The 72,089-nt window shown below is 35.7% G+C and overlaps 5 pseudogenes across 5 annotated transcripts; 3 read left to right on the plus strand and 2 right to left on the minus strand.

The window, feature by feature from the left end:
- Window positions 1-2,962: 2,962 nt before the first annotated feature.
- LOC306642874 (negative elongation factor A-like) lies at window positions 2,963-4,431 on the plus strand (annotated as a pseudogene). The gene has a single exon. The product of its transcript is annotated as a negative elongation factor A-like (transcript).
- Window positions 4,432-18,976: 14,545 nt separating this feature from the next.
- LOC306642591 (putative olfactory receptor 2I1) lies at window positions 18,977-27,403 on the plus strand (annotated as a pseudogene). Its single transcript has 2 exons — window positions 18,977-18,982; window positions 26,690-27,403. The product of its transcript is annotated as a putative olfactory receptor 2I1 (transcript).
- Window positions 27,404-32,230: 4,827 nt separating this feature from the next.
- LOC306642592 (cell division cycle-associated protein 7-like) lies at window positions 32,231-32,833 on the minus strand (annotated as a pseudogene). Its single transcript has one exon. The product of its transcript is annotated as a cell division cycle-associated protein 7-like (transcript).
- Window positions 32,834-38,655: 5,822 nt separating this feature from the next.
- LOC306642875 (cell division control protein 42 homolog) lies at window positions 38,656-39,267 on the minus strand (annotated as a pseudogene). Its single transcript has one exon. The product of its transcript is annotated as a cell division control protein 42 homolog (transcript).
- A 10,784-nt stretch (window positions 39,268-50,051) lies between these two features.
- On the plus strand, window positions 50,052-52,009 carry LOC306642822 (STE20/SPS1-related proline-alanine-rich protein kinase-like; annotated as a pseudogene). The gene has a single exon. The product of its transcript is annotated as an STE20/SPS1-related proline-alanine-rich protein kinase-like (transcript).
- The last annotated feature ends 20,080 nt before the right edge of the window (window positions 52,010-72,089 follow it).

Below are 72,089 nucleotides of genomic sequence, written 5' to 3' on the forward strand. Positions count from 1 at the left end.
AATGTGTTTTTCTGCCTATAACAAAATATTATGTTTCTAGGTCATAAAATCTTAGTCTCATTTTTTATTTTAATTTTTTTCTTGTAAGTTTAAATACAGAGAAACTATGTTTTATCACATTACCTACTATAATTGCAGGTTATTTATAGGTAAAATGATTTTATTTTTTAAATATCAAAATAAAAAAAAAACAGTTCCACGTATGAAAACATGAATATTTAAATGTTTATCTGCATGACAGCCTAAAATGAATTTACTTGTAATATTTTTATTAATTGAGAAAAAATTCAGTGGTCTCTTGAAGAATAAGTTCTTTATTTACCACTCAGTCATTGTATTTAAAATAATCATAAAACAGAAAACAAAATACTACACATTTGCATTATTGTTTAAAATAATTTACACTTGCCATTCTAAGTAGGAAAAATATTAAATAATCAGAACCATATTTCCATTTTCCAAATACATTCACCTTCCCTACATAAAACTTGTTAGATTCACTTCAACAAATATACAAAATCAGTCATAAACTGTTACTTTTGTCATGGCAAATCTAAAAGCCTGGTCTTATAATTTCCACTTCTGCACTCATAATTAACTTTTTCATATAATGTATACATATATCCTGGCTCAGGAATGTGGGTAGTTATCAGTTGGTAGTTTTTGGTAATTAAGCCCACAGTGTTTATTGTTTCACTTAAGCTCAATTCCTTCTTTAGTGCTTGTTATTTACATGATTTTGTCAAGTTGCATCACTGATAACCTGCCTTCACGTTCTCTTTTCTGAAGATAGGACTTATAACTCCACGTTGTGTGGAGAATTGGACTACATACTGCATTTAAAGTTCTCAGCTGGCCCTTCATAAGCCTTAAGTAAACAGTAGTGTTAAGTACAATTAGAATACTGGAATAACAAACTCTGGGTTATAAAATCTTTCATAGCCTCCAATTTTGAAATCCCATTTAAATTTTGAAGCTTGACAAAGTTAATTGGAAGAGTTCCATTCATAAATATGAAATATGTTCTTCAGATAAAAACGTAAAAAAAAAAGGAAAAGGAAAAAGGAAGTTGTGAAGAATGTTTCACAGATGAATTCCAATTTTGCTACATAGGCGAAAACTCCTAAATTTTCTGAACTTATTATAATACCCCTCAAAGGTCACAAGAATACGTAGCTGAGAAAAAACTCAACTCATGCAGGGAAAAATGAAGAAAATACAATGCAGTAGTCCAAATGATCACCTTTCCAACTGCCACGTTTTCAGTTCAAGTATGTTTCACGTGGCCTACACTAATGCTGGTATCTTCTGATTGTTGTCATTTGTAACTTTGCACTTCTCTAGTTTATTTTTGTCATTATTTTCTAATCAAACTTCCTAATATGTAGTTATATTTAAAAATCCTTCAGTTATATTAAATCACTTGTATTGACAACTAAAATTCTCTGTCCTTGAGGTGTAATGTTTTTATTATGTGATCTCAACCTGCCTCTGCAAAATTTGTGATTGTTCCCATTAAACACACTGTGACCTACTGTCACATATGAAATATATATTAAGTACAAACTGCATGTGTGTAAATATATATGCGTGCGTGTGTGTGTGTGTGTGTGTGTGTGTGTGTGTATGTGTGTGTATATATATGCAAGTTCTTGAAGTACAACGAGAAGGTCTTTTCATTAGCAAGCAGGGATAATTTTGTTTTTTCTTGCACTTTGGATGCCTTTTACTTTCCTTGTCCACTTTTCCGGTTAGAATGTCCTGTTCTATGTAAAGTGGAAGATGTAAGAGTGGGCATTCTTACTTTTTCCTGATCATCTAGGGGATGTGTTCATTTTTTCAACTTTGACTGTGAGGTTAGTTATGAGTTTTCATATGTGGCCTTTATTGTGTTTAGGTGAATTCCTTTTATACCTCATTCACTGAATGTTTTAGTCCATCAATAGTATTGAAGTTTCTCAAATGTTATTTCTACATCTTTTAGGATGATTATGAGATTTTATCCTTCTTTCTGTGAATGTTGTGTCACATTGATGGAGACCTGTTCAGTGTAATAGATACTTATGAAAGATGAATATGTTCTGGAGATCTCCTGAACTACAGTATTCCAATAGTGAGCAGAGCAAAAATATATAGTGACTTTAACAATTTTTTAAGAAAGTATACCACTAGATAGTGTTTCTATCACCAAAGGAAAAAAAAAAATCCCAAAACAGTACAAATAATAACAAAGGAGTACGGAAGTATGGGTATTTATTTTCTTGATTGTTGTGACCATTTCACAGATGTATAAATCAATCAATGAATAAAAATAAATATTTTTAATATATGAAGATTTTTAAAATCTCAGTACAGTTAAGAAAGTTTGAATTTACTTCTGATCCTTAAAGGCAATCTTGGAATAAATTTAAGTAAACATTTTATTAATTAGATAAAGAGTTTAAAAAGTTATTTCTGGGGGAAATGCAGAGAACAATTTGGAAAGGTAGAAACATATGATGGAGAGAGTTCATGTCATGTGTATTTTAAGAGTAAACTTATAGAAGTGCAAATCACAGTTTTAGAAATGGAGAGGCTAAGTCTGCAATCTACAAAAAGTACTAAACAAGGTTTGTTTAGCTATTAGGTCTGATAGGGTAATAAGTGCTGTTCAGAATACCAAGTCTAATGTAAATCATAGGTAAAATTTGCTCAGGCAATGAGGTTCTGATCCAGTGAATTGATGGCACTGTAAACATATAATCTATTGTTTTAACAGTTAGTAAGTTCAGGACATCTCTTTTCTAGCAAGAGTCATATATTTAAAATGACAATAGTAAAGGGTTAACATTTTTATTAGTAGAGAAAGAACTCATTTAAAATTTACTATATTGGGCAGTGGCTGTGGCTCAGTGGCAGAGTGTTTGCCTAGCATACGTGAGGCACTGGGAGCAACCTGAGCACCACATAAAAATAAAGCCCCAGGATGGCGTCCATGTGGGAGAGCGACCCGGGCCTGTGGTTTCACAACAAGCTGGGCGCCCAGGAAGAGCTGTGGGCGCCGCCCAGCATCGCGACCCTGCTCATGGCCGCCGTCAGACAACATCCGCCTCTGCTTCCACCGCCTCTCCTCGGCTGTGAAGCTCAAGCTGCTGCTCTGGACGCTGCGCCGCCCGAGCCGCACAGCGGATGAGATGAAGGATGGCCTGATGGAGATCGTCCAGCTCGCCACCTTGTACTCTAACCCCTGGGTCCTCATGGTTGCTGACATTCTGAAGTCCTTTCCTGACAAGAGGTCCCTTAATCTTGACCTTGAGGAACAGAACCCCAACGTTCAAGATACTTTAGGAGAACTTAGAGGAAAGGTGGGCGAGTGTGAGGCGTTGCCATGCTGCCCCTGGAATGCCTGCATAAAAATCCCCTGACCCCACTCGCTGGACCCCTCACCCCGCCCGTGAAGCATTTTCAGTTAAAGCGGAAGCCCAAGAGTGCCACACTGCGGGAGGAGCGGCTACAGAAGTCCACGGAGACCGCACAGCTGCTGAAGAGGAGCGCAGGGGTGCCTTCATGCCAAGGGCCGGTGGCAGCTCTGCAACATGGACACCACAACCCCACTCAAAGGCATCCCATACCAGGCACCCTTCAGAAACCCTACCACGCCCAGTGTCTTCAGCCCTACAGGAAACTGGACCCCATCCCACCTTTGAGGACCCCACTGCGGAAAGAAAGGGGCATGAAGCTGCTCGACATCTCTGACCTGGATATGGTCGGTGCTGGCTGAGAGGTGAAGAGGAGCAGAAGTGGTGGAAAAGCCAGCCAAGGAGGAGACCGTGGTGGAGAATGCCACCCGGACTACACAGCTGGCCTGGTGTCCACACAGATTCTTGGGTTTCTGAACAGTGAGCCTGAACGGTCCTCCACGAGTTACCTGCCCTTCACACCCAGCATGGTCCCAGCCTCCTCCTATGTCCCCAGCTCCGAGGCTCCCCCAGCACCAACTTCCTGGGAAACCAGCCTGCAAGCCACCTGGGCACCTGAGGAGCCAAGCACCCTGAGCCCCACACTGCCGGCACAGTTTAAGCAGAGGGCACCCATGTACAATAGCAGCCTGAGCCCTGCTGTGCCCACACCTGCAGCACCCATGTTGTCCCTGATGCCCACCACACCCCCAGCTGTCACCCCAGCCCCTCAGATGCCCCTGGTGGCCATGGTGGTCCCACAGACCCAGCCCCCTGCCCAGCAGAAGCCTAAGAAGTTGCCCTTCATGAGAACCCATGCCAGGAGCAAGGGGACGTGATCCAGATGAAGCTGAATTAGCACACAGAGAACCTGCCCAAGGCTGGTGGCCAGGACAGCACCACAAAGCTGGTGGACACCATGTTTGAGATGAACTATGCCACAGGCCAGTGGATGCACTTCAAGAAGTACAAGCCCATGACCAACATGTCCTGAGGGCCACCTGCCTATGCTACCGGCCCTGACTGCGTAAGGCTCCCAGGGACAAGGGCTTTCTGGCTTGGTTAAGCATCCAGCGGGTAAATGCTGGCAGGGTGAGGTCCTTGCCTGTGCTCAGTCACCCACGGTGCTGTGGAGCCCTAGGTTGTTTAAGTTTTAGATCTTTTCTCTGGAGTGTTTTGGGCTTATTTTTTATATTTTAATATGGGTTATATTTTTGTGATTTAAGATACTTTTTTGGATTCAATATTAGAGTTTCGAATGTAAAGTTAACCAGAAGAGTTATAACTTCCCAGTTTTAGTGCCTGTTAAACTTTTAACTTTTTAAATTTTTCTTAAAGAAATTCTACTGACCGAGTGTGAGGGCTTGTCCCCCTGCTAGTGCACACTCCACCCCAGAAGATTGAGGTATCAGAGGTGGTATTTGGCAATGCTGGGAGGCGGGGGGACTGCCAAGGCAATGCCAGAGAGGGAGACAGCGGGCCTCACCACCATCAGCTCCTGCCTGGGAGTTTTGTATGTCTTTTGTACAGCTGAGAATATTCAACATGGTCTTCTGGTACCTATTTTCATTGTAACACTAAGTGATTAAAGTCTAACTTTTCTAAAGAAGAAAAACCAGATAAATAAACAAAAAAATGAAGGCATCCTGTCCACCTACAACTACAAAAAATTTTTTAAAAATATTTTCTGCTATGTAGAATTTTATTTCCTTTGCTAATCAAACAAATGGATGGGATTTGCAATTCCACATTATTTATTATTCTTTCTCTTAATACAAAATATCTTACCAAATGTTAATTTTTGCCCATATATGCCTAAAACTAAGTATTTGTACAAAATATCAGTGACTGAGTAACAACTTATTTGTTGATGTTTGGCTAACTACAATATTACTGTTATTATAAAAATTTTATTGAATATACAATAAGTTCCATTTAAAAAAACCTCATTGGAGCTATCATCACAACTCCATACTATTAAGTATATAATTAAATTCATCTAAAAAAACTTTATACTTGGACATCAAAGTACAAAACACTATATTAGGCACTTTATGTATTATATTATTAATTTGAGCCATTTGTGAGTTATTATTAGTGACTTTTTAAAAAATACTATTTGTTAAAATCGAGTCTGCTGAAAGAACCCAATTTCAAAAAATACTCCCCACCAGTGTCAACTTCAAGGGCACACAACTATGCAGTCACCCTCTGTCTCTCAGAAGGGCTGTGTCTGTCACCCCACACCCACATTTTTTTCTCTAGGCTCCACTGATTCTCTATATGAGTTTGACTTTTTAAGACACATTATGATTTCTAGCTCTTAAAAGAGCATTAATAATACAGATGGAGTTTTAAAAAATTCTGGACGGTGTTTTCAGAGAACAGATTTTTTGTTATATTATTTTTAACTTATTCCATAAAAGGAAATATTTTTCCACAATAACAAAGGTGTTTAAAATCTCAGGCTTTCAGCCAAATATAATGATACCCACCATTTACCTATAGTTTTGAATTCTTTTGTGTTACATCAGAGGTGAGTAGTTGTGGACTTCCTCCTGTATGGGAATCTTAAAGTATGTATCACTGGTCACAGAAACAGTATTCTTATTCCTCCATTAGTATAGTAGAAATGTTCTATCTTAGATGTAGGTGAATATTTCAGTGGGGAATTTTGCTTATTGAAAGACATTCACAAAACTAGGGAACAGAACAGAATATTTAACCTTTCCTCTTTGTACAGGATTGGATGGTGTTCCCAAAGATTCATGCCTACCTGGAACTTGTGAATTTGGCTTTATTTAGAAATAGAGTGTTTGCTCATAATCAAGTAAAGATATAGTCATCCTAAAACAGGGAAGCCACAAACCATTACCAGTGTCCAAAATTTGGACATAAACACATACACAAAGGAAAGACCATGTAAAGACATAAAGAGAATACCAAGTCTGAGAGCAAACACCAGAAAGTAGAAAAGGCAAGGATTGATTTATTCCTAGAGCATTTGGAAAGATCTACAGCCATGTCATAAATGAGCTATCCTACTAACATTCACCAAACCTGATTGTTTCTTTCCACGTTGTTGGGATCTATTGAATAATCATAAACTCAAAGCTATATCATTTTCATCTATTGCAATTCACCAAAAATGCTAGTGATTCTTTTGGTGTCATGACTAAGGCAATCACAGTTATTTTATTCCATTCCTTTTTAAATTTCTAATATCTGTAACACTCACATCACACATAAAGATATGTGTGTGTGTGTGTGTGTGTGTGTGTATACACAGAATGTTGTGATAACAGCAAAGGCATAAAGCATATATAAATTCAGAGTCATTGTAGCTGATTATTAGATAAGGGTTTTAAGGAATAAGTTCCTCAGGACTGTCAAGGCAAGAGTTCTGATGGTGAGCAGTTTCACAGTATCAACTTAAAGAGTCAATTGGAGGAGTCATATTTTGTTGTCCTGTGCAGGAGAAACTAACTATTCTGAGTTGACTTCCAGGGACAGAGAATCAGAGATTTGTTGCTATGGCAATTTTCCTGAGCATGACTGTTGATGAGTGACCAGAAAATGGGGTCAGTGTGCAGCCATGTCTAGTTCTGAGGTGCTCCCACTTTTATGGGTCTCAGCTGAGGGGGCTGATTCCCTTGGTGCTCTGGTATATTTGATAAGCTAGCAGGCCTGTTTTTTTTTTTTTTTCTGTTATAGTATTGATAAGTCCATGCATCTATATTTCTGGTTTAATTCAATAACTTTAAGGTGGTTAATTTTAGTAACAATTGATCTTTCAGTTTACTACTTATAGTTCTGCTGTACAGAATATGGTTGTTTAATTGTACAAGCAAGGTGTAGAGTCATTCTACCTTGTTATTCATATTCAAAACAGTAACTCATGGCAAAGTGCTGCTTTAGAAAATGGAGGAACTAGAGCTAGACACATGCTGAAAATTGCTATAGTTCTTCTATTCATCAGAGTCAGGTATAACTGCTAGCCAAAGGCAGAAAGTTTGATTTTCTATTTTTAATGTGCTGAACGGCGAGCAAATGAGTTTGCTAGTAGGTAGTAAACCTGTCTGTCATACTTGGCCTTTGGTAACTAGTACTATGTTTTACCTCATTTTGATAAAATATTAAAAGATCCTCAAATTATTGAATGTTTCTTTTCTAACATCTTACTGGTTTGAAGTAGAAGACTAACATTTATTACTATTGTAACAAAAGCCTGATATTCCAAATAGGTTCTTACCATCTGGCATTTTTGCAGAACAAACACATTTTTATGACTGATTTTTAATTTTTTTATTTGTTCTAATTAATTGTACTTGACAGTAGAATGCACTTATACAATTTGATAGATCATACATAAGTACAGTGTAATCTCATTTTTATGATTATACATATTGCAGGATCATATCAGTCATGCAGTCATACATGTACATGAGGTAATAATGTCTGTTTCACTCTACTATCATTCCTTCCCCATACCCCTTCCCCTCCATTCACTTCCTTCTACCTAATGTAAAGTAACTCTATTCTTCCCTATCTCCCCCTTATTGTGAATTTGCTTCCTCATATCAGAGAAAGCATTCAGGCTTTGGTTTATTTTAGTTTGACTTAAACACTTTTGATAAAAGTAAGTAGTATTGCATTTTAATTATCCATCATGACTAAATGGGTTAGCATAGTTGTTCAAAGATGAGATGAGATGAGTGAATATTTATCTTCATATTCGCTTTCTAAAATGCTTATCATTTTATGATGCTTAAGAGTATACAAATTAAAGTTATGATGAAAAGTACAACTTAATGTCTTCCTCTTACTACTTTTCTCTGGTAATTCTATGTGTATTAAATCCTAAAAATTAATTACTACCAATCACCATAGTCCAAGTGCAGTAAGTGCTTTATTTTCTAATTATAGGCTTATTTAGGGCACTTCACTTCAAGTTTTAAAAAATACTAATTTCTTACAAGGAATAAAAGACATTTGCAATTCAGGCTAACAGCTTGAGCTTCTAAGCTTTTGGAGATTTAGAAAAAAATACATTTAATAAAATTGCATTATCAAAGCAATGCATGAGAGGATAAGTAAGGACAAATGGATATGTACTCAGTTTTTGCAGCAATTTGTCATTTTTCCTTACCCATATTCTTTTCTGCTGCATTTCAGGATGCGCTTTATGTTCTAGAAAAGTTTCTACCTTTGTGGTACCACTCAGTATGTGCTGCCATATTCATCATTATGTAATGTGTAGACCCAAGTGCTGTTTTAGAACCCCAGACAATGTTTATTAAATAGGTCAAGTAATTATATTTACTCATGATCATTTCAGTTCCACAGTGAGAATCATCACTGGTGTGGCTAGCAGTTATATTTCTTCATCCACAGAGCCACTGCTGTACATAAAGTATCCACTAGTCATTTTACTTAATTCATTTACTTACCTGGGGCCCTGAGCCACTCTTTCCCCTAATTTGATGTTTTTTGTTGTGTTTCACAGAAAACAGAATAGTCTGAAGAGAGCCCATGTATAAGATTTGAAACAGGAGCATACTCTTGTATAAGGTAGACTTGGAGACAACCTTGCAACATTTACATATATATCTGTGAGATAAAGAGAACTCAAGAAACTATAATACATGAAATCAGGGAAAGAGAAACAATGAAAGGAAAGGAACATGAAGTAGAACAAATTATTGCTTTTTGTAAAAATATAATGTAGCTCATTTTTAGCATCATGTTACTAAAATATGAAGCACACTTGTGACTAATTTTGTTTTAGAACTTATCATTTTATTCATTTGTATTTCAGAGTTTAAATTATGAATGCACATTCTACCATTGTTGACCTTCTTGGATTCCATTAAAGAAGAGATTTTTCTATTGGCCTTATATTTGCAGATTCTTCTTCACTAACTAAAGTTTATGGGACCTTAATTATATAATGCTATTAATTACCCTCACTGTTTGATACACATGTCCTAAATAAAGATTTGATTAAGGTATAGTTTTTAGCACCTTTAAAATGATGAAGATATAGTGACTAATATTTCTTACAATAAAATTTTAGCTTTAATCATCAATATTAATGATTTCATGAACAGTTTATTGCAGTACTAATTCAAGAAATGAATTTACAGTGTAGAAAAGAAGAGAATTCAATATTTTCTACAAAAAATTCAATTTAAGGAAACAAAGTAGAATACACAGTTTGCTTTTGGAAAGCTGAATTACCATGAAAAGTAAAATGCTATTACAGATGAAACATCTTCCAACAGAACACAGCAAATAAGTACATGCTTTGAAATCTGATTTACACCAGATGAATGAGAGATAAACTTTGATTCCATTAATATCTGTAATTCTTAGAAATAGTGTGCATATTGTGTAAATTTAAGTGAGACAAGCATCATTGGCTGGTGTAATGTTGAACACCTCTTCTATAAATGATTTTTCTCATTTTCATTTACATTTTTAACTGATGATATTTAGGCAATAGGCCTGCATTTAGCAGGAAATTTTAAGTACAACAATAAATGGTTAAAAGAAACTCGTAGGCCACTGCTGCGGATGTCTCCATGTGTTTCTTGTGCATCAGTTTGTTGAAGATGGTGATATATGCCTGGTGTTTTGTAGTTCTGCCCTATATTCTTATTTTCTTCTCTTGGTATGTATTCTTCCTCTCATTTGTCTGTCTTCCTAGATTCCCTTTCTATCTTTTCTTCACCTAAGAACCAATCTGTGTTGGTTTCTCTTCCATTTTTCCTGTGGATTTTTGCTTCTGTCTTCTCTCTTTCTCTCTCATGAAACCCATGTCCTGCACTGTTTCTGTTCTTTTGTTGTTCACTATTTGAGATTGTAAATCTGTTTGGCAAATTTTCTGTTTTTATTGTGACAGTGATTGAACTCATCATTGCTCTTGATAACAAGAAGGCAGTGGCGAACTTGTTGTGAGCTACTAGATATGAGGCTGTACATTATTTGAATGGGTGTTGTTGATATTGGTCTCACTCTTAAAGGTGGGATACTGAAAATCTTCAGTGACAATATACATCTACTGGGTAGAATCTATATTTCCTCAGATCCATACAACTTGATGGGAAAACACAGTAGAAACATGAAAAAACAAGAGAAAAAAATACCACAAACAAACCAGATGCCATAAGAGAAGCCTCTGATGACACAATAGAGGAAATGTTCAAGAAATAGTTTAGAATGTACATAGTTAATCTGATGTAAAGGATGCTATAAAGAGGGAAATCAAAGAGAAAATGAAGTGAATGATAAAGAGTTAGAGACTGTGGAAAAAGCCAAGCAGGAATCCTAGAAATAAAGGAATTAAAAAATCAAATTACAAATTCAGTGGAAAGTATCACCAACACATTAGACTATTTGGAAGACAGAACATCAGACGATGAAGTAAAAATATATAATACTGAAATTATAGTTGACCATGGAGAGAAGTTGGTAAGAATCCACGAACAAAACTTCCAAAAATTATGGGATAACATGAAAGAACAAATTTAAGAGTTTTGGGGATAGAAGAAGGAGCAGAGATACAAACCAAAGGAATGCACAATCTTTTCAAAGCAAATTATCAGAAAATTTCCCAGACTTAAACAATGAAATGGAAAATCGAATACAGGAGGCTTCTAGGACACCAAATGTACAGAACTACATCAGACCCACACCAAGACACATTATAATTAAAGTGACTAAAATACAGCATAAGTGTAAAATCTTAAATGCTGTGAGAGAAAAACAGCAAATAATGTATAGGAGAAAACCAATTCAGACATCATCTTATCACTCATCCTAGATCCTCAGAGTAAGGAGGTCATGGAACAACATATTTCAAGCTTTGAAGGAAAATGGATGCCAACAAGGGATTTTATATCCAGAAAAATTAAGTTTCAGATTTGAAAACAAAATAAAACCTTCCATAATAAGTACAAGTTAAAAAAAATTCACAATCAGAAAGCCTGTACTACAGAACAATCTCAATAAAATATTCCATGAGGAGGAAGTGAAAAAAAAAAGTGGAAACCAGCAAATGGAGGAACTACCCTAAAGGAATAGTGAAAAAAGAATCTAAATCAAGTTAAAAGCCAGAAATAAACCAAAATGACTTGGAATATAAGCCATATCTCAGTAATAAACTTGAATATTAATGGCCTAAGCTGATCAATCAAAATATATAGAATTGGAGATCAGATTAAAAACAAGACCAACAGGATTCAAGATGGCAGACTAGAGGGTGGCTGCGTTTCGTGTTGCTCCAGAACTCAGTACTCAAGAAGAGGAGATATAGAGAGACTTGGGACCAACTCAAAGCAGCTGGGTGAGTCTCCCATTGGGGAAGGTTCCTGGATGGGGCAGTAGTCCCCGAACATAGGGAATTTTGTGAAGTAGCGCTGCCCGATGAAGACACCCCTCCCCCCACTGGAGCAGTGAATGCAGACAACTGGGAGCATCGGAGAGGAGGCTGCTCAGCACAGCGCTTGGACGCGGCGCAACCCACCCGGGCTCTGGGAGGCTGCCCAAAGGAGAGGATGCACGGTGAGCTGTTTGGACTGAAAGCAACCACCCCTGAACACAGGGGGCTGCCCAGAGGAGAAGGAGAAGCACGGGCTCGGCACGTCGCTTGGATTTGGAGCAGCTGCGCCAGGGCTCCGGGCGGCTATCCGGAGGAGCAGCGTGGTGAGTGGTTTGGACTCAGAGCAAGCGCACCTGAACACAGGGGGGTTGTCTGGAGGAGGAGGAGGAGCGCGGGGGGTGCTTGGGCTCAAAGTGACTGCACCAGGGCTATGGGTGGCAGTCGGGATGAGGAGGTGCACAGAGAGTTCCTGGGACTCGTGATGAACGCACCGGATCTCTGGGTGACTGCCTGGTGGAGAAGGAGGTGTGCGGTGGGTCACTTGGACTTAGAGCGACCACATGGAACACCACGCGGCTGCTGGAGGAAAAGGCATGTGGCGGGTCACTGGGACTCCGGGCGACTGTAAGGGGCTCCAGGTGGCTGCTCAGAGGAGGGGCCGCATAGCCAGGTGATTAGGTGCAGAGCAGGGTCCCAGGGCCTAGGCGGCTTCCTGGTGGAAGAGCCGGACAGACAAACTGAGGAGCGGAGCAAAGGCTCAGGATTGCAGTCAGCTTCTATGAGGAGAGGCAGCCTAAGGAGATTCGTCTGCGAAGGGCGAGGCTTCCAGGCCCAGGAGGTAGGTCCGGGTCCCTGGGAACATTGCAGAAGAAGGCTGCCAAGCCCAGGCGGTAGATGTGAATTGAACGGAAACTCTAGGAGGGGAACTGACCAGTGAGACCTCCCCACCGGGTGAGTCCTCCCTGCCGGGAGAGGTTCTCCTACAAGGACGGTAAAACCAGAGTCACAGGCCCAAACTGGCCTTGCATCAGCCCACATCCTACTTCCCCTTTGGATGGCCATTCGTCAGCAAGTGAAGGTACCTCTGCCCACTAGCAGGGAATATACCCCAGCAGAAGGCCACCACCCCTAGGGAGTCAGCTTCCTTGTGGAGCACCGCATTATCAACTTCCTCCAAGACTTAAGGCTACTGAAGGCTAAGAGGGGATATACTAGAAATCTTCAGGGACATTATAAGTCAATAGAGGAAATATGCAATATCACAGCAGTCAACTGATACCTGAACAATATGAGAAAACAAGGAAAGAAAATGCTGCAAACAAATCTAGATGTTACATCAATGAAACCCAACGACAGAATGACAGAAAGGGAGTTCAGAATGTACATAATTAAAATGATCAGAGAAGCAAATGACGAGATGCAAGAGCAAATGCAGGCACTGAATGATTGCACCAATCGACAGTTAAAAGAGCAAATACAGGAAGCAAAAGATCATTTCAATAAAGAGTTAGAGATATTGAAAAAAAAACAAACAGAAATCATTGACATGAAGGAAACAATAAACCAAATTCAAAACTCCACAGAAAGCATAACCAATAGGATAGAACACCTGAAGACAGAACCTCAGACATTAAAGACAAAATATTTAACCTTGAAAACAAAGTTGACCAAACAGAGAATATGGTAAGAAATCATGAACAGAATCTACAAGAAATATGGGATATCATGAAAAGGCCAAATTTAAGAATTACTGGGATTGAGGAAGGCTTAGAGAAACAGACCAAAGGAATGAACAATCTATTCAATGAAATACTATCAGAAAATTTCCCAAATCTGAAAAATGAAATGGAAGATCAAGTACAAGAAGCTTATAGGACTCCAAATATAAAAAATTTCAACAGACCCACACCAAGGCACATTATAATGAAAATACCTAACATACAAAATAAAGACAGAATTTTAAAGGCCACAAGAGAGAGGAATCAAATTACATTAAGGGGGAAACCAATACGGATATCAGCAGATTTTTCAATCCAGACCCTAAAAGCTAGAAGAGCCTGGAACAACATTTTTCAAGCCCTGAAAGAAAATGGATGCCAACCAAGAATCTTATACCCAGCAAAACTTACCTTCAAATTTGATGATGAAATAAAATCCTTCCATGATAAACAAAAGCTAAAAGAATTTACAAAAAGAAAGTAAGAATTACAGAACATTCTAAGCAAAATATTCCACGAGGAAGAGATGAAAAACAAAGAAGCAAATCAGCAATGGGAGGAACAATCCTAAAGGAATTGCCAAATAAAGGAAGAATCCAGTCGTGTCAAAATAAATAAATAAATAAATTGAACCAAATGACCAGGTATACTACTCATATCTCAATAATAACCCTGAAAATTAATGGCCTGAACTCATCAATCAAAAGACATAGACTGGCAGATTGGATCAAAAAGAAAGATCCAACAATATGTTGCCTGCAAGAGACTCACATCATAGAAAGAGATACCCATAGACTAAAGGTGAAAGGATGGGGAAAAACATACCATGCACATGGACTCAGCAAAAAAGCTGGGGTATCCATCTTCATTTCAGATAATGTGGACTTAAAGTCAAAGTTAGTCAGAAGGGACAAAGAAGGACATTACATATTGCTTAAGGGAACCATAAATCAGCAAGACATAACAATCATAAACATCTAAGGCCAAAACAGTGGCTCGTCCATGTATGTCAAACAAATCCTTCTCAATTTCAGAAACCAAATAGACCATAACACAATAATACTAGGTGATTTTAACACACCTCTCTCACCACTGGACAGATCTTCCAAACAAAAATTGAACAAAGAAACCATAGACCTCAGTAACACAATCAATGATATAGACTTAACGGACATTTATAGAACATACCATCCAACCAAGAGCGAATACACTTTCTTCTCAGCAGCACATGGATCCTTCTCTAAAATAGACCATATATTATGACACAAAGCTAATGTAAGCAAATACAAGAAGATAAAGACACTACCTTGTATTCTATCAGATCATAATGGATTGAAATTAGAAATAGAGTTAAAAACAGAAGCTACTCCAACACCTGGAGATTAAACAATATGCTATTACATGATGAATGGATAACAGAAGATATTAAGAAGGAAATTTAAAAAATTCTTAGAGGTAAATGAGAACAAAGAAACATCATATCAAAATCTTTGGGACACTATGAAAGCAGTACTTAGAGGAAAATTTATTTCATGGAGCGTATTCAATAAAAGAAGTAAAAATCAACAAATAAACCACCTAACACTTCAGCTCAAAGCCCTAGAAAAAGAAGAACAGACCAGCACCAAAAGTAGTAGCAGACAGGACATAGTTAAAATCAGAGCTGAAATCAACGAAATTGAAACAAAAGAAACAATACAAAAAATTGACAAAATAAATAGTTGGTTCTTTGAAAAAATAAACAAAATTGATAAACACTTAGCCACTCTAACAAAGAGAAGATGAGAGAAAACCCAAATCACTAAAATTCGGAATGAACAAGGAAATATCACAACAGACACGATTGAAATACAAAACATAATTAGAAGCTATTTTGAAAATCTATATTCCAACAAAATAGAAAATTTCGAAGACATCAACAGGTTTCTAGAGACATATGAATTGCCTAAATTGAACGAGGAGGACATACACAATTTAAATGGAACAATTTCAAGTAATGAAGTAGAAGAGGTCATCAAAAGCCTACCAAAAAAGAAAACTCCAGGACCAGATGGGTTCTCAGCCGAGTTCTACAAAACCTTTAAAGAAGAGCTCATTCCAATACTTCTCAAAGTATTCCCTGAAATAGAAGAGGAGGGAATGCTCCCAAACTCATTCTATGAAGCCAATATTACCCTGATACCCAAACCAGACAGAGACACATCGAGGAAAGAAAATTTCAGACCAATATCATTAATGAACATTGACGCAAAAATTCTCAACAAAATTTTAGCAAATCACATAAAAAATATATATTAAAAAGATAGTGCATCACGATCAAGTGGGTTTTATCCCAGGGATGCAAGGTTGGTTCAACATCCAGAAATCAATAAATGTAATTCACCATATCAATAGACTTAAAGTCAAGAATCACATGATTATTTCAACAGATGCAGAAAAAGCATTTGATAAAATACAGCACCCCTTCATGCTCAAAACACTAGAAAAAATAGGGATAGTGGGAACATTCCTTAACATTATAAAGGCCATCTATGCTAAGCCCATGGCTAATATCATTCTAAATGGTGTAAAACTGAAAGCATTCCCCCTAAAAACTGGAACAAGGCAGGGATGCCCTCTTTCACCACTTCTATTTAACATCGTACTTGAAATGCTAGCTAGAGCAATTAGGCAGTCCAAGGAAATTAAAGGAATACGAATAGGAAAAGAAGAACTCAAAGTATCCCTATTTGCTGATGATATGATTATATACTTAGAGGAACCAGGATTTTCCACCAGAAAACTTTAAGAACTCATAAGTGAATTCAGTAAAGTAGCAGGTTACAAGATCAATGCTCATAAATCCAATGCATTTTTATACATAAGTGATGAATCCTCAGAAAGAGAAATTATGAATACTACCCCATTCATGATAGCATCGAAAAAAATAAAATACTTGGGAATCAAGCTCACAAAAGAGGTGAAAGACCTCTACAATGAAAACTACAGAACACTAAAGAAAGAAATTAAAGAAAACCTTAGAAGATGGAAAGATCTCCCATGTTCTTGGATAGGCCGAATTAATATTGTCAAAATGGCCATACTACCAAAAGTGCTATACAGATTCAATGCAATTCCAATTAAAATCCCAATGACGTACCTTACAGAAATAGAGCAAGTAATCATGAAATTCATCTGGAAGAATAAGAAACCCAGAATAGCTAAAGCAATCCTTCGCAGGAAAAATGAAGCAGGGGGTATCGCAATACCCGAATTTCAACTTTATTACAAAGCAATAGTAACAAAGATGGCATGGTATTGTTACCAAAATGGACAGGTAGATCAATGGCACAGAATAGAGGACACGGACACAAATCCAAATAAATACAACTTTCTAATACTAGACAAAGGTGCCAAAAATATGCAATGGAGAACAGATAGCCTCTTCAACAAATGGTGCTGGGAGAATTGGAAATCCATATGCAACAGAATGAAACTAAATCCATATCTCTCATCCTGCACAAAACTCAACTCAAAATGGATTAAGACCTTGGAATCAGACCTGAGACTCTGCAGATTATAGAAGAAAAAGTAGGTCCAGATCTTCAACATGTCTGCCTAGGACCAGACTTCCTCTACAGGACTCCCTTAGCACAAGAAATAAAAGCAAGAATCAATAAGTGGGATAGATTCAAACTAAAAAGCTTTCTCTTAGCAATGGAAACTATCAGTAATGTGAAGAAAGAGCCTACAGTGTGGGAGAATATCTTTGCCAATCATACTTCAGATAGAGCACTAATCTCCAGAATCTATAAAGAACTCAAAAAACTCTACACCAAGAATACAAATAATCCAGTCGACAAATGGGCTAAGGAAATGAACAGACACTTCACAGAAGAAGATGTACAAGCAATCAATAAACATATGAAAAAATGTTCAACATCTCTAGTAATAAGAGAAATGCAAATCAAAACCACCCTAAGATTCCATCTCACCCCAATTAGAATGGCGATTATCAAAAATACAAACAACAGGTGTTGACGAGGATGTGGGGAGAAAGGTACACTCATACATTGCTGGTGGGGCTGCAAATTACTGCAGTCACTCTGGAAAGCAGTGTGGAGATTCCTTAGAAAACTTGGAATGGAACCACCATTTTTCCATCTCACCCCAATTAGAATGGCGATTATCAAAAATACAAACAACAGGTGTTGACGAGGATGTGGGGAGAAAGGTACACTCATACATTGCTGGTGGGGCTGCAAATTAGTGCAGTCACTCTGGAAAGCAGTGTGGAGATTCCTTAGAAAACTTGGAATGGAACCACCATTTGACCCAGCTATCCCACTCCTTGGTCTATACCCAAAGGACTTAAAATCAGCATACTACAGAGATACAGCCACATCAATGTTCATAGCTGCTCAATTCACAATAGCCAGATTGTGGAACCAACCTAGATGTCCTTCAATTGATGAGTGGATAAAGAAACTGTGGTATATATATACAATGGAATATTACTCTGCCATAAAGAATGATAAAATTATGGCATTTGCAGGCAAATGGATGAAATTGGAGACCTTCATGCTAAGTGAGATAAGCCAATCTCAAAAAACTAAAGGACGAATGATCTCGCTGATAAGTGGATGATGACACATAAGGAGGAGGGTGGGGGGAGTTAGTGTTAAGGTTAGGGTTAGGGTTAGGGAGGGGGACTAGAATGGAGGAAGAAAGGACTGTTTAGAGGGAAAAGAAGGGTGGGAGGGGTTGGGGGGAGGAAAAAATAATAGAATGAATCGAACAACGTTACCATATGTAAATTTGTGATTATACAAATGGTATGCCTTTAACCCATGTACAAACAGACAAACAACATGTATCCCATTTGTTTACAATTAAAAAAAAAACAAGACCAACAAATATGCTGTCTTTAAGAGACTCACCTCATAGGCAAAGATACCCACAGATTGAAGGTGAAAAATGTGAAAAATCATCACTCCATTATGGATTGCACAAACAGGGATTTCTTTCCTCACATCAAATAAAGTGAACTTCAAACTAAAGTTAATCAGAAGGGACAAAGAAGGTCACTTCATTCTACTGAAGGGAATTAATTACACAGCAGCAATGCTTAATGATTGTAAATACTTATGTCCCAAACTATGGAGCTTCTATGTACATCAAACAAACCCTTCTCAATTACAAGAATCACATAGACCACAGCAGAGTAATACTGGTGATTTTAACACACTTCTCTTACTACTAGACAGATCTTAACAAGAAAATCTAAATTAAAAAAATTATAGAACTAAATAATACAAACGTAATTTAGACTTAACAGACATATATTAGGTATTTCATCAGTTGACTAGGGAATACACTTTTTTCTTGGCAGCACATAGATCTTTCTCTAAAATAGACCATATCTTATGTCACAAAACAGCTTCTAGTAAATACAAAAAATGGAGGTAACACCCTGAATTCCATCAGGTCACAATGGACTGTAATTAGAAATCAATGATAAATTTAAAAATAGAAGCTACTCTAAAACATGGTGACTAAATAATATAACACTGAATGACAAAGGGATACCAGAAGAAATCAAAGATGAGATGAAAAAATACTTAGAGGTAAATCAGAATACTGATACAACATACCAAAATCTCTGGGACACTATGAAGGCAGTAATAATAGGAAAGTTCATTGTATTGAGCTCATTCATTAAAAGAAAAAAAGTCAACAAATAAATGACCTAACATTACATCTCAATGCCCTAGAAAAAGAAGACAAAATCAACACCAAAATCAATAGGAGACTGGTAATAATTAAAATCAGAGCTGAAATCAATGAAATTGAAACAAAAGAAACAACTGAAAAAACTAACATAACAAAATATTGTTTCTTTGAAAAAAATTAATCAAATTCATAAATGATAGCCACACTAACAAAAAGAAAAAGAGAGAAAACCCAAATAAGTAACATACTTGATGAAAAAGGAATTATCACTTCAGACACAACTGAAATACAGAAAATAATTAAAAACTATTTTTGAAATGTATACTCCGATACATAGAAAATATTGAAGACTTTGAAAAATTTCTAGAGACATATGACCTACCTAAGCTGAATCAGGAGGTCATCTGGTACAGAAACAGAACAATTTCAAGCAATTAAATAGAAAACACCATTAAAAGCCCACCAATTAAGAAAAGGGAAGGACTGAATGAGTCTCACCTGAATTACACAAGACCTTCAAAAAAAGAATTAACACCAATACTCTTCAAATTAATCCATAAAATATAAAAGGAGGGAACCTTTCCAAACCCATTCTATGAGGCTAGTATCACCCTGATCCAAAAAACAGACAAAGACATGCCAAGAAAAGGAAATGTCAAGCCAATATCCCTGATGAACATGGATGCAAACATTCTCAAAAGGTTCTGGCAATTCACACACAAAAACATATTAAGTAGTTAGTGCACCATGATCAAATGGAGTTCATTCCAGGGATGCAGGGTTGTTTCAACATATGAAAATCCACAAATGCAATTCATCTTATCAATAGATTTAAAAGAAAAATCATATGATCATCTCAGTAGATGCAGAGGAAGCACTTGACAAAATACAGCACCCCTTCATGTACTAAACACTAGAAAAACTGTGGATACTTGAAACATATCTCAACATCATAAAAGCCATACTATTAAATCTAAGGCCAGCATAATTCTAAATAGAGAAAATTTAAAGCGTTCCCTCTAAAAACTGGATCAAGAGAAAGATGCCATGTTTCACCACTTTTATTCAACATTGTTCTTGAAACTCTAGTGAGGGCAATCAGAAGAAATTAAAGTTATACAATTAGGTAAAGAATAACAAACTATAATTATTTGTAAATTGTATGATTCCATGTTTGGAAGATTCATAATATTCCACCAAAATATCTTCTAGAACTAATGAATGAATTCAGCAAAGTAGCAGAATATAAAATCAATACCCAAAAATCAAACACATTTTTATACATCAGATATTAAGCCACAAAAAGAGAAATGAAGAACACTACCCCATTCACAATCACCTCATAAAAGTAAAATATTTGGGAATCAATCTAACAAAAGAGGTTAAAAAACCTCTACAATGAAAACTACAGAACACCAAAGAAAGAAATTGAAGACCTTAGAAGATGGAAAGACCTCCCATGCTCCTGGATAGGCAGAATTAATGTTGTCAAAATAGCCATAGTACCAAAAGTGTTATACAAATTTAATGTAATTCTTACTAAAATTCCAATGACATTCTTCATAGAACTAGAAAAAGCAAACATGAAATTCATTTGGAAAAATAAGAGATCCATAATAGTCAAAGAAATCCTTAGCAAGAAGAGTGAAGCAGGAAGCATAGCAATACCACACCTCAAACTATACTGCAGAGCAATAGTAATAAAAAGAGCATGGTATTGGCAGCAAAACAGACACATAGACCAATGGTACAGAATAGAAGACACAGAGACAAACCAACATAAGTACAGTTACTTCATACTACAGAAAGTTGCCAAAAACATTCACTGGATTAAAGATAGCCTACTCAACAAATGGTCCTGGGAAAAACGGAAAACCACATGCAATAAAATGAAATTAAACCCTTATCTCTCACCCTGCATGAACCTCAACTCACTGTGGATCAAAGACTTAGGCACTAGAACAGAGACCCTGTGACTACTGGAAGATAAAATATGCCCAAATCTTCACTATGTTGGCCTAGGACCTGATCTCCTTAACAAGACCCCTAGAGCCCAAGCAGTTAAATCAAGAATCAATAAATGGGATGGAATCAAACTAAAAAACTTCTTAGCAACAGAAACAATCAGTAATGTAAAGAGAGATCCTACAGTTTGGGAGAAAACCTTTACCACACGTACCTCAGATAACACTTTAAACTCTAGGATATATGAAGAATTTAAAAAGCTTAACACCAAAAAAAAAAAAAAAAAAACCCATCAATAAATGGCCTAAGGAATTGAACAGACACTTCACAGAAGAAGATATATAATTGATCAACAAATATTTGAAAATAATGTTCAACTTCTGTAGCAATGAGATAAATGAAAATCAAAACTACTCTCAGATTTCATCTCACTCCTTTCAGAATGTATTATCAAGAATAAAAGCAATAATAAATGTTGGTGAGGATGTGAGGTAAAAGGTACACTTATACATTGCTAGTGGGAATGCACTTTGATGCAACCATTATGGGAAGCAGTATGGAGATTCCTCAGAAAATTTGGAATGGATCCACCATTTGACCTAGTAATCTCACCCCTTTGTTTATACCCAAAGGACTTTAAATCAACATACTACAGTGACACAGCCAAATCATTGTTTATAGCATCTCAATTCACAATAGCTAAACTATGTAACCATCCTAGATACCCTTCAACAGATGAATCAATAAAGTAAATGTGATATATATATATATATATATATATATATATATATATATAATGGAATATTACTCAGCTTTAAAGAAGAATAAAATTCTGGCATTTGCTGTTAAATGGATGGATTTAGAGAATATAATGCTAAGTGAAATAGGCCAAACCCAAAAAAACAAAAGTCCAAATGTTTTCTCTAATATGACAATGCTAATTCACAATAAAGGGTGTTGGGGATAGGAAAGAATAGAGTTATTTTATATTAGGTAGAGGGGAGTGAAGGGAGGAGAAGTGGTACAGGGTAAGGAATGACAGTAGATTAAAACAGACATTATTTCTTAATGTACATGTATGACAACATGACCAATGTGATCCTGCAATATGTAATAATCAGAAAAATTACACTCTATTTATGTATGATCTATCAAAATGTAAATTCATTTTATTGTCATGTACAACTAATTAGAATAAATAATATAAAAATTTTAAAAGAGTAGTACTTATACATCCTGGCTAGAATAGAAAAAAATCACCTGATCCAATACAAGAGGAGCTTTTCCATTAACTCAATTATAATTGTTTTCAGATTTTTGAGATTGATCTTTCCAAAGGGAACTTGATTGAATCTACCAACTTCTAAACAAGGAAAGTACATCAGTATCTCCATATTAGTTTGACAGGAGGAATACATTTCCAAAAATTCTTCCTGAGACTTGATGGGTCATTGGGACATCTTATGAAAATAGCTACCTAATGCACAAAGCTATTTATTCCTCTGTGTCTGTGTCACTGACCTCTCAAATATAGGCTTCATTCTTCTTAAGGATTTGCCATCATTTTTCCCTTAGATAATTTCTTTGACATTGTCAACATATGGCTGCACCAATACTATGCACTATTACTTTTCTCTAATGCTATTTGATGTTTTATATTTGTCTTCGAAGTACAACATAATTTAAACTGTTATTTAATTGTTTTGTATCTAGGACCACTTTAATAAATAATTGTATAAATATTTGATTATTCTTTTGGTGTAAACTAAATTATTTGGTCAAAAGGTATGCATATGTCAAAATCCTTAATACCTATTAGTAAGTTGCTTTCTACAAAATATTAGCAATTTATACTTGTAGCCATTGTTTGAAATGAAGTCTACTTAGCTATAGCAATAACAATAAGAAGTTTTGCCTCTGAAAAATACAAAATAAATTTTATCATCTTATAAAAAGATTATTATATGTAGAGACTAATATTGGGGATTCTAAATTAAATATAATTAAATAAAAACCCAAAGATAATATATTTTCTAGTAATTTCACAGCAAATTAAAAGCAAAATTTGCCCTACACAAAGTTGAGCAGGCAAGGAAGACTTTACTCAATACTATTGCAATGGGTGATAGAGGCCACAACTGAATCTGATCTCAACTCTATGAAACAAAAGCTGAGAGGGTTTGGATGCACTGAGGTAACGTTGTTGAAAGATTCTCCAGGATGAGCCCTGGAAAACAACGTCGGGTACAATCAAATTTTGTTAATGATTTTCTCAGAGATTAGACAATGTGTGTTTGCCAATGGTAAAAATTGAAGTTAGACTCGTGCCCACCCATGGAGCTTAGAGCACTGCGGTGACACACCCTACATGTTTATGTCTCAGAGACCCTTCCAGCTCTTCAGGACGGCATGCCTAGGTTCTGACCTGCCAAGGTATCTTCAGAAAGACATGTTTTCTTAGTTTAATATTAATTATTATAATAGAACTAAGAACATGGAGGGTCAGAATCAGGAAGAAACATGTTTTAACATTAGTCAAAAGTAGAAGCCACCGTGGTCTCCTGTAATGGCAACTTATGGCACAATACTAGGCAAGACTTTACGAAATTAACCCAAATTATCAAAACATTTATATTCCCAATGGAAGAATGTCATAAGTCATTAAAACGCATATTAAGTGAATAGATTTACTTCCTTAAATATCACCAATATCTGGAGGCTCTTGTACAGGATGGCTAAGACAAAACTTTTTTCTAAAGTTTTGAATGTGTATTCCTATATGAATGAGATAATTGGGCTTTCAGAGTAAGAGATTTGAACGTAGAGGAAGAGAAGTTATCCAGAGTTTCTTCAGCTATGTTCTGAAGTATATAAGACTTTGTGACAACTGAGGTTCAATTCAGGAAACATTCCTAGACCCTGCCTTTCATGGGCTCTGGAAGTCCAAACAGACACTGGTTATGCAATGAAATTTCTCTTGTCCATCAAATATGTTTCTGAAATTCTAACTACAGCTTAGTAATTCTAACAGGAGATGTCTGTAATTTTAAAATGAACACAACACATATTATGTTTTCAAGTAATTTGCAATCTAGTGGAAATAATAAGATGTGCATTAGAATGGATTCAAGAAACAGATGATCCACAGATGCTATCTATGTATTTGAATTTGTTTATAAGTTTAATATTTTAACAACATATTTTTCTTATTGCCATTTTTCTCTTTTCTATTTAACTCATTAACATTCCTTTCAATTTTTTCTGCATACATCAGCAAGTTTCATAGTGATTACTTTTCTGTGAATATTCTTTTTCTCCTCTCCTTAATGGAAAACATGCTGTCTATTCATATATTTTTGTCATTTCCTTCAGTTAATTTACTTGGCTTTAGCTACTGTTCACTCTCAAGATGAACTCTCTGCATTCAGAATATTTACTCATTATTAAAAAGCAACACTGCACAGTGTTCAAATTATCTAGCTTATAAAAGATGAAGTTATCATATTATTACGATGTAAATTTGTTATCACTTATAGCAAAAGTTCATACTTTGTTTATCCCCAAAGATTGCTATCATTTTTGTCTTTTTAAGAAATGTTCACTTCATTTCATCCATATTCAAATATACAAAAGATAATGTTCTGCTAGCATACACTGTTTTCTGTTTTATTTTCTTAATAAATTCCATAGTAACACTGAGTAACTAATCATATTACACTTAAGAAAAATATTAACATCACAGATATGTTTCAGTTGTTTTATCCCCAATATTATGAAATTCATCATAATGCATGCAACATGAAAATGTTTTATTATTAATAAAAGGAAGTTTACTTAAAATTGCATACATGGAATTGTTATGTAAGACCTGATGGATTCTTTAGATGAAAATAAATTAACAATGACCAGAAAATGAGGTGCAGGAGTATTTGGGCAGAGAGAGAGCGAAGATGAGGCAGCCTGACTCTTCTTGAGCTGAGCATGTAAAACTGGCTCTCACTGTGCTAAGCATAAGCCTAGCCAAAGGGGAGGCATGGGAATGTGTAACAGAGGCCACTTTTCTCTTTTCCCTGCCCACCAAAGAATAACACCAGTTCCTCCAAACATAAGGGGAAGAAGTGAGATGGAAAAGCACCAGACGAAGTGCTCATGTGTGCAGGCGAAGAACTCTTTCAATGAAATATCTCCTAAAGGGGAAAATTTAAAAAAGAACACACATGAATATTTTTTCTATCATTTTTTGAACTGTAGATCTCTAGTTAAAGTTTAGAAGAAACTAAAAGGTAAAAAATAGAGAACTTTTCATGCAAGGGTTTATATTGTACTACAGTCCTTTGGGATATTTTGATGAGCGTGTCAGCTTATAAATTACTTTTTAAGTTTCAAATTCTCTTGTTCATAAAATAATTCAGCAAAAGTACAACTTAAAGTCAGAATGTCATTTTAAGATACCTCAGCTTTAAACTCTTATTTTTGCTAGATTTTAGGAATTAAATGTGCAAACTCATTTCCATCATCCTCAGCTAGGATTTAGTCTGTCCTTGGCTAAGTCATCCTAACTGCCTTTCTATTTTTTTTTTTTTAATTTTAAAGTTTATTTCAACAAACAACTCTTCATGAATCAGGCATCTCCAGTCCAGAAGTCGTTCAGTAAAGTCAAAGCAGCAACACAAGAGGAAGAGTTTAATAGAACAAACAGAGAAGAAAATATTTGATTGCTTATAATTATATATTTGTACTATTTGGTCTGTCCTTTTAGAAAGAGCCTAGATATACAAATATGCTGTCTGCTTCTAATTGATTGGATTTGAGTTTTGTTTTTCTTTAGGTATTTACAAGAAATAATTCTGATGTGTTCACAAATCAAACAAGGTTAAGGCAATTTATGAGGTCTAACAGGCTTTGTCTGCTCAGAAATTCTTCTGGCCCCAGGTCCACAAAAGTGAAGCACCTAAAAACAAGGAAGGTAATTCTGATTTGTAAATTGTTAGTTGGGGCAAGCATGGGATATTGTCCTAATTTTTAGGTACTACACACTTTCCAGGAAATTGGGGAAAGGAGGCTCAGAGTGAAATCTGTCTTCATAAATCTGAAAGGCTGTGATGTGGGAGAGAGATTAGATTTCTTCTTTGGCCTCTGGGAGTACAACCAGAGCCAGGGAGGCAGCTGAAAATAGCACTGATCTGGAAACAGACAGACCTGAGTACAGTCACACATGGCCACTGACGACCCTAGGACAACTTAATTAGCATTTCTGAGGCCCTATTTGTTCACCCATAAAGTAGACATTTTGCCTCCCCCATAGGACCCTGTAAATATATAAAAACAAAGACTACTGGCATGTAGCAACTAAAGTAAGGGTTCAGATCTGTTAAATGGGACTACAATAAGTAAATTATTATCTATACTATTGCGTGCTTTCAGCTCTTCCGCAGTCCCACATTCCTGGGCTATCCTTTTACTTGTAAGAGTAGTGCCACCCTTTATATTGTCCTTCCAAATATTCTTGGAGTTTTCCTTCTTTAGGCTAATCACAGCAAAGAGGAGCGCTTCCTCCTGTTGGGATTCACAGACTGGCCCTCGGTGCAGCCGGTCCTGTTCCCTGTTCGCCCTTGTCCTCCTCTGCTACCTCCTGACTCTAATGGGCAATTCGGGCGCTGCTACTGCTGGCCATGCACGACCCGCGTTCAAAAACACTCCCATGTACTACTTCCTCTGCCTCCTGGCCCTGGTGGACGCCGGTTTCATCACCAACTGGTGTCCCCGCTACTGACCAACCTGTGTGGTCCGGCGCTCTGGCTGCCCCGCGGCGGCTGCACCGCCCAGCTGTACGTGTCACTGGCCCTGGGTTCCGCCGAGTGCGTCCTCCTGGCGGTGATGGCGCTGGACCCAGGGGTCGCGGTGTGCCGCCCGCTGCGTTAAGCGGGGCTCGCCTCGCCCCGCCTCTGCTGCGCGCTGGCGGGCACCTCCTCGCTTGGCGGCCTCACCAACTATGCGCTGCGCAAACCGCGCTCCTGGCCAGGCGGCCGCTCTGCGCGCCCCTGCAGCTGGACCACTTCACCTGCTAGCTGCCCGCACTGCTCAAGCTGGCCTGAGGTGGCGGCACCAACGCCATTGAGCGCCAGATGTTCGCTGCCCGCGTGGTCAACCTGCTGGTGCTGTCCTCTGTCATCTTGGCCGCCTCCTAACTGCCTTTCTGCATGGAGGAATTAGATTACAAATCTCATATATTTGTCTTATGTACACACTTTCAGCAGAGAGGCCACCTGCTTACTTCACACAATATATTCAGAGAATTTTATTTAAGAATATTTAGAACTTATTATTTATGTGTTTAGTACAGGAGAAAAAGAAGTGGTATGATTACAAGTTGCTTCTTGGGTTATTAATGCAGAATATTTTATATGCTACAAATCAAACATATAATTAAAGTACTTTTTATATAAGATCCGTTGACAGGTTAAGAATTCACAAATTTCAAAAACAAGCACTTAAAATGCTTAAATAAAACTTCCCTCCTAGTTATGGTTGACAACAATAATATTTAATTCATTTTCAAATCTGTATCAATTGGTCTGATTCAATATACACTTATAGATGAAGGAGTGAATTATTAGCATTGACATGTTAATGGAAAAGGTAGGGGATGAGCCTATATTAAAGGAATTCCTAAAGATGAACCAAATAGGAAAAGTCACTAAGTGCTTTCAGTACAATTTTGTATATAACAATAGAAGTCTTATAATTTTTTTCTTTACAAGCAAATTCAATGACTGGATTTTGCAAAGAATAAAACTGCCTAAATGTTCTCCCGAGGGACTTGCTGATCATACCTTCATCATGAGGGACATAGTAACCTTGTAAATGTTTCAATCAAAAGCTAAGGCATCATTTCACAATAATGAACAGTATCTATTGCCAGTTTTTTGCACCATTAATACTCAGGGAAACAATTTTCCTATAAAATGAAATCCCCAAAGATATACTTGAAATATTCAAGTAAAATTGAGTAAAATCTATTTTACTTAGTTAATTTTAGCATCTCATGTCATCCCAAATATAAATGAGCCAATTTTCTTTAAAGTCCATTATTAACCTACCAATTATACATAGAATACCAAAGTGTCTGACATCGTACATTATCTATTTAAAGTCTGGAAAGTAACTCACTCAACTAAAACCTCTTGCCCTATGAAATTTGTCATTGGAGTACTTAGACACAAGAGATTCTTTTCTCCCCTTAGTCAAAGTCTTAAATGTATTTTTCCACTGAGCTTCATTTTGATAGTTATGAGACATTCTGTTTTTTCTTCTGAAAATTAAAAAGAAATCTATCCAATGTCTATCAAATCTCTAAAGATTTAGTCTGATATTAAGCTCATTAAAAACAGATTCTTCAGGTGTATCAATGATCAATTGGAGAAGTCTGATTGGTGAAACACAGGGAAGATTTGTGGCATGTGTGTGTTTAACTGGAATACTATGGAAGAACTGGAAAATTATATTTATAAGATAGAACATTACTTCAAGATTCCCTTAAAGTTATTCACATGGAATCTCTTAGATAAGAAAAGGAAGATTGAATAAAGTGAAAGTAAAGCAACAAAATTTATAAATGAGTAAGATTGGTGATACAGGGAAAGGAAGAAAATGTCTTTTAGTGGCATATATCCAAAGTTTTGCCTAGCTAGAAAACACAAGTAATTCATGTATTACATGTTTTGTAAATGTTTATACTATGTTTTAATTCAGAGGAAGAAAACATTTTAAAGGAAATGTAAAAACAATTATATGAGCTTAATATGCAGCTTATTCTAAATTGTATATTAAATTATTTTACTCCATTTGCCAATTTGTTTTTAGTCTGCTAAATGTACAGTTCACATAACAAGCATTGCTGTAATCATTCCCTATACTGCTAGGCCCTAAAAAATAAAAAACATAAAAAAGTCCTTGCTCTCATAAATCAAGTCTTGAACATATAAAAAGAAAAATGGAAATAAACATTAAGGTTTTGGTCTTAATTAATAATTAGATATTTCTTATCTCAATGCCCAATGATCTCCTTCCATTCTGTGTTTCTCCATGTCTGCCAAGACAAGGGTTCTCTAAATTCATATTACTTTATACAAAGTGTTTTATTATTAAAATTAAAATTTTGTATAAAAGCATTTCAGATAAAAAGCTGTACTATGAATGGGTAAAGCAACAAGCTATACATGCACATAAACTGGACACACACTTAAAATTCTACTTCTACAAAATAATGATTTATGAAAAAGGAAAGTGAAAGGGTGACACATGAAATCTCCCCAGAAACAAAATGGCAGAGAGTGGCTGTCAGCATAGGGTTGGGCGAGGGGCAGATGGGCTCCACTCGCAATGGATGTCTCCTCTGCCCGCCGAGCCCTGCTCTAGCAGCACGGGGGGACAAGCTATTGCAGCTCTGGGGTAATGGGGCCATGCAGGCCATGAGCCCTGAGCACACTGGCTGGACCAAGGCACTGTGGGCCACCCTGGTGGCTGTCCCCACAGACCTGCTGTAAGGCCTGGCTTGCTTTGGGAGCTGACTTGTTGCCAGGTCCAGTGACCCTGGTGATGGAACGCTTTGAAGAGCTCAACAAAGACCTGAACCTTTTTACCCCTCTTGTAGGTATCCAGATTCCTCCTGACCTTGCCTTCATGCAGGACTTGGCCCAGATGTATGAGAGACCTCTTGCTCTCACCCGTGCCAACCTCAGCTCCCAGCAAGTTCTCTGAATGTTGAGGAGTTCCAAGATCTCTGGCCTCATTTGTCACTAGTCATTGATGGGGGACCAATTGGGGATGGCCAGAACCCTGAGGGTTCCCTCCATTCTACTGTGGTTGACTTATCTATGTCTGGAAGATTTGACATCATTCATCCAGGCTGTGCCCTGGAAAGCACTACAGCCATTCTCCAACAGCAATACCGGCTACTCCCCTCACACAGGTCCTGCCCGTGAAAATCAGGAGAAGGACCCAAGGATGGTGCTGGATACTATGTGTCTATCCACTGGTTGTTGGCAAGGCCTCATTTGCAGAGTCCACTCGAGCCACATCACTAGCCCTACCCTTTAGGCAACATGGTCTTGCCAGAAGCTGCTGGTTTAGCCTGCCATTTTGTGGAAAGGTTATATTTATTCTGCGAATGCATACATCAGCCAAAAGCTGAATAAAGAGGTTAAGAACATTCCTACTGGAATGGTATGGAATGTTCTGCCATTCCTACTATGTGATCTTAATTTTGGTAGGTTTCTTCTCTCCCTCCCTTTCTCTTTTAAATTGAAAAACAAACTGGTCACAGTGAATCAAGCCTGTAATCCTAGTGATCCAGCAGGCTGAGCCAGGAGAATCGCAAGTTTGAGACCAGTCTCAGCAACTTAGTGAGACCCTGCCTCAAAATTTGAAAAGGACTAGGGATGTGGCTCAGTGCTGAAGAACCCCTGGATTCAATCACCAAAAATGTCAGGTGACTAAAAACAAGGGTTTGTTTCTCAAGCTGGTACCAGATTAGAATAAAGATTGTAGAACCTCAGACCAAACATCTTCCTTCAAATCTGTGGGGCCAGTGATATGGTTTGTTGTGAAGGGAGAGCTAGAAGGGAGAGCTGTCAGTTTGGCCCAATGGGAAATTTGCTGGGGAGTGGAGGACTCCAAATTAAATAATATTAGAAACCAAATCCTTTTTACCCAGTGACTTTTTCTTATTTATTCATAAATTATATATGTGTATGCATTTATTTAACTCCAGTGTTTACTCAGCAGCCTTTTATCTTTATTCATATGTATACCAAATGTTAAACATAACTATTGTTGGACATTTGAAATTTGTTTTTCGTTACTGTTAAAAATACTATTAAATGTTAAAAAAAAAAAGGCAGCAATATTAAGCAAAAAAAAACATTGGAAGCTACTTATCTCTGAAAAGGTACTTCTCATTATGATAAAATGCTTAAAACCAGATTAAAATCCCTGAGCACAGGAACTCCCAGGGATAATATAAGAAATTGCAAAGAATGATAAACTAATTATTATTAGTTTCTAAACATTTTCCAGCAAGAATATGAATAAGACTACTTTGAGGTTTCTCCATCCTAACTTCCCAGAATGTCTCCTAAGGCAGTAGTTTTAGGTAGTGCAGTGCAATATTGCCAATGGACCTATGGACGACTGTAAACAGGATGCAGGGCTTAACCTCAGGGTGGAAGAAACCAGTGGCAACAAAGTCTCAACTTCAAGAAGTTTTACAGAAACTACAATACATGGGGTAGTCTCATGAGAGCCATAAAAAAGGAATGTATTTCATTTCACAATTATCTAATGTTTCCAGAGAGTTCTAAGATTTTCATGCCTTAATTCTGCTAAAAATAACTAGTGTGAACATTAAAATCATAAGGATTGTTTCTGTATAAACAAGTTAGAGGGCTGCTCTCTGGAGTTTGATAGAAGAGTTAACACTTTGGTATCCAGTTTCCAAGTGTCAGGTTTTATGGGTGAATTTCAGGGCAATTTCAACACCAATTAAATCAAATATGCTTTTAAAATTGCCACTTTAAAAAAATTCTGAATCTAAGTGACCACCGATAGGACCACTGGAAAAAGAGGGAGGCTATGAGATGTGGGCAGGGGAAGCAGAGGAGAAACTATAGGAGGGTGAAGTGTAACTAGCCAAATGCCTCCCTCCCTCCCCCATGATAGCCCAGAAACACATGCCAATCTAATGATATGAACTTGATTTGAGTTTTCCATAAAGCAGACTGATCGTCAAGATGCTTAACCAGGTTCCAATCAATGACAAAACTGAGAACTTTAAGGACAGTGTGAGAAGCACATAGCCGGCATCTGTGGGCATTATGCTTGTGTTTCAAATTCCTGTTTCAAGCTTTTCAAGTAACACACACATTCCCAAAGCCATGATACTTGGCTAAATTCATAAAGACCCCAGTTGCACACCATCCATCTCCCTGGTGGTAGAAAATGCAGTTGCAGATTCCTCAACAACATGGGCAATGCCAGTTTGGATTGAGCAAAGCATCCTTGACCTCTTCATCATAACAGTTTCAAAGGCAGGGCCCACAGAACTGGCCTCAAATGCCCCAGTGGTTGTGGTTCTACTATCCTGGTGAATGGTTATACATCTTCTCTCAAGAGTTGCTACAGATGTTCTCCAACTCTTTGTCCATGATTCCTTCCACTGGATGAATTATATGCAGAAGAGACATGGATCCTGGTCTCTGACTTCTGGGCATATCATCATCCTCCATGTAGCTGTCCACAGTCTTCCACATCCTCATCAGCATGAACTTATCCTCTTCCTCTTTTTCTTCCTCCTCTTCTGTGGGAAGAGCACTAAGTGACCCCAAGATCCAGGACCTTGACCTAGTCAGAAGACAAATTCTCCACTCAGAGTTCCTCCTGGAAGCCAAACCTGGAGATCTACACCTTTGTGGTGTCTGTGATCCACTTACTGATCTTGGGTCTGGGAGGGAACATCTTCCAGGGAAGGAACGGGGGAAGTTTTCTAATTCTGACATGATTTTTGTGAGCATTGCTTTGTTTTGCTTTATATTTAAAGTCATTTTCTCAAGAAAGTCCATGCTGCTTTCATCTTCTGAATCAGAATTGGAATCAGTGGCAAAATCCTCAGAGGGCTTGGGGGTGCTGTGTTTTGTTGGCTGCCCTCCTGGTAGTTTGTACTGGGAACTTTATGGCCACCCTGAGAATTTCAGAAGGTCTGTACTGTCTGCAGGGCCTACAGCCTTGGTGTTTGCCCACAGTCTCTCCTTTGCAAAACCATCAGAAGCAAAGCTGCCGCAACTGTCATCAAAGAATGACAAGGTTTCCATGGAATTCAACTTCAAGTGTCTGAATTTCTTTAGATTCTATACTCTGAGACACTTTCGCTGCAAGCCTTCATGCTGGCGGTAGGTGCACAGGTTGTGCTCTGGGCCAGGTGAGCCTAGCAGCCACTCAGTGGTCCAACAGAGGAACTGCAGTGTGAGCCGCCTCCAGATTTATAATGTTTTATATTTTATTCTGTTTTCCTTTTATTTTCTATTTCATTTTTAGATGTGAATAAAACAGGAGTCTTTGCACCTAAATGTCCAAGCCAATTTTAAAGCACAAAAAGACTGAAATGTGTAAGCAATTCATCAGAATTAAAGCTATTTTTTCATGTAAACCTTACTCTTTCTTTCAATTCTTTTTGTTAAATCTGCATGCAAAAATTTCAAGCGGTAGCTTATTTTACAATATTGAGTTTAATGTTTTTCTTCCTGAACATCATGATTTACTTTCAACATAAAATAGTATGACAATATAAAGCAAACTATTGTGGGAAGTTTAGCTGAGCTGTATTATAAAGGGTTAAAAAAATCTACATTGTATGTAAGGATGAAAATGTATCCAAGGAAAAACAGGAAGATTGCAAGTAATTAACCAGTCCAGGATTGATTTTCTTCCTATACCAAACAAGCTTGATGATTTCTAAAATCTCCACAGCAAATGTAAACGAAATTATGAGGCAGAAAAATAAACATAAGTAACATTTGGAAAACACATCAGCTGGCATACTGCAAAACATAGTACCTTAAAGACACTTGGAAAAACTGTAGTCAATATGCAATATTATGACCAAAAGAAAATAAAGGGTGAGTAATATAAGGTGGTATATTTCAAATTAAAATTAATTAGAAACATCACATATACATCTAACTGTGAAATTTTGAAATCCATGACATATTTATGGAAAGAAATATAAAGTGAAATATTACACTACATTCACTAGTGAGAGTAAATACTGTTGAGATTTATTTGTTATACTGATGATGTAATGTTACATTGCTCCCAGTTTTACACTATTACTGAAATTCCAGGAGTTATCTCTGAAGATGTCACATTGTGTTAAATTTGAGGAACACAATAAGCTGATCATAGAAATATAAAAACAATAAGATTCATTTCATTTTATGTCAGATTCAATTTTTAAAGTCAAAAAGTCATAAGAAAAAGCTTGGTGAAGAAGAATTAAATTATATCATTAATTAAAAAGGGGTAGGAGGGTGAGGGAAGTGAATATTGGAATATAGTCACTGACATAATTGTTGAGTCTCTAGGGAAGGAAGGCACTGAATTTAACTGGCTTCTGTAGTGTTACCCTAAGTAGTTTTATACCATATACCAGGTTAATATCATGTCTTAAACCTACACTATAGCCATAGAATTAACTTTCTTTTATAGATTGTGTAGTAACCAAATGATTTTTTGGTAAGAGTATGGTCTTCTCTTCTATCTGGATACGATACCTTTTTCCAGATCAAGTGAATATTTCAGTTGCTAAGACAATTGTCCCGGTTAACAGGTTTAAATATCAATTTTTTTAGGTAATATTAGTTTTTCTTTAGTAAACTTGGATTTATGATGTTTCAGCAGGCTTTTCTTTTATTTCTTTTTAAAAATTTTCTTGAGTCATACATGGACACAGTATCTCTATTTTATTTTCATTTATTTTATGTGGTGTTGAGGATTGATCCCAGTGCCTCATATGTGCTAGGCAGGTGCTCTCCCACTGAGCCACAGCCCAACCTGCAGCAGGCATCTAGGAGACTTGGGGTCTACTGAGTTTGAAGTGACTAAGGAAATGGCTCTGTGTGCCTGTTGGTAGTCATATATACATTCTCATGAGATTAATTTCATATACTCACATGGATATAAATATTGACTTTTTATATATTGTACAAACTTAAAATACCTAATTGATAGGTTTTCAGATAATAGAAATTAATGGGGAATGAAAACATTTTGGAAAAAAGTCCCAATACTCTAGTTGAGATACATTTCTTGTGCAAATGTTTTAAATTGTTTTGGATGGATATTCAATCTGGGTGAATGATGCTTGCCATATAGTAAGTGATTGAAACTCATGAAGTAGTAACAAAGGCAATGATTTTAAAATAACATATCCATGCACACTATTTTATAAATCACAGTTTATTAATATTGGGTTTTAATTTTTGTCTAGATATGCTTTGGCGTTGAATTAGTTCATATACCTACATTAGTTGAAAAAATCTAGAAAGACAATGGGAAAGTAACTAGGGTTGTAATGCAAAAAGAAAAGGTACTTTCTTATAAATACTTAGCTAAACTAAAATATTAAATGTATGCTCAGTTATCAGTGACTTCTTCACAGTTATTAGGTTTTTTTTTTTTTTATTTTACTTTTTTGCAGTGCTGGGGATTGAACCCAGGGCCTCGTGCTTGCAAGGCAAGCACTCTACCGACTGAGCTATCTCCCCAGCCCAGGTGTTGTTTTGGGTACCATCTTACTTTCATTTTTAAGAGCACACATACCCATGCATATGTGTGATGCATTTGAATGCCTAAATATTGTGTATTTCTATATTTCACTTAGTGTACATTTATTCAATTATGAAGGTATGATTCCTTAAAAATTTTTATCTCAAGAATAGCAAATGAAATAAGAGATGATGATTTAAAAATAGATACGAAGCAGAAGTGGAATATGTTAAAATTCATGATTATAAGGGAATATGATGCACACTCACATGGACATAAGGATAAACACATACAAGACAGCAGTCATGCAAGAAAAATTTGAAGATTAGGAATTCAATGTGAATTAAAATTCAAAAATATGCCCAACATGTCACCAATGGTATTTGGTATTTGGTATTTTATGTTGATAAATTCTTTTTAGAACTTGTAAAACTTCACACAATCTTGATATCAATGTTTTTAGGGGTACGTCTTAGGTCACTGCTATTAGTGCTGCTGCTGGTGTATTATTAAGAATGGACAATCCTCAGTACCAAAAAAAAAAAAAAATGGAAACTTGACAGAAAGAAGAAACTATCTTAAAGAAAAATTAATTGCTTTTTTAAATTGCCAAAAGCATAACTTATAAAATATCATTCACATCTTATATTTTTTGTTTTTGTTCATCTTCTAATTCATAATCTTTGGTCAAGAAGCAAGGAAAATGATTATAGCTTTTAGATTTTAAAATTCAAATTCATGCCAGACCTTATTTAATTCAATTTACATTTTCCAACTTATCAACCCATCTTTCCAGTTCAATATTTCTTCACACACTTTTCTTTTCTCAGCCTTTATCCTCAAATCTCAGTCAACATATATAGGTCCATTAAGTCAAGGAATCAAACCTGCATCAGTCATTAAGTAATTTTGAATTTTAGCAAGATTTCCCTCACAGGCCTTCTCTGTTCCCATTTTCTTACTTTGTTAGTATTGTTTTAGAAAAACTTATTGTTTTAATACAGTGCTCTTTTCTGTACTTTCCAATGGTGTTCACTAGCATGAACATTCACATTTATACACCAAACTACCATTCTTGGTCTAAAACAAGTCCCTCATTTTACTGATACTTCTATAACTCAATTGCTGTTATATTTTAATATTTTTGTGAATTTATGCTACTTCTTTAATCCTGAGTTAAGTCACAACCACCTTTATTTGTTCATGAGTTATAAAAGTTCCACTTAGAATGATCTAACTATTTTTTGTTTCTATCTGAGATTTTTCTGTATACTTTTTCTTGCCTTGGTATTTTCAGTCTTATCTTCTGTTACATCAGTCTAAACCTTTGGAAGCACTATTTTCTGGTCCAGTGATTACAAAATTACTAAAACTTTTCCTATAATAATTGCTAATTACATTTTAGTAGTAGTTATTGAAAAAATAAAGGACAAATGTGAAGAAACAGTAATTAGGTTAGTAATGAAGACAAAATTCAAGTTGCATTTTTTTTTGGTATTGCATTAACAGTGATCTCTTGCTCCTTAAAAGAGTGGTATGTGACTTTCATTAAAAGTCAGATTTTCTTTGGACCCTCCAAATATACATATTTCCGTTCTCAACTCTGTCAATACTCAAGGTTTATAGGGAAACAATTGTTATATGACACAAACACTGCAACATATATAGCAAACTTTCCTAAGAGCAGAAACTTCATAGAACTTTGAAAATACAATGCATTATTGACCTGATTGTCCAATAACCAACAAATTACTTTCTCTAAGGCTTAGTTTCCACATTATCTTTTTTTGCTTGTGAAGGGTTTTGTTTGTTTAATACATTGGAAAAGAATGCATATACAAAGAATTGAGACAGGAAAAAGCACTGGTTCAACACTAATGAATCTATAGTATATAGGATTTGGGTAAGGTGGAAAGATTACCTGAACATTTTTAAAAACTGGAAACTGCAACCAAATAAGCTGAAGAAAATCCCTATTAACACTAATGAAGAGGCTCTAAGATTCTTGCCATGATTTTCATTGGAGAATATGGGGGGCTTGGGGGGCCTCATATGCAAAACAGAAATAAGGGGATTCCCACCTGGTCGGTCCCCTTGTTGATAAATATTCTCTCACCCATTCTGCTCCCAGCTTCTTAATGAAGCAGGCCTACATCCTCAAATCTGAAAGGATGCCAATCATCCTGCAGGCATCTATCTTCTAGCACCATGCCTCCTAGTTCTTCTATGCGCTATGTGTCTTCTACTGGGCTCTAGGAACACCACATGTTGCAAATCTATGCTAGTATATAAGACAATGATTGACAGGGAAAATTGTTTTTTAATTGCAAACCAAATTCATTTGGTGTATTTCAAAAGGTGCAATACTTTTCTTCATTTATCAGTGAAAGATGTTAGAAATGAATCCTGCCCCCCACACAGAAAAAAAAAAAAAAAAAACAGCAAATGGCAAACAAATTTCCTTAAAAGTCACAGTCACATATAGAATGCATCCTAGGAAAAGAGGAGGGGCAAGACAGCTGCCACCCATTTTCATCAAACACTGGATCTACTCAAGGGTGGAGAGGAAAGGAACTTGCAAAAAGGAGTATATTATTTAATGAGGCATTTATTATTAGCCTTCCTAAGAGCACCAGGTGGGGAACACATTTTCTAAAAGAGATCTAGGAAGTGGAATGTGGAATCAATTTCTCCTAATCCTCTAAAGGCTGTCCATCAGTTAATGATTTTTAAAAAAAGACTAAAAAATAAACCCCACACACACTTCCCTAGCAAAAAAAAGAGGGGGGAAACAAAGGTGTTCCAGATTACTCTCCAGGTTGGAACCAAGGAACAGCTTCAACAAATTAGTCTGTTACAAAGTCATCACAAGCATGTCTTGCTTTGAAACAACAAAACAAAAACAAGTACTGATCACTTTCTGACAATGCACAATTACTCAAAATTAACTAGTATGCGGAGGGGCATATCTATGGGTCTTGTCTCACACGAGTGCATGTGGGTAGGTGCAGGGCATTTGTCATTATTGCGTAAGTGAATTTTAATTTTTAATCTTCAGTTTGATTTAAGCATTGCTTTCAGTTTGATACCAACCACCAGCTGTGCAGAAAGGATTCTGGAGAGATGTTAATAGTAGCACACACCTGTGGCTCTTCCTTGGTTCTGGAGGTTTCAGGGCAGCCAACATTCATCAAACACATTCCTTAGGCCTTTCTGTGTGAATGCAGAACATTCCACATATTTGACAGTCTTGAGATCATGGGTCCCCTTTTCAGCAGGCTCTGGAGTGGTAGGCTTCTGTTTGTTCTTGGCAAGTTTCTCAATAGTAGATGGGTCATCTCTGAGATCAGTTTGCATCCCCGCAAGCAAGAAAGAAGTCTTTGGACTTCTGAGTTATCTCAGGCACCCAATTTTCTTTCACATTTTCAAATGAGGATGGAGAGACCACTGAAAAACAGACTAGAGATACATCTGTTTATAACTTAGTGGTTGTAGTCTGTCATAATCCTCTTGCCCTGCAGTATCAGAAAGTCCAGGAGTATATGGCTCTCCACCAATCATAACTGTGACTGTATAGTTCAAAACCAGTTGGTACATATTCACAAGGAAATTTGTTGTGTAGGATATCAGGAAGCATGTTTTACCAACAGCACCATCACCCACAAGAATACACATATTTGTTTGCATTGCAGAAAAAGTTTTGTATCTACTTAAAATATTTCAAATTTAATGTTGACCTCAGCTGCTCTGCTGGTGTCCCTACATTATCTTTTGATGTTACTGCAGATGAGGTTAGTATTTGCAATACCAGATGCCTAATTAGGAACACTCCCATTGCTGGGGGATATCTCAGACTTTGGTCATGCTCAATCATCATGTTCTGAAATATACAAGGTGGGGTAATGCATCTTATAAATGCCAATTAAGTTCTAATCACAGATCCTTCATCAACTGATAAAAGAAAAACCTCTGTATGTACACTACTTCAAAATCTGGGACACTTTTCATATAATTTCAGGAATCAATAGGGACACACAGCTGGAAAAAAATAAAAAGCTTGCTGAAGTTGAAAATTGCCTTGTAAGCTTGTTTTTGATTAAAGTGAAGTTCGGTTCTTTGAAATATTATTTAGCAATTAAATCTGTTTTAGTTAGGCATTGAAATACTGTGTATTGTCCATGAATGATTAAACTGGTACAGACCTGCCTTAGCTTTGGATATTATACAAAAATGTGAATTTAAGAAAATGTTGTTGCATTGATCACCACATGCAGAAGGTTGTCTTTCAGAGTAATGAGAGGATAAACTATTTCAGTTAAATTGCCCATATAATTTGAAAATTCAGAATTAAATTACATTATTATATTAGGATAAAGTTGATGGTGACAAAGCTGAGTGCCATACCTGGAATTGAACTTTCTCAGGGCTGTATGGTCAATACACAGAACACTGTGTTTCCATCTGTTCTATTGTACTAATTTCCCAGAATGGTGTGTTATGCTGGTACATGCAAATAAATTTTTGGTTAATAAAAATCTGTTATCTTCAACTCAGCTCCAAATTTCATTGTTTCAAAATAGATGCTTCAAATAAATAAAATGAAGGTAACAATTAGGAAGGGAAGAAAATTTATTTCCTGCTCTTATAGCAAATCTTCACTCACAGAAACTAAATGCAAAATGAAATTTATTTGATTCATTTTGCAGTTCTGGAAACCTGTAATCAACCTCTGCCTCCTTGGGAATATGTTTTTTTATAGTTTTGTTTTATAGTTGATATTCTTTACTGTTGAAAAGCTTATGTACATTTTTCTCTAATGTGTTTTCCAATAGAGAACATAATAAATTCCCTGGCAAATACTTGCATGTCTACGTCTCTTTCATGGTAAGCTGTTACATTAAAGCTCCTATATTAGCTTGGTGAGCTCATCTCAGTAGCTGCAGCTTTATTATTAACCTAGCCTGCATCACACTGCTCAAATTCAATCAGAGAAATTTTATATAATCATTGTTACTATAAATTCACATCAGTGAGTGAACACTGTCTGTCAATGTGGTTTAGAAATAAATAGAAGAGTTCCACTAGTATGACTAATAGAATTAATAGAATTGCTCTGGTCTTATTTACAAAAACTGAGTCATTCTCCTCCACATAGGAAGGATTCTGTTTGACAATTGATTTATCAAAAACAAGTGGCTAGCCTTGCCTTCTGAACAAAAACTATTTTGTCTGTGCTCTCTGGGATGATCACCTTGAAAGCCAGTCTTATCTCTCTGTGAAGAACAATATAAACTATAAGTACATAAAATTTGAAGATACCCAGGAGATGGAAATATCAGTTTTTGCACATTTTCTTCAGTGGATGCTGTACTGTTGATAGGGCTCTGGGCCTCACAGCCTGTGAGTGGCTCCAGCTGAGAGAGACAGTGGAACCATGGAGTGGTCAGGCCTGGGTGGGTCTGAGCACTTGAGGCCCTGTTGCAGCATGAATGCTGCCACACAAGCACAGTGAACCAGCATCAAGGGGAATGAAGACTCACTGACCTGTCACCCTGCAGCCATCAGACACAGAAAGAGTAGGGAGACCTGTCACATTAGCCTGCCCCACACAGCACCTGCAGGCCATCTGCGACCTCAACCTCCCACTTCTCGACCTGCATTGAGAAAATGGAAGTGGGCAGAGCTGAATGAATCCTAGACTCAAGAATTGACCAATAGCATTTCCACATTTTGGACCAATAGCATTGGTACACTTGCAAACCCTAATTAGCATAACTGTGGACCAATCACAGTAACCTAAGTGCTATATAGACCCTTTGGCACCACTTGCGAACACATTTGGAAGAAGAATACCTACCAGGAGCACCATCATCCACCTCCTGGTGTCCTACCATTCATCTTCATCGAATACTTTTTCTTGCCCATGGATCGCAAATTCAAGAGAGGAAGAAATTTGGAAGAAAAAGAGGGTGAGTAGATGCGGGGCCCTGCACTGCAGCATGTCCCGAGAGTGGGGTGTGACCAGTTTCACGGTATTTCTTTATGACCTTGCAGAGGTCAGTATGCACTGAAGGATCCTGTACTTTTTACTTTTGTTTTCTCCTTGTTATGGAAAAATGCAAAATGTGTTTTGTCTTGTGAAAATTCCTTTTTTTCCTCAAAACCCTGTTTGTTTATGGGTGAAGATATCTGAAATGTAGGCTTTCAGAATCTGATGTAAGGAAATCTGAAGTAGTTAGATACCAATTTCAGGAAGAACAAGAAATAATGTGCAGGGGAGACACACACACACAAAAAAACATAAATGAAATAATGTGTTAAGTCTTGATTTTCATGTGTTTGTGTGCTTATACATATAATCGGACACACATTTTTAATCATATAATTAAAATTTATTCCCAAATGTTTTAACTCCAATTTTATCAGGAGTTTTATGGATTTCCCCCCCACAAGTTAAAGTATATCATTTGTTAATTTAAGCATCTAAAGGCCTGGAACTTTTTTCTCAAATCAAAACGGGTTAGTGATAGGGTGAATTTACCAATGTCTGAGGAGACTAAAGCACTACAGTATTTGCTTGTAAGTCTGGCTGACAGAGATTTGGCCGGTGAAATAATGAAAATGTTGAATTATCTCAATATTTTAGGAGCTCTCTACTGCTATTTTCATTGTGATATTAGGTTTAACCTTGGTGTGTAAGAAAAAAGCTTAAATATCCACTTTGAATGATCTATCTCACCTGTTCCCTGAGAGTCACAGAAAAATGAGAGGTGAATGTTTGCTGAGGTTCATTACTAGCCTCTGCACAGGCTGAACTTGGGCTTTCCAGACCCAATCTGGGCTTATGTCTGCATATTGAGCGACATTCACTTGAAGCTGTTTGCTAATAGCTCCTGTCATTTCTTCTTTGACCAATCAGTTACTTAGAAGGTGTTAATTTTTTAAAATATTTTGTGGTGTGCTATGTCATTTTATTATTGCTATTGAATATAATAATTCTATTGTGGCCAGAGTATATAACTGATATAATCTCAATGGTTTTAAGTTTATTACTTCATAGCCCAGTATATGGTCATTTCAGTAAGTGTGCAAAACATTTGAAAAACTAAAAAACTTAAAAAAAAAAAAAAAAGGGAAAAAACTCTGCTATTGTTAGATATGGTGTTTTGCAAAAATAACTTGTTGTTTGGCAATTTTCTTCATATCTTTTAATTTATTGGTGAAGTCTTTTGAAAATTAATATTTCCAACTATAATTACAGACTATTCTATTTTTTGCTTTAATTCTGTAAAATTTTTCACTGTATTTGGAAACTATATTTAAATCTGTAAAGTGGGTATGACTGCTATTGTGCCTTATGAATTAATACATTATTATGATGGTATCTCCCTCCATAACTTTGCTAATACCCATTGTCTTGATCTATTTTGTCAAACGTTTGGGTGTGCTTACATTTACTGAATTCATGACACATTTTTCCATTAACTTATTTAGAATTCATTTTCTCTTTATATGTAAAACATTTCACCTATAGACAGCATATATTTAATAATGTTTCAAGCCTATCTTCTCAGCTTCTGCCATTAAATTTGCCATGAATTCATTAAACTTTAATAAAATTGCTTATATATTTATATTTGGTCTACCATCTTATTTAGTATATACTACTAAATAGTCTTGCATTTTCTCTTTTTTTCTTATCAAAACTTTTAAAATTTGTATTAGAATTACCTTTAATTTTCCTCTCAACTTTGTAAATATGCTTCTTTGAATTGTTCCAGTAATATTAGAAATTTAATTCTAGGAATTTAATATTTACTTTTCTAAGTTCATTCACATTTAATATTGTATCATCTCATGTAAAACATATTCTCATACATATATCTTGTCTTTTTCACATAGTTGTCATATTTTTATGTCTGTTAGTGAAGAAATAGTCATACCTAGGTGTTTATCAGCAGTTATTCCAGCTGTTCTTTATTTTGAAGAAAAATTCGGACAATAAAACATTCCAATTTCAACATTTGCTGTAAAGTTATATTAATCAAAGTTTTATGGTCAGTAAAATACAGGTTAAAGGGAAAAAATATGAGACTGAGAGTCACATGTGAATGGGTTTGGGAAATTTTGGATGGGAAATTGATGATTGCTGTTGTGGCCTCTAAAGAAATAGCATACAATATAAGTGTCGTACTATAAGTTGAGGAAGGTAACCTCTAAGAGACTATCCAAAGTAGAGTACAGAAATTAAATACAAGAAACATAAATGAGGAATTTCTCAAAGAGAATCCTTAGTAGGCTGAACACACATGGGGGAAAAAGTGAGCTTGACAGTATGCCATTAGAAATTTTTCAAAGAGAAATGGAAAGGAAAATAAGGATGGGAAAAAATGAACAGAGCATTCCTGAACTATGGGAGAAATATGACAGTATAGCACATGTTCCAGTGGAAAATAAGAGGAGGCGGAAGATGAAGAGAGGCAGGGGAGATAGAGAAGGAAGGCAGTAAGAGGAATATTTCAAGTAATAACAGCTTGGAATTTTGCAACATCACTTACAGACAGCAATCAGGTTCAGGAAGCTCAGAGAACATCAAGTAGAATATATAGTATAAATCTGACAACCACAAAAGCTATTTGTAGGTACATGTATTAAAACTGCTGAAAACCACTGGAAGGAGAAAAGTTTGAAATAAGTAAGAGAAAAACATGATTGCATATATAGAAAAAGGGCTAGGGATTATAAGGAACTTCTCACCAAAAAGAATGAAGAGAGTGGAATACATTTTTATATTTACATTATGTTGAAAGGAGAAAAAAAAACCTTCACTCACCTCAAAATGTTTTATTGCTTTTATAAATACACATGTTTGCTGAGGGGCAAGAGAGGGCAGAGAGACGGTGCTGTACAGAGCTGGTATAGGCTCAGGGCTCAATGCCAGAGAGAAAGGTGCACAGAGTCCACCCAGTAGGGCAGGCCAGGTAGTATTCTGGGGCGGAACACTTGGTTGGTGGATGTGAGCAGACAGGGGATCCGGTCCAGGCCTGGTGGGTCCTGGGCACCCCAGAGACTTCCCAGTCTAGTCCGAGATCCTGGGCAACATTGCAGTCACCTGGGCTCAGCACACTTTGTTCAAGGCCTTGTGGGTGAATTCAGGCAGCACAAAGGCTGCAAGGTGCACATCCATGTTGTAGTACTTCAGCTTCATGTGCTCCACCTATGTCTGTATCAGCTGCTGCTGGGGCTCCTGGAAATTGGTGCTCTGGTTTTTGCTGCATAGCATGAAGCCGATTTGGCCACTGTGGTGGTGGGGATTGAGCAGCAGGCCTAGGCCACCATCAGGAAGAACTGCCACATCGCCTTGATGAGGTCTAAGTGCAGCTTGTGGCAGTAGCCCCTGGCAGCAGAGGATTGTAGTTCAGTGGTAGAGTGCTTACATAAGACAGGTGAGAAACTGGGTGCCTCAGCACCACACTAAAAATAAATAAATGGAAAATTCTTAAAAAAGAGAACATTACACAGAATTATGGGATAATGTCACAACTAAGATACTGACTGACACAATATACTTGTCTTAGTTTCCTCAATTTTAACAGCACACATTTGTGAACATGTCTGTGGTGTACATTTAGCTCTTTGTTTCCACGAGTCTTTGTTGTGCTACTAACACAGGTACCATAATTAGCGGTTTCATCACAAGAATTTCTCTTTTGCTGTCATTTTATAACCTCCATCACCTCCCTCCCAGCTCCCTTTGCACTCAAACTCCAATTATCAATAATCTGTTGTCTATTTCTAGAAAGTTTCATCTCAAAATGTTACATAATTGGAATTATACAGTATATAAACTTTTGAGTTTTAACTTATAAAAAATAATTCTGATGAATCTGTATGTATTAATGGAGTACATCTTTTTATTATTCATAAAATGAAGGTATCACATTCGCTTTATAATTTCTTTCAAAAACACCTGATTTTCTGAGTTTTGCAATAACAAATAAAACTTATAACCATTTTTAGATAGTATTGGCATTTCAATGACTAAAATGAATCTGTAGATTAATTTGGGTAGTATAACCACTATAACAATGTTAATTATACCAATCCATGAACATTTGAGGTCTTCTACCTTGAAGTGTTTTCTTTATAGTCATTTCTTCAGTGTTTTTGTAATTTTCATTGTAAAGGTTTTACTCATCCTCAGTTTATTCATTTTCATGAAGGATACTGGCCTGTAGTCTTTTTTGTTGTGACCTTGTCATATTTTAGTACCACATAATACTGTCTTCATAAAATGAGTCGGAAAGTGATCCTTTCCTTTCAATTTTATACAGTAGTTTGAGAATTAGTGCCTTTTTTTCCCCGAAAATCTGTTCAAATTCAGCAGTGAATCTAACTGAACTTGGATTTTCTTGCTCGGTCTTTCTATTCCTATTTCAATATTATAACTTGTTACTGATGTATTAGATTTTCTGTCCTCTTATTTCAATTTCAGTGGTTTTATGTCTCCAAAGTTTGCCTATTTTTTAAGATTTTAAAATTTATTGGCATACAGTCTTTCAAAATATTTCTCAGTGACCTTTTACATTTTATTCATGTCTGTTATAATGTCATCCTCTCCATCTTTAATTTGAGTTTTCACCTTTTATTTTGGTTATTTAGCTAACGTCTTTGTTCATCTTTTCAAAGGACCAACTCTCAGTTTTACTAATCACTTGTATTGTTCATTTAGTCACTATTCATTTATACTCTGAGCCTTTCTATTTATTCCCATTAATTTGGGTGTTTGATTTGTTGTTCTTTTAGTACGAATTTTAGGTGCATCATGGGGTTATTTATGTAAAAGCACCCTAGTTTTTAAATGCAATCATTTTGTAGATTTTTCTTTTAGGCTACTTTTGGTATGTCTCACGTATTGAAGTGTGTTTTGTTTCCATTTTCATTTAATTCAAGGAACTTTAAATTTCCCCTCTGGTTGTTTCAAAGACAATGTTCATTCAATTGTGTGCTGCCAAATTTCCATGTGTTTGTATAATTTCTGCATTTTTCTTGCTACTGATTTCTAGTTTTATTCCATTTGGGATGAGATAAGATGTAATAAATTATTTCAATTCAAAAAAATTGTAAAGAAATACTTGTGGAATATATGTGGTAGATTTTGGAAAAAGATCCACATGTTGATGAAAAGAATGTGCATTCTGCCTATGGTAGATGGAATATTCTGTGGACATTTGAGAAATCCACTTGATGTGTAATATAATATAACTATTATTTATTCATTCATTTTTGTCTGGATTTCTGTTGGTGAGAGTGTGGTATTAGTTATTCATCATTCTTATATCAAGGCCTATATCACCCTTTATGTGTGGTGATATTTATTTTATGAAATTAGGGCCTCCAAATTTCAGGACATTTACATGTGTAATTGTTATAGCTGTTTTTTTTTTTTTTTTTTTTTTTTTTTTTTTTTTTGGTACTGGGAATTGAACTCAGGGTCACTTTGCCACTTTACCACTGAGCCACATACCCAGTCCTATTTTGTATTTGATTTAGAGACAGGGTCTCACTGAGTTGGTTGGACCTCACCATGCTGAGGCTAGCTTTGAACTTGCAATCCTCCTGTCTCAGCCTTCTGAGCCTCTGAGATTATAGGTGTGCACCACCGTGCCCAGCTTGTTATAGCTTCTCGATGTATTGTTCACTTGATCAATATATAGTGAAATTGTTTCACAGATCTTGTTAAAAATCTATTTTGTTCAATTTTGTTGAATATAATTATTGATATCCTTGTTGTAGAATTCCATTTGCTTTTAAGACTTTTTCCATCCTTTCACTTTCAGTCTGTCTTTGCATTTTGGATAAGTTTCTTATATGTAGCCTATTATTAAGTCTTATTTACTTTTTAAAGTATTTAGTCAGTCTGTTATTTAATCAGAGAATTTGAGGCTATTTAATTTCAGAATTATTAAAATGTATGTGTTCCTGCCACTTCAGTGATTTTTCTTCTGGTTGTTTTGAATATTTTGTGTTCATTTATTCATCTTTTATTTCTCTGTTAAGTTTGATAGTTTACTACATAAATATCTGATTCCTTCCTATATCTCTTTAGCATGTCTACCCCTTGACTGTGATTTATTCTTTCACATGTTCTCATGACTGCTGTTATTTTTATTACTCTTCTGAGTGTAGAGTTCTCTTAAATATCATCTAATAATGCTGTCCTAGTGATTATGAATTCCCTCTGCTTATGCTTATTTTGACATGTTTTTGATTATTCTTCAATTCTGAATGATAAACTTGCTCTTATATTAATGTTCTTTGAGTTATTTTCTTTCAGACTTGAAGCATATTATTTCATGCCCTTTTGGCCTTTAGAGATTTGGCTGTAAAATCTGTTGTTTGTCTAATGGGTTTTCATTTATTGTGGTATGACTCACCCTCTTTTGCAAATTTGATATTCTTTTTTTCTGCATTTTTGGCAGTTTACCTATAACATGTCATTAAGATGTTAATCTTTGATTATTTCTATATTGGGGCTCTAAATATCCCTCAAACACGGATGTCCATGTCTTTCCTAATATTCAAGGAATTTGTGACTCTTATTTCAACTTATATTGTTTCCATGCATTCAATGTAGCTTTTCACCTTCTGGTATGCCAATTATATGAATGTTTGATATTTTAATGGTGTTTTGGAGGTTTCTTTTATTTATTTCAGTCTGAATATAATATGTTGGCAAAATTACCTTTAAATTCAGATATTCTCTCTTCCTTTTGATCTAGTCTAGTATTTTGGTATTCAGCTGAGTTTTTATCTGACAACATTGAGTGTTTCATTTCTAAGATTTGTATTTGATTTTTTCCTCCAAATTTTCTATTTGATTTCTCATTTATACCCTGTATCTGTTTCCTTAATTCTCGAATTATTTGTATTCGCTCAGATTTCACTGATTTTTTTTTTAATCATCCTTTGAATTCTTCGGCATTTTGTCCACATTGGTATTTTTCGAATGATAGTATGGAACTATATATTTTAGAAGATGACACATTATCTTGTTTTTCTGTATTGCTTGTATTGCTATGGTAAGATTTGCTCATCTGCTAGGATGGCTATTTCTTAAATTTCATGTGGTGCCTTCACAGTGTGCAACTTTCTTTTGTCAGTGTGACTTAGGTTTGTTGTATAAGTGAGTTTATTTCAAACTGGACTCCACAGTGTAATCTTCTATGTCCTTGTTTGCTTTATGGATTTACATACAGAGTGTACTGCATCATGGTCAGAGAGACCACTGTCTCTTAAGACATGTAAATATGGAGTAACTAATACTCAGGCAGATGTAGTATAGGCAGCAGAGGATGTGATAGAACACAGAGAGAAAAACAGAGAATGAAAAAAAAAAATCAAGAATTCCTCTTAGCCAAAGGGCTCAGAATGTTTCTCAATAAGTTTTCTAAGGCTTATGTTTATTTTGGGGGGTTTGTGGAGTCTAAAGTATATTCAAATCATAAACATTTCTTTGTGTATGTTATTTAATATTAGAATTATAATTATCTCTTTAAATCATTATTCAAATAAAGTGGAATGGTGTTTTGGTTATGGGCAGTTCTGGTAAATTTTCTATGAATTTTCTCATTATACTGAATGATAGTATTTCCAATTATGTTCTTATCAATTTTCATAAATTTCAGCTTTTCCAGAAAATTCGAGATTTGGTACATAGCTAATTTTATTTTATAGAGCTCAATAGGAACACACTTGTAATTTATAACAGTATAAAATATACAATGTAACATATTGAATACATTATATTTTTTCATATATTAGTATTTATTTAAATTTCACATATACATTTGTAATATAACATTCACTATATTTTATGCATGGTAAAATCATACATGCAATGTTATATTTATGTATTTTGTTGTAAAATTTACATAAGTTGATGCAGGATTCATATATACACACATATACCTATTCCACCATAATACTTCATTCAAATGTATTAGTGCTGGCTTTTTTGGGGTGCCAGCCCTTTTTTATATTTTCTATATAGACAGGGCCACATGCCATCCTAGTGTTGGCTATTATCCTGATTAAGTCACTCTTCTTTCTTTCTTCGTTTTACTTTATCACATATTATATCTTCAGAAAGAATGCATGGAGAATTTAGAAGACAGATATGTTCAAATAGAACTGTAACCTCCTCAGCACAAAACTCTATGATAGCTTACCTATATTTAATTTAATGAATTAAATAAAGCTAACTACGTGCTGGAGACACCTGTGTGAAACAATAAATATGAGAAATATCTATCTTTTTTGGCTTCTATTGCATTAGTTACTTTGCCTTAAGAAATACACCTTTATATATGTTTTCCTTTTTGGCTGCTAGGTTTTTTAATCTGAAATATATATTTTAAAGACATACTTTTCTGTGTGATAAAAACCATATGATGTTTTAAAACTGTTAGGATCTTAATTATACTTTTCTTTTCTTATTGCATGATCTTAGTATCTTTGAAATTGTATTTCTTTCCTGCTTGTTTTTATTTTGTTTTGTTTTAATGCTAGCTATTTCCAGCAAATATTTTAGAGTAGTAGTACAAATTTTCTTGGAATGCAAGTGGAGCAGCAGTATGTTTAATTACTGAACATTACTAAGGTGATTATTTTTCCTTCTGATGGAATAAAGCAGTGCTCAACATTTGTAGCTCCTTTTTCTTGAATTGATCATATCCTCTACAAAGAAAACTTCCAATATCTTAACTTTTGCACTGAAACATAATAACAATCCTTCTTAGAACTGAGAATGGCCTGTTTTCTCACTCTTTAGCTCAAGGAATTTTATTGCATGTGTTAAGTAGAATGATCAATAATTCTTTAGCATGAGGAGTGGGGAGGATGTTCACCAGTGGAGAGGTGTTGGTGGCGAGGCAAGGGAAGATTCAAGTGGAAGATTGTCCTCTGGCTGGTACATCCTGGAAGCTGCAAGAGGGGCACTTGGGCCTGCCCCAGCTGCCCAGACCTTGAGCTGGCACATCTGCAGGGATGCATATGAGTTGCAAGAGTTTATCTGCAGTGGAGCTACTGCTGTGGCTCAGGCTGCCCTATGCAAGCCCAGTCAAGAACATGTAGCAATAAAGTAGATCAACCTGGAAAAATTTCAGACCAGAATGTATGAACTATTAAAACAAATTCATGTCATCAATCAGTAAAACCATCCCAGTGTAGTGACTGATTACACCTCTTTTGTGGTAAAAGTTGAACTCGGCCTGGTCATGAAATTGCTAAGTGGAGGTTCAGTGTTAGACATCATCAAATACACTGTCAACCAAGGAAAGCACAAGAAAGGAGTGGAAGAGGCAGAAACAGCAACAATTCTTAAAGAGGCTTTGGGAGACTTAGCTATCTACACAGAAATGGTCAGATTCGTAGAGATTTGAAAGCTGGTAGTAATCTTCTGGTTGAGGATGGTTTTGTACAAATTGCAGATTTGGGGCTAAGTGAATTCTTAGCAACAAGGGGTGATTTTACAAGGAATAGAGTATGAAAAGCATTATTTGCATCCCATGTTGGGTGGCATTCGAAGTTGTGGAACAGGTGAGAGCCCATGACTGCAAGGCTAGCATGTGAAGTTTTGGATTATTGTCCATTGAAATAGCAAAAGGAACAGCACGACTTACCACAAATACCTTCCTATGCACGTCTTAATATGGACTTTGAAAAATGATCCACCCACTTAAGAAACCTAAGTAGAAGATAAAGAAATGAAGAAAAAATATGGCATGTCTGTTAGAAAATTCCTTCCCTGTGTTTTCAAAAATATCCTAACAAAAGACTCACAGCAGCAGAACTTTCAAATTCAACTACTTCCAGAAAGCCAGGAACAGAGAATACCTGATTGAGAAGCTGCTTACCAGAATGCCAGATAGCCCAAAGAGCTAAGGTCAAATAGTCATCTCCATAAAACCAAAGAAAGGGACTGGAAGTACAGTAATGAGGAAATGGATGAGAAAAGTGAAAAGGGGAAAGCAGCTGCTTCTCAGAAAAAGTTACAAAGAGTAAAGAAGAAAATCTAGAGGTCTCAGCGAACACCACCAGCAGCCCAGAGCAAATACAGTCCTCCTCTGTGCATGATTCTCAGGGCCAACCCAATGTGAGTAAAGACTACATAGAAGCTTCTTGCACCACAAACCTCATCTTAAGATTGAGAAACTTCAGCAAGGAACTTAATGACACAGAATTTAAGTTTACTCCAGGAAGAGATACAGCAGATGGTATATCTCGGGAGCTCTTCTCTACTGACCTGGTTTATGGTCACGATGAAGTTATAGTGGCTGCTAAGTTACAGACGACTGTAAATTATCCCAAAGCTTTAAAAAATATTGATACTTAAGTTGGGTTTTGGCTGTTATGGGTCAAAGATTCCTGATGAAGTGAAGCTGATTGGGTTTGCTCAACTGCGTGTGAGCTGATATGTGGCCCTTGCTATTACTCTGATCTGTTGTGCCCCCTCCATACCCACTCCCTGTTCATTTCCTTACACCACCCATTCCCAGTCCCAGTAGAATCAGAAGATTGAAGAGACTGGCTTCAATGAAATGGAATAAAAATATTTTTTAAAAAATTTAACACCCTGAGTTCTGTTTTATTGTCTAGCAATTCACTATATGAAAATGAGCAAATGCTACAGCTGCCTGACCTGATTTTTCCAAGAGCTCTTTAATATGCTTAGCATTCAGTTTAGATAGCTCATAAATGAAAAGAATCTGAAATATACTCATGTGGTCCTATTTACTGGCAGCAAAATGAATTTTTTATCAGAATCCTATTTCTCCTTTCATTGTTGTTATTTCTGTTATAATACTTGAATTGTACATTTAACAATACTGTTTCTTTTATGCTGTACTTAGAAATTAATATTCTTATAAAGAGATTTACTAGCCAAATTCTTGTTTTAAAAACGGACTGAATTTTATTTGTTATATATTTGTGCCTTACACATATTAGCTATAAGAAAAAAAGTTTGTTTTTTAAATACCCTACTTTCTAAATAGCATTTTATTAGAAAGTGATTATTGCAAATAATCAATGATTTGGAATAATGGCATAATATTGTGATCACATAGATACACAGACTGTTGCAATTTAATTACTTGTGAGGAATTAAATCAGCAATGATAAACCAGGGAAATCTTAGGAAAGTCCTATGGAGAAGTTTGCAGGGGCACAGACCACAGTGTTTTCTTTAACTCAGGGAAATAAAAAGTGGTGAACAACATCTGGAACAGAAACAAACAAACAAAAAATACCTAATCCCTGTAGAGGTTGATGGTTTAATTTCTCATGTAGGAAGAGTTATTGTGGATAGAAGCAGCCCAGAAAAAACTGAGATCTTACAACTGGAACAAAAGCCCTGTACTGAAAAAATGTTCCATATCTCTCTTGGTTCCTCCCTCCTATTACCCACCCTACTCAAGTAACTGAAGAAATAAACAAGCTGTAGGTATTGGTGCACTTATTATTATATTAATACATTTGCTTTCTTGCCATTATATTAAGAATTATAATTTGTTTCTACATTATTTTTTAATTAACAATCAAATTTACATAGTGCAATGTTGTTTGATTCATTCTCTTATTTTTCCCTTCCCCCTACCCCTCCCAACCCTATTTTACCTCTATACAGTCCTTCCTTCCTCCATTCTTACCACCCTCCTTATCCCTAACCCTAACCCTAACGCTAACCCCTCCTACCCCCCATTATATGTCCTCATCCGCTTATCAGCAAGATGATTCATCCTTTAGTTTTTTGGGATTGGCTTATCTCACTTAGCATGATATTCTCCAATTTCATCCATGTGCCTGCAAATGCCATAATTTTATCATTCTTCATGGCAGAGTAATATTTCATCGTATATATATGCCACAGATTCTTTATCCATTCATCAACTGAAGGGCATCTAGGTTGGTTCCACAATCTGGCTATGGTGAATTGAGCAGCTATGAACATTGATGTGGCTGTATCTCTGTAGTATATAAAAGCAAGAATCAACAACTGGGATAGATTCAAACTAAAAAGCTTTCTCTCAGCAAAGGAAAGTATCAGTAATGTGAAGAGAGAGCCTACAGAGTGGGAGAATATCTTTGCCACCCATACTTCAGATAGAGTGCTAATTTCCAGAATCTATAAAGAACTCAAAAAACTCTACACCAAGAATACAAATAACCCAATCAACAAATGGGCTAAGGAAATGAACAGACACTTCACAGAAGAAGATGTACAAGCAATCAACAGATATATGAAAAAATGTTCAACATCTCTAGTAATAAGAGAAATGCAAATCAAAACTACCCTAAGATTTCATTTCACCCCAATTAGAATGGTGATTATCAAGAACACAAGCAACAATAGGTGTTGGCGAGGATGTGAGGAAAAAGGTACACTCATACATTGCTGGTGGGGTTGCAAATTAGTGAAGCCGCTCTGGAAAGCAGTATGGAGATTCCTCAGAAAACTTGGAATGGAACCACAATTTGACCCAGCTATCCCACTCCTTGGCCTATACCCAAAGGACTTAAAATCAGCATACTACAGAAAAAAAAGTTTTGATTATATGCTTCTTTCAGTTGATCACTTGATACTTAAACAAAAATTTCAGGTCTATCCTTGTAATTGTAAATTTTAATTTTTGAAATGACTGAATTATGAACTAGGATGCTTTTTCTTTTTGCCTAAAAAGCAGTCCACAATCTGATTGTCTCTTGGGAAATGAAGGTGCCTTGCAAACTTTCACATGAAGAATGTGCTTGAGGCTGATATCCTTGGGAACAGTTTCAGATCTAAAATTTCCTCTATATAAGGTGGCATATGGAAGGGCTGTTTCATTGAAACATTTAGAATGCTATGAAAATGTTGCCATTCTGTTAGGTTGCTAACTCTATAGCCATCTATATAGTTAGGATCTATTTGGATCTCTTTAAGAGATAGAATTTGTTATTCTAAAAGTGATAAACTTGAAAATCCCAGGGTCTGTTTACTTGAAATTCTGAAAAATCATAGATGGAGTGATAATAATAAGAGAGGGTTTTGTGCAATCACTAACAGGTAAATTTCTGTAATGTTTCAAGAATAAATACTTTTAACACAAATAGCCTTGTGCTGAACTATATATTCTGGAATTAATACACCTAAGGATCTTCACAGTTGGCATCTAAATTTTCAGGGAGGTGAGCTCCTAGGTTGTCACTATGATTCTTTCCTAGCTAACCCTAGATAACAGCCAGTCTTTAATATACTTTAAAAAGGAAATATATATTAGCAATGAAGAAAAGTTTTTTACAATTGCCTTGTCATAATTATTAAGGTGTACTGGAGCCATTTTCCATTCCATTTTATTGTTTACATGATGCTTACTCAAATATGACTGCAAAGATAAAAATGAAATTGTATTGTACAACAAAAACTCATTAAGATATCATAGAAGCATAATCTGAAATAGGACAGATGCTTTGTACTTACTGAGAGATGTTTGTTCTCTTAAGGAGAAACATGTACTGGAGCGAAAAAAGGCAAATAAGGAAGAAGAATATATGTGATTCTGATAAATTTTCTGATCTGTGGAAGAGCAATGTGTGATCTGGAACATCTTATTATATGATGATCCTGTACTTCCTTTAATTTTTATCAGTGATTTATTGCCACATGTCTTCATAGAGCTGGTGGTGTGGACACAATTCTCATTCATTTCTGGGTAAGCAAAGAGAAATTTTCCAGGCCTAGTAATAGATGTAAGCTGCTACTCACTGTCACTGTGGGAGGAAAGCACTCATTAGAAAACAGATCTTGCTGGGTGAAGTAATGTTAATGGTCTTGACATTTATGTCTACCTCAAATTCACGTGTTGAGATCCTAACCAACAGGGTATTGATGTTAGAAGGAGGACAGAAGTGATTATGTCAACTATAGGATTTGTGTCCTCCCAAAACAGGCTTACAACTACACACTTGGAACCCTTCCACCACGTAGGACCCAGTGAGAAGGCCCTGGAAACCAGGAAACTTGTCCTCACCAATGTCTTGACATTCCACTACCCAGATCTTGGTCTACTCAGTCTCAGAAAATGTAAGAAACTGAATTTCTACTGTTTGTAAACTATTTAGAATGTGGTATTTTGTTGTAGCAACCCAAATTTTCTAAGAGCAGTATCCAAATGCCAATATTCTAGTGTTCAAATTCTGTTTCAACAGCTCCACAGAGTAAACTGGGTAAATAATGTTCTAAGCTTTTAATTATGTGATAGATATTTTTAAACCAATAGTCTTAGTGTTTGGACTAACGACATCTACACTTTTAAAAGAATCTATTCATTTAAGTTCTTGAATCTTTAAGTGTCTATGATGTGATGTATTTTGTATGTGAAATTTCCCCTCTTGCTAGTTTGTAGTCTAATTTTTTTTGCCTTAATAAGTCTTTATGAATTTTTTTCATTTCCAGTTATAAAAGTGTTGTTGCTCTAATTTTCTTTATTATTTTATGTTTTAATAACTTACACTCTTTTTGTCCATTTAACATTCAGAATTGATTCAGGAGGGATAGATTATAAACATGATTTGATTTTTTTATTGTTTATTCTGTTTAGCTATACATGATAGCAGAATGCATTTTGATTTCTTGTACACAAATGGAGTACAATTTTTCATTTCTCTGACAGAATATTCGTATTTGAGAAGAGTATCCTAGGGAACATGGAATTACAATAGTAAAAATCAAGATAATGCAGTATTAATAATTAAAATATACTGAATGTTAAACACCATTTAACAATTTTGCAAAGGTCAGTTTATTAAATCCTGACAGCATTCCTCAAGTAATAGTTGTGCTTACTCTGAGATATCCATTATTATTATTACTATTCAGTTGAATGTTCTATAAAGTGGAGATAATAGTTGCAAGCAAATAAGTTCTTGTGGATGTGAAATACATAATTATACTCTGAAATATATGAATTTTACTCAATAAAATTTATATGAATTTATAAATTAAACTAAATATAATACATAAAAAGATATAGAATAGTGCTTGCATCATTTGCATTTGTGGCAGGTATAAAATTATTACCCTTTCAAAGATGTTCCCATCCTAATCCCCCAAATTAGAGAAGATTCAGTGTTATATGATCAGAGGAAATTAAGGCTGTAGGGAGGATTAAGGTTTCAGTGAGATGATAAATAGATCACCCTAGAACAGCAAGGTTAACTCAGTGTAATTGCAAGGGATTTTCAAACTTGAAAGATTTTAGAAGATTCAAGAGAAAACATGATAGAAAGCAAAGTTGGAATCATGCAAAGTGAAGCCTCATTCTGGTTGTCCTAGTTTAAAAGATCATCAGAAGCCACAGGCCAAGAATGCCACTAACTCCTAGAAGTTAGAAATAGCAAAGCTTGAGATTCTTTCTTCAGTCTCTAGGCCTTATTTTAATCTAGTAAATAAGTAATAATTTTTTCAACAGAAATCAGAAACACTTGAATTCTCACCAAGCATTATTTTCATAAACCACATCAATTTAAAGATGAATAAAATGAGCAAAAGAGGAATAATAGATATTTCGAAGAAGAAATTGTAAACTTTAGAATTAGAATATAAACGCAGAATGTCTAAATTAATGAATATCCTTAGTTGTAATCACAGTGCTAAATTTTTTAATGCATGTAATACTACCAGAAAAAAATTAAAGAGAAAACACAACTCAACTTCCTGTATATAGAATTTATTAAATTTTCATTTTTATAGTTAAATAAATCATTCAAAAATCAAACACTTCTAATTATCAGAGGTCAAAAGATATGTAGGTTAACTTCTAAACTCTCATTAGATTTTATAAAACCAATTTATGATAAATTATAACATATACAGTATATTTTTGTACATTTTATGGTACTCAATAAAATTTTTATCATTTTCTATAAATAAGAATTTTTGCATTTTAATTCCTGAGTAGAGTAACATTATGTCACATATAACTACAACAGAATCAAGTTGTATACATTCAAATAACCACTTTTTAGTGAGATTTATATAAATACAAGTAGGTTTAGATTTCTAAATTCATACTGTAATTCACTGTGCCCAGCAGATACCAAATTTAGACTATTTTAGGAATTTTTTTTTGTAATGTGGTGAAGACAAAATTTAAAGTCTCTATTTACATAACACCGATTCACTGCAATATAGTCAAGGATTACAAAACTTTATATACATAGTAAATACAGTATTTCAGAGAAAATAAATTTTTAAAGTATCCTTCACAGGTATATGATAAACATTTGTTGAATAAAAGTAAAAGTAATACTATATTTCAAGTTCCACATACACAAAATAGTATGCATTAAAGGAGGCCATTTTTATGAGTAGAATTATTTTCTAAAAATAAGTAAAATATAGTGTGCATTAGTAAGATAAATTTTATGTGCATATTTTTGTTGATTATATTTTATTATAACTACAATAAACATAAATCAATAGAATTGAATATATGGAAATACACTAAAATTATTTCTAGACAAACACCAAAGGGACATGTCATCAATGTTTTAGATTTAAATATTTGATGTGAATCAAGCCTAAGAATTCTTTTCTATCCCTGTGATAATTAAAAGTTTAAGTAATCATTTTTCATCTTCTTGAATTATTTGAAAGAATTGTATATATTCTACTTTTCCCCAGAAAATAAAGTATGAAACAAAATTTTGTAAAATAATTTAGTTTAAAATATGAGTATTTAAGTACATAAGTATTACTCAATCTGTAATTAAATAATTATTTGCTAAATTAATTAAAATATTATAATTGTTTCCTAAATTATTTAAAATTTTTTATCTTCCATATAGTAGCACAGTGATCTTCTGCATCCTAGTAGGAATACAATTTAAACTAATTTCTAACTCAGCTACACGGTCTACTTCACTGCATTAACTTTGAATCATTTTATTGCATTTCTTTTTCAATGAGTTTTGGCATGAGACCACAATCTTTGTTAGCTTTCTTATAGTCAGATATTTTATTTATGATAAACTTTAATAGATAACCAAAGACTTAAATGGTTATTTTGTGGATTTGTTGATAAAAGTGGAGAAAGATTTTCAATTTGTTAAAAGGCTAAAGACCAATGATTTCATTGTGGAATAAGAGCTTAGACTGGGCCCAGTGGCACATGCCTGCTATCCCACTGGCTAGGGAGGCTGAGACAGGAGGATCATGAATTCAAAGCGAGCCTCAGCTAAAGCAAGATGCTCAGCAATCTAGTGAGAATTTGTCTCTATGCAATTATACACCACTTAAATAATATAAAACTGAATATGCCATATAAATAGACATTACTAAATGCTTTAGTTAATTCTGTGATTGCCCATAAAACGTATAAATTGGAAATAGTAGAATCAATTGTCCTATGCAATACTCAAAATGATTTTGCAGTTACCACCAAAGAATCAACTCTCTTCATCTCTCGTGTACATGATCCAATCTTCATCTACTGCTCCCTAGTTACTAAACTTAACTGGGAGTTAAATGGAAAAAAAAAACAACTGTAATTTTGTAGCTTCCCAGTAGAAGCATGTCAAATCAGAATATAAAATGGTAGGCTTGAGAATGGGAGACAAGAACATAATGATTGATACCTCATTAATATATGGTTTCATGTCTTTTGGCTTCTTGTAATAACAGAGTCAGATCCTTTTGGGTGCTTAACCTCTTCAAACAACCATTAAATGTGGCCAAAATGTAAAAAGCAATCAGCTCAAGGTACAGGAGTTTTAACAACAGACAAGCTGTTAAGGAGTGCACATGCAAAGGGGCTGGGCAGATAGCTTTTTGAAGTACCCATTTCATAGCCTACCTTCCCTTAGTCCAGCTTGTGGGACATAGGTGATGGTTTTGCCCCTAGTAAGAAACAATCTTTGTGGTCATGGAAACAAGAAATGCACCTGATAAGCAGGCAATGGAACACATTGCAGATTATTCAGAAAACTAGAGATGGGATATTCATATTCTACCCACAAGTCTGACCAATAAATACCTGATTCATACATTGGTTGCAATATGCTTAAAACAACTACAATAAATATGACTATATCTTAACTGTTGTTACTATTGCTTTGTAGTATAGTTGAAGTTCTGGTATTGTGATACCCCCTGCTTCATTCTTCCTGCTAAGGATTGTTTTAGCTCTTCTTTGTTTCTTATTCTTCCAGATGAATTTCATGATTTCTTGCTTGCTCTATTTCTGTAAGGCACGTCTTTGGGATTTTAATTGGAATTGCATTAAATCTGTATAGAACTTTTGGTAGTATGGCCATTTTGACAATATCAATCCTGCGTATCCAAGAACGTGGGAGATCATTCCGTCTTCTAAGGTCTTCCTCAATTTCTTTCTTCAATGTTTTGTAGTTTTCATTGTAGCGATCTGTTACTTCTTTGGTTGGATTGATTCCCAAGAATTTTATTTTATTTTTGAGGCTATTGCAAATGGAGATGTTTTCCTCATTTCCTTTTTAGCTGTTTCATCGCTTGCATATAAAAATGCTTTAGATTTATGCATGTTGATTTTATAGCCTGCTATTTTGCCGAATTGATTGATGAGGTCTAGAAGTTTTCTGGAGGAGGCTTTTGGATCCTCTAAATAGAGAATCATGTAATCAGCAAATAGTGACAGCTTAAGTTCCTTTTTTCTTATTCGTATCCCTTTAATTTCTTTAGTCTGCCTAATTGCTCTGGCTAGAGTTTCAAGGACAATGTTGAATAGAAGTGATGAAAGAGGACATCCCTGACTTGTTCCCATTTTTAAAGGGAGTGGTTTCAGTTTTTCTCCATTAAGAATGATGTTGGCCATGGGCTGAGCATCAATAGCCTTTCCAATGTTCAGGTATGTTCCTACTACCACAATTTTTTCTAGTGTTTTGAGCATGAAGGGATGCTGTGTTTTATCTAATGCTTTTTCTGCATCTATGGAAATAATCATGTGATTCTTAACTTTAAGTCTGTTGATATGGTGAATGACATTTATTGATTTCCGGATGTGGAACCAACCTTGCATCCCTGGGATAAAACTCACTTGATCGTGGTGCACTATCTTTTTAATATATTTTTATAAGTGATTTGCTAAAATTTTGTTGAATTTCTGCGTCGATGTTCATTAAGGATATTGGTCTGAAATTTTCTTTCCTTGATGTGTCTCTGTCTGGTTTAGGTATCAGTGTGATATTGGCTTCATAGAATGAGTTTGGGAGGGTTCCCTCCTCTTCTATTTCATGGAATACTTTGAGTAGTATTGGAATGAGCTCTTCTTTAAATGTTTTGTAGAACTCAGCTGAGAACCCATCTGGTCCTGGACTTTTCTTTGTTGGTAGGCTTTTGATGACCTCTTCTATTTCATTGCTTGAAATTGATTTATTTAAGTTGTGTATGTCCTCCTTGTTCCGTTTAGGTAATTGATATGTCTCTAGAAACTTGTTGATGTCTTTGAGGTTTTCTGTTTTGTTGGAGTATAGATTTTCAAAATAGCTTCTAATTATGTTTTGTATTTCACGTGTGTCTGTTGTGGTATTTCCTTGTTCATTCCGAATTTTAGTAATTTGAGTTTTCTCCCTTTTTTCTCTTTGTTAGTGTGGCTAAGGGTTTATCAATTTTGTTTCTTTTTTCAAAGAACCAACTATTTATTTTGTTAATTTTTCCAATTGTTTCTTTTCTTTCAATTTTGTTGATTTTAGCTCTGATTTTAATTATTTCCTGTCTTCTACTACTTTTAGTGTTGGTCTGGTCTTCTTTTTCTAGGGCTTTGAGCTGTAGTGTTAAGTCATTTTTTTGTTGATTTCTACTTCTTTTGTTGAATGCGCTCCATGAAATAAATCTTCCTCTAAGTACTGCTTTCATAGTGTCCCAGAGATTTTGATAGGATGTGTCTTTGTTCTTGTTTACTTCTAAGAATATTTTATTTCCCTTCTGATGTCTTCTGTTATTCATTCATCATATAGTAGCGTATTATTTAATTTCCAGGTATTGGAGAAGTTTCTGTTTTGTATTCTGTCATTTATTTCTAATTTCTATCCATTATGATCTGATAGAATATAAGGTAGTATCTCTATCTTCTTGTATTTGCTAACAGTAGCTTCGTGGTATAAAATATGGTCTATTTTAGAGAAGGATCCATGTGCTGCTGAGAAGAAAGTGTATTCGTTCTTTGTTGGATGGTATATTCTATATATGTCTCTTAAGTCTAAATTGTTGATTGTGTTATTGAGATCTATGGTTTCTTTATTCAATTTTTGTTTGGAGGATCTATCCAGCGGTGAGAGAGGTGTGTGAAAATTGCCTAGTATTATTTTGTTGTGGTCTATTTGATTTCTGAAATTGAGAAGGATTTGTTTGACGTACATGGATGAGCCAATGTTCGGGCATAGATATTTATGATTGTTATGTCTTGCTGATTTATGCTTCCCTTAAGCAGTATGTAATGTCCTTCTTTATCCCTTCTGACTAACTTTGGCTTGAAGTCCACATTATCTGAAATGAGGATGGATACTCCAGCTTTTTTGCTGTGTCCGTGTGCATGGTATGTTTTTTCCATCCTTTCACCTTTAGTCTATGGGTATCTCTTTCTATGAGATGAGTGTCTTGCAGGCAGCATATTGTTGGATTTTTCTTTTTAATCATATCTGCTAGTCTTTGCCTTTTGATTGATGAGTTCAGGCCATTAACATTCAGGGTCATTTATTGTGATAGGATTTGTATTCCCAGTCATTTGACTCATTTTTGGTTTTTGACATGATTTTGTTTCTCCTTTACTTGGCTATTCCTTTAGGCTAGTTCCTCCCATTGCTGACTTGCATTGTGGTTTTCGATCTCTTCCTCATGGAATATTTTGCTGAGAATATTCTGTAATGCCCACTTTCTTTTTGTAAATTCCTTTAGCTTTTGTTTATCATGGAAGGATTTTATTTTGTTGTCAAATCTGAAAGTAAGTTTTGCTGGGTATAAGATTCTTGGTTGGCATCCATTTTCTTTCAGGGCTTGGTTAATGTTGTTCCAGGCCCTTCTAGCTTTTAGGGTCTGGAATGAAAAATCTGCTGATATTCTTACTGGTTTCCCCCTGGATGTAATTTGATTCTTTTCTCTCACAGCCTTTAAAATTCTGTCTTAATTTTGTATGTTAGGTATTTTCATAATAATGTGCCTTGGTGTGGGTCTGTTGTAATTTTGTATATTTGGAGTCCTATAAGCCTCTTGTACTTGGTTTTCCATTTCATTCATCAGATTTGGGAAATTTTCTGATATTTCATTGAATAGATTGTTCATTCCTTTGGTTTGTTTCTCTAAGCCTTCCTCAATCCAAATAATTCTTCAATTTGGCCTTTTCATGGTATCCCATAATTCTTGTAGTTTTTGTTCATGGTTTCTTACCATCTTCTCTGTTTGGTCAACTTTGTTTTCAAGATTAAATATTTTGTCTTCAATGTCTGAGGTTCTGCCTTCTAGGTGTTCTATCCTATTGGTTATTCTTTCTATGGAGTTTTTAACTTGGTTTATTGTTTCCTTCATTTCAAGGATTTCTGTTTTTTTTTTTTTTCAGTATCTCTAACTCTTTATTGAAATGATCTCTTGCTTCCCATATTTGATCTTTTAACTGTTGATTGATGTGATCATTTAATGCCTGCATTTGCTCTTTTATATCCTCCTTCAATGCCTGCATTTGCTGTTTCATCTCCTCATTTGCTTCCCTGATTGTTTTAATTCTGTACATTCTAAACTCCCTTTCTGACATTTCTTCTGCTGTGCTGTCATTGGGTTTTATTGATATAGTATCTAGGTTTTTTGGGACATTTTCTTCTCTTGTTTTCTCATATTGGTCAGATGTCAGTGGGACTCTGAGATATTTCAGATTTCCTCTATTTGTTTATAGTGTCCCTGTAGATTTCCAGTATATCACCTCTCAGCCTTCAGTAGCCTGAAGTCTTAGAGGAACTTGATAATGCAGTGCTTCCAAAGAAAGCTGCCCCTAAACCATTATTGGTTCCAGGACTTGGAGTTGGCTCTGTGTGGAAAGGCTCTCACTGGGTGGTCTGCTCCAAGAAGCTGGCCGTGAAAGGAGTCTGCTGCCAGAGGGAGCAGGGCTGCTTGGGGAAGTTCCTAGCTGCCCTGTCCTGGTCCCTGAAGCTGCCTGTGGGCTGAAGCTCGCCACTGGCTCTGGGACTCAGAGCTGGTTCTGTGCAGAAAGGCTCTCACTGGGGGGCCTGCTCTGAGAAGCTGGCCATGTGGGAGGAGCCCTCCGCTGGAGGGAACAGGGCTATCTGGGGAAGACTAGCTGCCCTGCCCTGCTCTGAGAAGCCCCCCCTATCTGGGCCTGCCACCCGGGCTGAGCTTCACCTGGTGGGGGAGACTCACCCCATGGCTCTATTTTAGTCCAATTCTCTCAATACCTCCCCTTATTGAATACTGGGTTCTGGAGCGACAGGAGATGCAGTCACTCTCTAGTCTGCCATCTTGGGTCGCCCAAGTCTGTCTTTTGATTGATGAATTTAGGCCATTAATATTCAAGGTTATTACTCAGATATGTCTTGTACTCCCAGTGATTTTCAATTATTTATGGTTTTTAATGTGATTTAGTTTCTTTTTTGACTATTCTTTCATAGTTCCTCCCTTTGCTAGTTTTCACATTTTTTTCACTTCATCCTCGTGGAATATTTTATTGAAAATGTTCTGTAGTGCAGGCTAATTGTGAACTCTTTTAACTTGTATGTATCATGGAAGATTTTTATTTCATCTCCAAATCTTAAACTTAATTTTGCTGAATACAAAATTCTTGGTTGGCATCCATTTCCTTTCAGAGATTGAAATATGTTATTCCTTAACATCCTACCTCTGGCTGTCTGGATTGAGTAATCAGATGACATCCAAATTGGTTTTACCCTATACATAATTTGATTTTTTTCTCTTACAACCTTTAAGATTTTATCTTTGTTCTGTATTTCTGTCATTCTCATTATAATGTGTCTTGATGTGGGTCTGGTGTAGTTTTGTACATTTAGGGTGTTTAAGTCTCTCATATTTGATTTTTTTCATTTCATTCTTTAAGTTTGGTAAACTTTCTGATATTATATCATTGAAAAGATTGAGTATTCATTTTGTTTGCATCTCTGCTCCTTATTCTCTCCCAGTAACTGTTAAAATTGTTCTATTCATGTTATTCCATAATTCTTGGAAGTTCTGTTCATGGATGCTTATCATCTTCTCTGTATCATCAACTTTATTTTCAGTATTAAATATTTTGTATTTATTCTCTGAGATTCTGTCTTCCAAATGGTCCAGTCTGTTGATGATTCTTTCCATTAAATTTATAATTTGAATTATTGATATATTCATTTTGAGGATCTCTGCTTTTTTTTTTTTTTACATCTTTAATCTACTGAAGTGCTCTTTCACTTCCTTTATTTTCTCATTGATTTCACTTATTGATTTCACTTTTGATAGCATCCTTTACAGATTAGATTAACTATATACATTCTAAACTTTTTCTTGGACATTTCTTCTTCAGTGGCTTCTCTTGTTGGGGCATCTTGTTTTTTTTTTTTTTGTGGTATTTTTTTCTCTTGTTTTTTCATTTTTCTTCTGTGTTTTCCCATCAAGTTGTATGGATCTGAGGCAATACAGATTCTATCCAGTAGACCTACATTGTTACTGAAGATTTCCAATATACTGCCTTCAAGAGGGAGATCAATATCAACAACATTCAGTGCAAACAATGTATAGTCTCAAATGTACTAAATCCCAGCAAGGCCTCCACTGCCCTCTTGCTATAAATAGCAATGATGAATTCAAACACTGTACACAATAGAAGCAGAAAATTTGTCAAATGGATTTCTAAATTCAAATAGTGGACAAGAAAAAAAACAGAAAGAGTGTGGACATGGTGTTCATGAGGGAGAGAGAGAGAGAGAAGCCAGAAGCAAAAATCTGCAGTAAGAATGGAGGCAGAACCAACAGAAATTGGTTGTTAGGTGGAGAAAAGTTAGAAAGGAAATCTGGGAAGACAGACAAGTGAAAGGAAGAATACATATAAAGAAAAGAAAAAAAAATTAAAAATATAAGACTATAGAGCAAAACTGCAAAACACAATGCATATATCACTGTCTCCAACCAACTAATGCACAATAATCACCTTTATCCAAATATGGTGGAGAGAGATATCAGAGAAAAAAAATAAAAATAAAATAAATCTTGCTAGAAAATTGAACAACTGTCTCTGCCAGTGTCCAAAAGCTTTCAGCCTTGTCTCTGATGTCCCAGAAGATTGCCTGGCCCAGTGAGACCCTGGCAGACCCAGTCACTATCTCACCAATCTGGGTCTCAAATTCCTAGGTTCAGCCACATTGCAATTCCAAGACATCAGTGCCACTGAAATTTGGAGAGAGACCACAAGGAATGAGCAATTCTGAGTAACAGTAACTAGATAGCAGCAACCTGCACTCCCAGGAGGAAGACCACAGTTACAGCCAAACCTGTAGGCACCCCAACACTGAACCTCCAGGTCCTGGCAAGTGTCCCTGGACAGGGGCTGGTGTGCCCCAAGATGGCCCTGGCTGAAAATTCACCTGCACTCTGCAGCCCCCCCCCCCCACCAAATAACCCAGGCTCTGTTTGGCATCTCAAAATTGATGTGGCCATGTGCAACTAAACCTGGAGTCTCCCTGGCAGTGGACTTCTGGGCAGTGCTGTAAGTCTCAGTAGCAGGAGTGTGTGGCAGTAGGCAGGGCCTCAGCAGTAGTTGCAGGTGTCAGTGGCATTGGCAGCAGATGTGGATACCATGGCAACAGTGGCGGCAGCATCAGTTGTGGCTGCAGCTGCCACAGCACCCACAGAAGAGACATCCAGGTAACTTCCAGGGAGTGACAGTATCTTTGGGGGCAGCAGTGTTGCCAGTAGCAGCAGTGGTGGCAGCATTGTAGATCACAGCCAGGTGTCTATGGCAGTGTGGAGAGCAGCAGGCCTCCTGGTGAGGGCACCTGTGACATCTTCAACAGCAGCAGCAGTGCCTGGAGAAAAGACCTCTGGGTACCTGCAGCAGCAGTGTCAGGGGCAACTGTGCCTCAAGAGAAAATGTGTGGGCAATGGCAGTGGTGCTCAGGACAGAGGCCTGGGACAAAGTCCTCCAGGCAACCACAGGGTAATGGGCAACCATGGCACCTGTAGAAATCACCTCCCATGTTCTGAAGCAGTGTCCTCAGGGAAAGCTGCACCCTACCCCTGGAGAAGACCTCTAGGTTACAGCTGGGGCATCTGCAGTGGAGACATCTGCAGCAGCGGCCTAGGAATTTCTTTTAACCATTTATCTTTGCACATAAAGCTTTCTGGTAAATGCAGGCCTATTGCCTAAATATAATCAGTTAAAAATGTAAATGAAAATGGGAAAATTTATTTATAGAAGAGGTGTTCAACATCACACCAGCCACTGTTGCTTTTCTTACTTAAATTTATACAACACACACACTATTTCTAAGAATGACAGATATTAATGTAATCAAAAGTTAGCTCTCACTCATATAGGTGCAAATCAGATTTCAAATTATGTACTCATTTTCGTTATTTTATTGGAAGCTCTTCCATCAGTAATAGCATTTTACTTTCTATGGTATTTCAGTTTTCCAAAAGCAAACTGTGATTCTATTTTGTTTCCTTAATTTGAATTTTTGTAGAAAATATTGAATTCTGTTTTTTTCAACACTGTTAATTACCACCTTGAATTACTTCTTATACAGCACAAGTGCAATAAACTCATCATCAAATCATTAATTTTGATGATTAAAGTTAAAAGTTTGTTGTGAGAAGTATTAGTGACTATATATTAAGCATTTTAAAGGTATTAAAAACTATTCCTTGATCAAATCATTCATTTATTTAAGACACATGTTAAATACCATAAACTTTAGTTAGGTGAAGAAGAATCTGCAAATGTAAGGCCAATAGAAAAATCTCCACATTTTGGATGGAGTCCAAGAAGTTCAACAATGGTAGAATGTTCACTCATAACTAAAACTCTGAAAAACAAATAAAAATAAATCCTAAAACTAAAATTTTCACAAGTGTGCTTCATATTTTAATATCATGATGTTAAAAATGAGCTACATTATCTTTTTTACAAAAAGCAATCCTTTGTTCTACTTAATGTTTCTTCCCTCTAATGGTTTCTCTTTCCTGATTCTCAACCATTACAGTTTCTTGAACTCTTTGTACCTCATAGATATGTAAGTAAATGTTGCAAGATTGTCTCCAAATTTACCTTAGACAAGAGTATGCTTCTGTTTCAAATCTTATACATGGACTCTCTTCAGACTATTCTGTTGGCTGTGAAACACAACTGAAAACATCAAATTAGGGGAAAGAGTGGCTCAGGCTTCCCCAGGCAATTAAGTGAATTAAAGAAAACTACTAGTGGATGCCTTATGTACAGCAGTGGCTCTGTGGATGAAGAAATATAACTTCTAGTCACACCAGTGATGATTCCTACTGTGGAATTGAAATGATCATGAGTAAATATAATTACTTAGCATATTTAATAAATGTTGCTTGGGGTTCTGAAATAGCACTTAGTTCTACAATTATATAATGATGACTGTGGTAGGACACATTCAGTGGTACCTTAGAATACTATTCTAGAACACATAGAACATCCTGAAATGCAGCAGGAATGATTATGGGTAAGGAAAAAATGACAAATTGCTGCAAAAACTGATTACAAATCCATTTTTACTTACTTATTTTCTCATGTATTCTTTTGATAATGCAAGTTTGTTAAAACTATTTTTTCTAAAACTCCAATAGCTTAGATGTCCAAGCTGTTCACCTGAATTGCAAATTTCTTTTGTTCCTAGTAAGAAATTAGTATTTTTTAACACTTGAAGTGAAGTGCCCTAAATAAGATATAATTAGAAAATAAAACACTGCTGTTGGACTATGGTGATTGGCAGTAATTGATTTATAGGATTTAATACATATAAAATTACCAGAGAAAAGTAGTAATAGGAAGAGAATAAGCTACACTTTTTACCATAAATATAATATGTATACTCTTAAGCATCATAAAATGATAAGAATGTTAGGAAATGAATATGAAGATAAATATTTACACATCTCATCTTTGAACAATTATGCTGACCCATTAAGTCATGATTTATAATTAAAATGAAGTACTATTTACTTTTATCAAAAGTGTTTATTTTAAGCCAATCCCCCCCCAAAAAAACCACAGGCCAATTACTTTGTTTGATATGAGGAAGCTAATTCACAGTAAGAGGGGGGCGGATGGGGAAGAATTGAGTTACTTTAAATTATGTAGAGGGGAGTGAAGGGAGGAGAAGGGATATGAGGGAAGGAATGATAGTAGAGTGAAACAGACATTAGTATCTCATGTATGACTGCATGACAGATATGATCCTGTAATACGTATAATCAGAAAAGTGAGAAATTACACTCTATTCATGTATGATCTACCAAATTGTATAAATGCATTCTACTGCCATATAACACTAAGTAGAACAAATAAAATTAAGTTTTTTAAAAACTCATAAAAAAGTTTATTTTGTAAAAATTTCAGATGATAAGAGTCTATTTGGAATATCAGGCTTTTGATATAATAGTAATAAATGTTAGTCTTCTACTTCAAATCAGTAAAATGTTAGGAAAAAATGTTCAATAATTTGAGAATCTTTTAATATTTTATCAAAAGGAGGTAAAACATGGTACTAGTTTCCTGGGACTAGGCATGACAGACTGGGTGACCACCTTCTAGAAAGCTCATTTGGTCACTGTTTGGAACATTAGAAATAGAAAATCTAACATTCTGCCTGTGGCTAGCAGTTATACTTGACTCTGAAGAATAGAAGACCTACAGCAATTTTTTGCATGTGACTAGCTCTGAGTTCCTCCATTTTGTAAAGCAATAGTTTGCCATGAGTTACTCTGTTTTGACTATGAGTGACAAGTTAGAATGACGCTACACCTTGCTTGTACAATTAAAAAAACATCATTTATACAGCAGAACGTGAAGGGTTAAACTGAAAAATAGATTACTAAAAGCAACCACCTTAAAGTTATTGAATTAAACCAGAAACATATAGATGCATGGGATTGTCAACCCTATAATAGAAAAAGCAGGTCTATTAGCTTATCAAACATACCACACCACCAAAGGTATCAACCCCTCAGCTGTGACCCATAAAAGGGGGGAACCTCAGAACTGGACATGGCCACACACTGACCTCATTATTCAGTCACACATCAAGAGTCATGCTCAGGAAAATTGCCAGAGCAAAAAACCTCTGATTCTATGTCCTTGGAATTCAATTCAGACCAGTTTCTCCTGCCCAGGACTATAACACATGACCTCTTCAACTGACTCTTTCAGCTGATACAATGAAACTGCTCACCATCAGAACCCTTGCCTTGACAATCCTGATGAACTAGTTCCTTAAAAACCCCTATCTAATTAGCTACAGTGACTCTGCATTTATATATGCTTTCTGTCTTAGTTATAATCTGTAATTCTGTGACTGCCCTAGCAATTTCCTTAGTCTTTCTATAAATCTTTGTGTGATTTGTGATGTGAGTGTTACAGATATTAAAAGTTAAATAGAAGTGGAGTAAAATAACTTGTGATTGCTTTAGTCATGTTATCAAAAGTACCACTAGCATTTTTAGTGAATTGCATCTGATGAAATGATATATCTTTGAGCTTATGGTTATTCAATTAATCCCAACTCTGTGCAAAGAAACAATTAGGTTTGGTGAATGTTAGTAGGATAGCTCATTGATCACATGGCTGTAGATCTTTCCAAATGCCCTAGGTATAAATACTTCCATGTCTCTTCTATTTTCTGGTGTTTGCTCCTGATACTGGGATTGTATATAAGAGGAGAATGAAGATAAGTCAAAATTTTTTAAATAGCTAAAAACTTAGATAGACGCATGAGATAGAAGAGCAGCTCTTGATAAGGCATGTGGTGTCCATCACTGACCCCTTCCATGAAGTAACACTCTTCAATATGCCCTTGGGATCAGCTTTCTACCTTTTCCAAACATGTATTTATTATTTATTTAAATTTTTAAAAATAATGCATGATGGTTGCATGATGGTACATATTAGGGGGGCCCACAGTATGGTATTTTGATATGTGAATAAAAATCAGGGTACTTAGAAAATCTATCACTTGGTATGTGGATTATATCTTTGTGCTAGGGACAAGTTTCTGTTGTCTCTTTTGAAATACATAAATTATTATTGACTATAGTCACCCTAATATGCTATGAAAATGTTACTTAATCCCACCCATGTTTGATTTTGTATCTGTTAACAAATCTCCCTCTATCTGCCCCTTACCATCCTACCATTTCAAGCCGTGGGTAACCACCGTCCACTCCCATTCTTAGATGAATGTTTTTTAGCCTCTGCTTTGAGAATATTAGCATTTTAATCCCTCTGTTTATTCTCTCTTTTAGAAAACCCTTTAAAGTAATAAAACCAAAAGAGAAACAACCAAGTTCTTTAAACAATATGAAAATCTAAGGCTTATACATATATTTCAGGGGACACATCAGTACACACACAATTCCAGCTGACTACTAGCTTAACTTTGACACTTTCAGTCCCCCTCTTGACGCATCAGGGATGCTCAAGAAGTGAAATTGCAGTGTTTCATCAATCATTCCTAAGAAGTATTTAAAGTGAACCCCAGTTCAAGGCAAAAAAGTGGCGTTAGTTTTCTTACAATAAAGATAATTGTTTTGGCAAGAGTTGGGTTCATAACCATTTTGCCCAACACAATGATTTTTGGCAATTCAAAATTACCAGATGTTCACATTACACATACTTATTAGTATGCAGACTTCAATGAATCTTATAGTGCTGTTGGGTGAAAAACTTTTCTCAATATTTGACCCAAACTTTCCCAAGTGGAAATTAAAAGCCTTTATTTGTATTCCATTCTGCCTGCATTAAACACTGTTTAAATATTTTTTTCTTCATTTATTTGTTAAATCTATCAAATGGTTTACCTAACAAAATAAATAAACAATTCAGAAAATAAAACAATTACTGAGTATAGATTTATTCATATAATTAGAAGGCATATATGACCACATTCTTTTTTACATTTCTGAAAATTTGTAATGCAAATATAGACAGTAAGAAGGGGAAAAGAAATATATGCTAAATTTATTCTAAATATTCTAATATATGCTAAATAAATTCCAAGAAAACATAATCTATAGTTGTCAGACATGAGAGTAGCACTGATCATCACCATTACCATCATCATCATCATTACCTTACATTTTTTAACCAGTATGTATTTTTTGTGGGTTCGATTCATGCACAACTCTAGAGAAAGAGAATAAATATATAAGTACTTAGTGTGTAACACAAAAACACAATGGAAATAATTTTTCCAATATCACAAACCAGTTAATTTTCTAAAAATTTTGGACTAATTGTCATATATTTATAGTGC

Source organism: Sciurus vulgaris (assembly GCF_902686455.1).
Source record: "Sciurus vulgaris genome assembly, chromosome: 13".
NCBI lineage: Eukaryota > Metazoa > Chordata > Mammalia > Rodentia > Sciuridae > Sciurus > Sciurus vulgaris.